Source organism: Capsicum annuum, chromosome 1 (assembly GCF_002878395.1).
Source record: "Capsicum annuum cultivar UCD-10X-F1 chromosome 1, UCD10Xv1.1, whole genome shotgun sequence".
Lineage (NCBI taxonomy): Eukaryota > Viridiplantae > Streptophyta > Magnoliopsida > Solanales > Solanaceae > Capsicum > Capsicum annuum.
The window spans coordinates 214,600,799-214,672,887 of NC_061111.1; the positions used below are offsets into that span (position 1 = coordinate 214,600,799).

At 33.7% G+C, this 72,089-nt stretch overlaps 2 protein-coding genes across 2 annotated transcripts; one reads left to right on the forward strand and one right to left on the reverse strand.

The window, feature by feature from the left end:
* The first annotated feature begins 27,622 nt into the window (after positions 1–27,622).
* LOC107847929 lies at positions 27,623–36,687 on the forward strand. Its single transcript, XM_016692537.2, has 11 exons — positions 27,623–27,883; positions 29,178–29,301; positions 30,209–30,342; positions 31,843–32,051; positions 33,000–33,281; positions 34,023–34,081; positions 34,249–34,285; positions 34,425–34,496; positions 34,746–34,896; positions 35,497–35,628; positions 35,824–36,687. Exons 2-11 carry the CDS (start codon positions 29,199–29,201, stop codon positions 36,247–36,249), a joined length of 1,605 nt encoding a protein of 534 aa, XP_016548023.1. The 5' UTR covers positions 27,623–27,883; positions 29,178–29,198; the 3' UTR covers positions 36,250–36,687.
* A 4,374-nt stretch (positions 36,688–41,061) lies between these two features.
* Positions 41,062–47,702, reverse strand: LOC107847919. Its single transcript, XM_016692527.2, has 3 exons — positions 47,418–47,702; positions 47,098–47,178; positions 41,062–41,379 (listed from the first exon to the last, which is right to left on the reverse strand). The coding sequence occupies exons 1-3, from the start codon at positions 47,532–47,534 to the stop codon at positions 41,359–41,361; spliced, it is 219 nt and encodes a 72-aa protein (XP_016548013.1). The 5' UTR covers positions 47,535–47,702; the 3' UTR covers positions 41,062–41,358.
* Between the last annotated feature and the right edge of the window lie 24,387 nt (positions 47,703–72,089).

The window sequence follows — 72,089 nt, forward strand, 5'->3', positions numbered from 1 at the left end:
TTTAACCTTCAAAACAACTTCGATTCTTGATTTTAACCCGAATTTCAAAGAATTTAACCAGTGAAGCTCAAAAATAATTTTTCTTCAATTTGAACCTCGTTTTTTACTCAATTTAACTTGAATTTTCAGCTGTAGGTTCTTAAAAATATGGATAACATATTTTTGAAGTAAAGTTTTGATTTTGCCCTTCTTTTTCGGACATCCATTTCGGAGGTCTGTTTTGACCTCGAATAAAAAATAGTCAATATGGGTGTCGTTGGTTTTGCAAAAATTTCATATTTGATATCTTTATTTGAGTTTGAGATTGTTCATGAAAGTAAGGTTGTGGGTTCGAAGTGTAGCAGACCAATTTCGGCTTCTGAGATAAGTTATGGCTTAACTCTTTCAGACTGGGATGGGTACTAAATGATGATCATATAAAATGCATGTTAAGGGTGAAACTAATCATGAAAAATGACTATCTATGTATTGTTCCCGTGTGGGGGCCTATATGTGATATAATTGTCAAAATTAAAATATTATGTGATACGTGTGACCGTGTGGGGTCCTATGTGATATTGATAGCCTTGAATACATGTGAAAAATTGTATTGTGTTGTTAAAATTCTTAATGTGGTACCATTGATGTATTGTTATTATATTCATACTTTATTGGCATATGAGACATGTGAAAATTCATGAATGAAACAAAAAATAATGAGTGGATATTGGCTCATGTGGTTGTGAAAAGATATCATTGTGGTTGGTTGTGGAAATATATCATGTAGTTGGTTGTGTAAATATATCATGTGGTTGATTATGGAAATACTCGTGGTAATTAGTTGTGAGCATTACATCTTCATATCATACTCATTCATAAAACATTGGTACCACCGTGGCAACATCTGAGAAACACTAGAAACACCTGATAACACCTTTTCGAGGAGTGTGCCGGAAAGAAGATACGATATATGTGGATTGTATACGGGTTGATGAACCCATCATGGATCCTGCGTTGGGAGGCTTGCCTCCGTAGGTGTATACGGAGATTGTGCAACAATCCCAGAGGTTGTGCGACGACCTCGAGCATCATTATCTTAATCATCATCATCACATACATTGCACATACTTTATTGTATTTATATTGTGTTGTATTGCCATATCAACTTGCCATTTATGTAATTGTCTTATCTTCTTTTACTTGTATTTGATGATCTTGTATATGCATGTTCCCTCTTGTTCTACTTATATGTGATATAATGCATACTTGTATTCTATCTTTTTGTAATATTGCAATATATGTGATAAATTAGAACTGTTAGTGCAAGCGGTGTGAACTACCGTTGTGGGACATTTTCTTATTGCAGGTGGCGTACGCTTATTGTGTATTTTATTTGCTTTATTTACTACTTTGCTTGTTCGACCTATGATACCTACTGAGTAAAAGCGAACCGTACTTATGCCTACTGCGTGTTTTCAATGCAGGTCCTAGCTCAAGAGAGCCTCAGCTTGCTTGACTCGGGCAATTGTTGGAGCTTCCAAGGTAGCGGTTGGACATTCATGCATATAAAGTTCACCTCTATCTTCCTATAGTAATTATGTCCTTATTAGTATGCGGAGACAGATATTATTCCTTTGTGGTTATTTTTCTGATGTATTTGACTCTTGGATTGTATTAGTAGTTCTTACACTATTGACACCTGGTTTTGGGCATAATCGGTATTTTAGGATAGTCCTTTCCATATTGTTATGATTACTTGTATAGTTCAACTTTGTTCTAGAAGCCTTACCCTGAAATATTTCTATCTTTTCCTCTTTTTTTATCAGTTTGGGTGATAGGCCTACTTGTCAAGGTACTCCACGACAAGTGTCATCATGACCCACATTTTTGGGTCGTGACAAATTGGCATCATATAATACAGGTTTCATTGGTCTCAATGGTGTAAGAATGATATGTCTAATAGAGTCTCACGAATTGGTACGTAGACATCCGTATCTATCTTCAAGAGGTTAGAGGATCTTTAGGAAACTTCACTTGTTTTATTCTTCATCAGGTGAAGTTCTTTCATACCTTATATTCTGAGTTATTTTTCACTCCTTTTGCATAAATAATGTGGCTTATACTACAGATTATCAGTTGAGAGATATGGAGAAAGATTGGTGAAGGTCGCTTGTCAGTTATAGACCCCGAGATTCTCCTGAGATGACTTGGAATCAATTCATCGAGGATTTTCTAGAGAGATTTATGCCTTTCAGTTTGAGAGATTATATGCAAAATAAGTTTGATCATTTGGAGTAGGGCTCCATGATAGTTGTTGAGTATTAGGCACACTTCTATTTCCTGTCCAGATATTTCTATGATAGCATTTCCATCAAGTCTGAAAAGGTTTGGAAGTTTGTAGAGGGTTTGGATATTTTTCTTAAGTTGGCTACATCTCAAATGATTGTGTTTAAGGCTTATTTTCAGAGTATTGTGGATCATGGTAAGATGACAGAGGATATTCTTAGTACATCTCAGGGAGACACCAAGAAGACGCGATATTTTGGTGAGTTCAGGAGTGAGACCTATTGAGGTAGAGATTTTAGAGGTTTTCGTAGATACCATGGTAGGCCAGTGCAAGTGACTTTACAGAGTTTAGTTGATGGATCTTCTAGTTCAGCAGTTTTGGGTGGCCATTCAGGCCTAGTTATACCTTCTCCTGTTGAGGCTGGTCATAGAGGTTGTTATATGTGTGATGAGAATGTTTATATAGCCAGGGACTATCATAGTTGGGTGATTTGGGCTACTTTAATTTCAGTTGTGAGAGGTAGGAGTTCTACCAAAGGTGCAAGAGGTAAGGATGGTGGAGCCAGTGGTAGTGGTCGTGGGGCCACCTAGGCAGTTGGTGATCGTGGTCAATGTTATGCTATACCAGCCAAACCTGAGGTAGAGGCTTCTGATGTTGTGATTACAAGTATCGTTCCCATTTATTTTAGATTTGCATCTGTATTATTTGATCCTGGATATACTTTCTCCTATGTGTATATGTATTTTACTTCGGGTTTGATTCTGTTAGTAAGCCTATTCCCATGTCTATTTGTGTATCTACCCCAATAGGTGATTCTTTAGTGGTGGATGGGTGCACCAATTTTTCTGTGACTTTTTTTAGGTGTGAGACTCTGATAGACTTGTTTGACTTCGATGTTATTTTGGGTACAGATTGGTTGGCTCTTTATCATGTTATCTTAGATTGTTTTTATAAGACTGGCTTTAGCTTTGGCTAGTATGCCAAGGATATCTTGGAAGGATGCACTTCATTTAGGTCCTAAAAGGATTATATCTTATGTTCAAGCTCATAAATTGGTTGACATGGGATGTTTATCTCACTTGGATCATATTCGTGACATCGGTGTTGTTTTGCCTTTTTTTTAGAATTCTGTCATTGTCCGTGAGTTTATGGATGTGTTTTCTATGGACTTGCCTGGTATTCCTCTGGATCAAGTTATTAATTTCACTATTGATGTTGAGCCTAGCACCAAGCCCATTTTTATTCCTCCTTATAGGATGGCCCCAGCAGAGTTAAAAAAACTGAAGGATCAGTTGCAGGAGTTATTGGATAAGGGATTTATCCGACCTAGTGTTTGATCTTGGGGTGTGTCTATCTTGTTTGTGAGGAAAAAAGATGGGTCTATGCAGATGTGTATTGATTATCAACAGTTAAATAAGGTGATGGCTAAGAATAAGTATCCTCTTCCTCGCATTGATGATTTATTTGATCAGCTTTAGGGTGTTGCGGTGTTTTTGAAGAATGATTTAAGATCCGGTTATCACCAATTGAGGATTAGAGCTCCGGATATTTCAAAGATAGCCTTTCAAACTCGATATGATCATTATAAGTTCTTGGTCATGTCTTTTGGGTTGGCCAATGCCCCTGCCGCATTCATGGAGTTGATGAACCAAGTATTCCAACCGTATCTTGACTCCTTTGTTATTGTATTTATAGACGATATCTCGGTGTATTCCAAGAGTGAGGCTGAGCATGAGGAGCATTTGCAGACTATGCTTCAGAAATTGAGGGATGAGAAGTTGTATGCAAAGTTTTCTAAGTATGAGTTTTGGTTAGAGTCTATTTTTTTTCTTGGATCATGTGGTGACTAAGGAAGGTATTATGGTTGATCCAACCAAGATTGTCACGGTTTATGATTGGTCTAGACCTACTTCGCCCATCGAGATTCAGAGTTTTATTGGCTTAGCTGGCTATTATTGGTGTTTTGTCAAGGGTTTTTCCTCTATTGCAGCTCCATTGACTAGTTGACCCAGAAGAAGATTTCTTTTCAGTGGTTCGATGCTTATGAGATGAGCTTTCAAAAGATCAAAAATTTGTTGACTTCAGCTCCTATATTGGCTTTGCCTAAGGAGGGTGTGGGCTTTACCATGTTTTGTGATGCTTTCAATATTGTATTGGGTGTTGTGTTGATGCAGGAGGGCAAGGTCATTGCATATGCGTCTCGTCAGTCGAAGCCTTATGAGAGAAACTATCTTACCCATGATTTGGAGATGTGTGCAGTTGTGTTTGCCTTGAAGTTGTGGAGTCACACTTATATGGAGTCTATGGTGAGATCTTCTCAGATCATCGTAGCCTTCAGTACTTCAAACCCAGGGAGATCTTAATATGAGGCAGCGTCGTTGGCTTGAGTTACTTAAGGATTATGAGTTGACTAATCTTTACCATCTAGGTAAGGCTAATGTAGTTGCAAATGCCTTGAGCTGAAAGTCAACTAGCATGGGCAGCTTGATGGATCTTTTGACCCAAGAGAGGCCCTTGGCCTTAGAGGTTTAGTCTTTAGCTGACCAGATGGTTAGACTTGATATTTTGATACCTTGGCATATTTTGGCATTTGCAGAGGCTAGATCTTTTTTGATATAGCAGATTCGAGCTCATCAGTTTGATGATGTAGGATTAAGGTTGATTCGAGATAAGGTGTTGATTAGGGAGGCTAAGGAAGCCTCACTTTATTCAGATAGAGTTTTGAGGATTGGGGGCCGAGTTTGTATGCCGAGAATTGGTGATTGGATTAGGTTGATCTTGGAGGAGGCCCATTGTTTTATATATTCTATCCATCCAAGTGTAACTAAGATATATCATGATTTAAGGCAGCACTAATGGTGGGGTGGTATAAGGCGAGATATAGCAGATTTTATGGCTCGTTGCCTATGTTGTCCACATGTGAAGGCCAAGCATATGAGACCTGGTGGATTGCTTCAGAGGTTGTCCATTCTCGAGCGGAAGTGGTAATGTATCGCCATGAATTTTATGACTGGTTTTTCTCGTACATCTCATGGTTCTGATAGTGTTTGGGTCATCGAGGATCTATTGACCAAGTTATCTCATTTTATTCTGGTTCAGGTATCGTTCAGTGCTGAGAGGTTAGCTCGTATCTATATTCGTGAGATTATTCGTCTGCATGGTATGTCAAGTCTATTATTTCAGTTCGAGGTTCTGTGTTAATATCTCACTTTTGGAAGACTTTTCAGGATGATTTGGGTACTCGAGTTGATCTTAGCACTGCGTTTCACCCCCAAACTAATGGCCAGTTAGAGTGGGCTGTCCAGGTTTTGGAGGATATGCTCCATGCATGCGTGATGGATTTTGGTGGCCAGTGAGAGCAGCATTTGGCTTTACTAGAGTTTACATATAATAATAGCTATCATTCCAGTATTGATATGGCTCTTTTGAGGCGTTGTATGGTAGGGCATTGTTGCTCCCAATTGGGTTGGTTCGATGTTTCAAAGGTGAGACCTCTAGGTACGTACTTGCTTCATGAGTCTTTGAATAGAGTCCAAGTCATTCAGGATAGACTTAGATCGGTTCAGAGTAGGCAAAAGTGCAATGCTGATCGTAGACTTCGTGCCTTGAAATTTGGTATTGGTGATTGTGATTTCCTTCGGGTTTTACCCATAAAGGGTGTGATAAGGTTTGGGAAGAGGGGCAAGCTTAGCCCCAGGTATATTGGTCCATTTGAGATTCTTTGGACTGATGGTGATGTGGCTTATGAGTTGGCTTTGCCCCCTGATCTATCAGTTGTTCATCCAATTTTTCATGTTTCTATGCTTCATTTCTATATTCCTGATGAATCTCATGTCATTCATTGGGAGTCAATTCAGTTAGATGAGCGGTTATCTTTTGTCTCCATATTGGCTAGGGATGCTAGGCGGTTGCGCTCTAGAGTGATCCGTGTGGTTAAGGTCTAGTGGTGATATCGACCTATAGATGAGGCTACTTGGGAGGTCTAGTCTGATATGCGTAGTTCTTATCCTCAGCTCTTTATTGATTCAAGTATTTCTTTGCCCTTAGTTCGAGGACGAACTAGATTTAGTGGTTGATGATATAATGATAAAAAAATTTGATGAAATATGTAAAATATTTATTTTTGTATTATTTAACTATTTTTACCCCTCTCCGTAGTTGCATTATGGTATTTTGGGGTGTGGGAGTGATTGACATGATTTTCTATGCATTTTGGTACAATTTATACGATATTGTGGTTTTGGATGGCTTCGAGAACCTTATTTTAGACTTATGAAATATCTTTTGATCCGTGTGACGGATGGTCGAACGGACTGCACCAGCAGCTCTGAAATATCAATTTTAGGCTAGGTATACCTTTGGTTTGGGTCCCAGTGCACCTTAGCTCATTTCGACCAATTAATCAAAAAGTTGGAAAACTAAAAATACGGATGTTGGACCCACATTTGGTCGAAACGAACTTGGATAGAAAATTCAACTTCACCAGCAGATTTGGAATGTTGATTTTAGGGCGTTAGCATTTTGGTATGATTTTACGGACTTTAAATCTCATTTTGACCCCCGGTTTGGAAAATTGCGATTTTGGGTTTCGGGGGTGAACTTTGTGAAAATGATGTTTATTCAAAAATTTAACTTCGCCAACGCGTACGAAATGTCAAATTTAGTATGATTGCATAGTTCGTTTGTGTATTGAACCCCGAACGAATTTTGGACATCCCGTTGAAATCTGGGGTGAATTTGAGGGGGGAAATCTGGTACAAACACCAGAAAATCTGCACTACTTATAGCAGTGTTTGGGTCTATTTTGCTCATTTTTCATCTTGTCGTTGAGAGTCAAACCCTAAAATAGTATGGCAGCTTAAAAGTGAAGCTTGTGGGAGCTTGGGAAGCTAGATTAACACCTACTTCTTGATTTTATTATGAATTTAAGGTAAGAATTCACCATTTTCTTAGTAATTTTTTGATAAATTTCTCAAAATTCCGAAAATCTTAGGTTTGATTTTAAACTCCAATTTCACTCATTTTCACTTGAATAATGTTTTTATCTTATAATTACTAGTTTTTCATCAATTTAAACTTCAAAACAAGTTCGATTCTTGATTTTAACCCGGATTTCAAAGAATTTACCCGGTAAAGCTCAAAAATGATTTTTCTTTGATTTGAACCTCATTTTTTACTCGATTTAACTTGGGTTTTCAGATATAGGTTTCTAAGAATATGGAGAACATGTTTTTGAAGTAAATTTTAAATTTTTTCCTTCTTTTTTAGAAACCCATTTTAGGGTTTCATTTTAATCCCAAATCAAAAGTAGTCAATATGGGTGTCCTTGGTTTTACGTAGATTTCATATTTGATATTTTTAGTGGAGTTCGAGATTGTTCGTGAAAGTAAGGTCGTGGGTTTGAAGTGTAGAGGACCGATTTTGGCTTTTGAGGTAGGTTATGACTTAACTATTTCAGACTGGGCTGTGTAGTAAATGATGATACAAAATGCATGTTAAGGGTGGGAACTAATCATGAAAAATGGTTATCTATATGTTGTGCCCGTGTGGTGACCTATATGTGATATAATTATCAAAATTGAGATATTATTTGATATGTGTGATCGTGTGAGGTCCTATGTGATATTGATACCCTTGAATTGGTTGTCCTATTTTCTATATGAGAAAGAAAAAAGACTATTATCAGCAGCTAATGAATAGGATAGCCAATAAGATTCAGAATTGGAAAGGAAAATTTCTTTCATATGGAGGTAGAGTAGTGTTAATTAAGCATGTGTTATAGAGTGTTCCAATTCACTATTTATCAGCGTTGAATCCACCTCTAAATTTACTAAATGTTATTCAAAAGGTTCATGCTAAATTCTTTTGGAGTAGTAAAATTGGAGAAAAGGGTAAGCACTGGGTAAAGTGTCAGGATGTGTGTCTACCACAAGAGAAAGGAGGACTCAAATTTAAAAGATTAGCTGATGTTTCTATGGCATTATTCTGTAAGTTTTGGTAGACATTAAGGACTACAAATTCCATTTGGAAGGATTACATATTCAATAAATATTGCAAAAAGGAGCATCCTACATAGCTAGTATGGAAAACTGGTTCAGGGGGTTCACGGGTTTGGAAAAAAATATTAAGTGCCAAAGATTTGGTGAAGCATTTGATAGTATGGCAGTTGAAGGAAGCCAATTCTAATTTATGGCTAGATAATTGGACTGGATATGGTGATGTATTTCCTTAATGGAAGGAAATTGGGAGGAGAATTTGCAGTACCAAAAAGTCAAGGATATCACAAGAGAAGGTAGATGGGATGACCAGTTAGTTAACAATATGTTCACACCAGAAATGGCTGAGCATATTCTTACTAAAGTTCAACCACCTACAGGAGAAGGCAAGGACATCCCAATGTGGACAATGGATCCAAAGAGAGATTTCATAGTTAAAAGTGCTTGGCAGTATATCAAAAACAAGGGGCATCTAAGCAACATTTATAAGTTTATTTGGGTTAAGGGGTTTCCTTTCAAAATATGTTTCTTTATGTGGAGGTTGTGAGGAAGCTTCAGTCGAGACACTAGCACATGTTTTCAGAAGGTCACCCTATGCTAACAGCACTTGGTCCTATTTTCTTCTTTTGCAGGTATATCTATTCATTATTAGACTATAAGGGCTACTATCTTAAAGTAGTGGGAGGCTGAGGTAAATGTAAAAGAACAGTCTCATTATCAAGCTCTTCCTAGCATCATTATATGGGAACTATGGAGAAGAAGAAATAGAAAGAAGCACGAGAACAAGAACACTACAGTTCTGAGAATCATTCAAACAGAAAGAAGCACGAGAACAAGAACACTACAGGTCTGAGAATCATTCACAACATAACAAGAAATCTTAGGCTTCTATTGATGGCCAGACAACCTAGAAGAGTCTTCTATATGGAATGGCCTCAAATTGTTCAGTAGTTAGATAAGGCTAAAAATAAGATCAAGGTGACAAAAGTTCTGTGGAAGATGCCAGAAAAAGGTTGGGTGAAAGATAGTACTGATGAGGCAGTCAAAAGAGAAGAGGGTGGCAATTCATATGTTTTTTGCCTAAGGGATAGGAATAGTGATGTGTTATATGCCAATGCAGAACCTCAACAATATACAGATAGTATGCAGGTAGAAGCAAATGCTATTTTACATGCATCTAAGAATTGTAAACATGCACAATTTGATGAGATAATCATTCAGATGGATTCTCTAGTTATACAGAAGGTACTAACAGGAAAGTGGAAGTGTCCATGGAGTATTACAAGCATAGTCAAGGAGATAGAGCCATCTTTGCAAGATGAGCAAGTCATATATCAGCATATTTATAGGGAAGGAAATCAGTTTGCTGATTATCTTGCTAATTTAGCAATAGATTCAGGAGCAAACACAATCACCAGTTTTCAACAACTTCACAAGAAAGGAAAAGTTATTCTTAATAGAGATAAATGGCAGTGCCCCTATTTAAGAATCACTCATCTAACGAGATAAAGGGCATCGGGGAAGTTAGGCTAGGTAGAGCACATGTTGAACAAGTTAAGAACACAGAAAAACAAACTATGCTTTAAATACCCTAAACTACTTTAGTGTCATAGGAGGATCTAGAGGGAGATGTCAACTTCATAAACCTGATTGTAAATAAGAACATACATTCTTCGAGATCCAGGCTTCACTTATCATCAGAGTGTCTAGATCTGAAAAGCACAAAAATAAAGTATTAAGGCAAGCAACGAAAAATGCTTCAAATGAACAACAAAGCTAAGAGAAGAGCCATACCTGGAAGTAATAGCTTAACCTTGTTGAATAGTGCCATCAGAGATTCTAAAAATATTGTTTCGAGTTTTATACATCGAAGAAAGCAGACACAAAAGAAGTAACATCAATTTCCTAGTTATACTAAGCTGAGACATCAAAATAAAGGATGAATTACTTACTAGAAAAAGGTGAATCTGAAGGAGAAGCGTCGACAAGAAGCTTTAGAGTAACAATTGAACCAGATTCAAAGAAAGAGAGTAAAATGGTGAAAGGCGGCGTGAATGATTTAGGGATTAGGAAAGTTATTTATTTTAGGGAATTCACTGATTATACTTGTTGCCAATATTGGATTCGGGTTGGGCTGGGTCAGATAAATTGGACTACAATGTTTAATTGTATAATGGGTTGGTCCATTATTGTGATTTAATTATCAATAAAAGACCAAATTAAATCCAAAAAAAAGAATAATTATATTATGTTGTTAAAATGCTTAATGTGGTACCATTGGTGTATTGTGATTATATTCATACTTTATTGGCATATGAGACATGTGGAAATTCATAGATGAAATAAAAATAATGAGTGGATATTAGCTCATGTGGTTGTGGAAATGTATCATTATGGTTGGTTGTGGAAATATATCATATGGTTGGTTATGGAAATATATCATGTGGTTGGTTGTGAAAATACTCATGGTGATTGGTTGTGAGCATTACATCTTTATATCATACTCATTCATGAAACATTGACACCACCGTGGCAACATCTGAGAAACATTAGCAACACCTAATAACACCTTTCTAAGGGATGTGCTGGAAAGAAGACATGGTATATGTGGATTGTATACGGGTTGACGACCCCCTATGGGTCCTGCGTTGGGAGGCTTGCTTCCGTAGGTGTATACGGGTATTATGCGACGATCCCGGAGGTTGTACGATGACCTCGTGCATCATCATTATTATCATCATCATCATTATCATATACATTATACTTACTTTATTGTGTTTATATTGTGTTGTATTGCCATATTAACTTGCCATTTATGTAATTATCTTATCTTCTTTTACTTGTATTTGATGATCTTGTATATGCATATTACCTCTTGTTCTACTTATATGTGATATAATGCATTTTTGTGTTCTATCTTGTTGTGATGTTGCAATATATGTGATATATTAAAACTGTTAGTGCAAGCGGTGTGGGCTACCATTGTGGGATATTCTTTGATTGCAGGTAGCGTGCCCTTATTGTATATTTTATATACTTTATTTACTACTTTGCTTGGTCGGCCTATGGTACCTACTGAGTAAAAGTGAACCGTACTCATGCCTACTGCGCCCTTTTGGTGCAGGTCCTAGCTCAAGTTCGCCTCAGCTTGCTTGACTCGGGCGATTGTTGGAGCTTTCAAGGTAGCGATTAGACATTTATGCGTCCGAAGTTCACTTTTATTTTCTTATAGTAGTTATGTCTTTATTAGTATTCGGAGACAGATATTATTCATTTATGGTTATTTTTCTGATGTATTTGATTCTTGGATTATATTAGTAGTTCTTACACTATTGACACATGGTTTTGGGTATGATCGGTAATTTGGGATAGTCCTTTCCGCATTGTTATGATTACTTGTATGGTTCGGCTTCGCTCTAGAAGCCTTACCTTGGATATTTCTGTCTTTTTCTTTTTTGTATCAGTTTAGGTGATAGGTTTACTTGTTAAGGTACGCCGCGACAAGTTCCATCATGACCCTCATTTTTGGGTCGTGACAATCAAATACGATATGAATCTCATCTCAAATTTATTTTAAAATATCTCACCTTATTCTATTCAGCTTGAGATTATTTTGTTCCATCTTACAAATAGAATAAATTAATTTAAAAATTGAAATCTCAAAATAATTTAATCCACGATGATCACCCTAATAAAGAAATGATTTTCGCCCTTAAAGAATATGTGGGATCGCCATAAAAACCAACACAAATGGGTCGTTGCATTCAGAGGAGGATCTATTAAGGCCGGTAGGGGTGGCACGCCACCTGCAAACTTCGACGAAAACTCTATATATGTAGCTATATATATAGAGTGATATGTTAAACTATTAAATCTGTCACCCACAATAACAAAGCACTATCTAGTGCAAGTGGCAAAGTGTCACTTTTGTTTGTAATAGATCGTGGGTTTGATCTCGGGCAGCAGCATATTATTTTTTAGGTTGGGTTCGATCTCGGGCAGCAGCATATTATTTTTTAGGTTTTTTTTCTGTTAAGCAATGTTCTATATATATCGAGGTTGACATAGTAAATATTAAATCTGTCACTCACAATAAAAGTGCTAGCTAGTCCAAGTGGTAAAGCGCCACTTTTGTGGGTAATAGGTCGTGGGTTCAATCTCGGTCAGCAGCATATTATTTTTTAATATATTTTTTTGTTAAGCATTGTTCTATATATAGAGACTGATATAGTAAAATATTAAATCTGTCACTCACAATACCAAAGCACTATCTAGTGCAAGTGGTAAAGTGCTTCTTTTGTGGGTCAAAGGTCGTGGGTTCTATCATGGTCAGCAGCACATCATTGTAAATGTACCAGTTTAAGCATTGTTGATTAAAACAGGGCAACAAGCATCGTAAATGTACCAGTTGATAATTTTACTTGGCACTCGGAGAGTCTGAATCCCGGATCTGCCTCTGATTGTATTTCTTGACTTTGTCTTTTATTTGATGAAAATAGTTCTCAAACACGAGTGCCTCTAGACATTTTTTTCTCTTGCTCCTTTTCATTAAATTAAATTATCTAATAATATTTCTTGGTTGTTATTTTAGAAAAATATTATCTAACTTGCTGATGTATTGAGTTCGTAAACCTTTTGATACAGCGCAATACCAACTTCCACACATTTCCTACCCAAGAAAAAGCCAAAAAAGGGAAAAAGAAAATAAAAATCTCCATATCAAATAAACAAGAGTTTAAGTTTTATTCTAAACAAGTCATTTCATTTACCTAATTATAATTAAAAAAATTTATAATTAGAATTAATTTATTTTATGTAATAAAATAATAATTAATATATTAGCACATATTAAAAGTCTGATACATTTTCTTAGGGATCGTTTGATTTGAAGACACGTTATACAAAAATTAACTATATTGAGATTAATTATACTAATGAAATTAGTTGTTTTGATATTATTTCTTATTAATTATTTTTTGCACTAAAAATAACATTTTTTTAATCAAATATCTAAATAAAAGTTGTTGTTTAATCAAATACCATCAGTTTTATTTAGTAGAAAAAAGATTTGAGGAACTTCATAGACGTCTTTTTTTAATTGTCATTATTGTTGAGTTCTAAATTGATGGGGGCAGTGGGGGCGTCATGCAGAAGCTTAAAGTTTGCAAATCAAGATGGTGGTAATTCAGATGACAAACAAAAATATGCTAAAAACATATATATTATTAATATGTTTGATTAAACGACCTACATATTAAAAAACTAATTTTGAAAAACATAAAATCTATTGGGAGAAATCTCCTCCTAAACAAGACTCTTTTGTTGACTATATTGTGGATGCTATTGTGTTATGATATGACAAGGGAGGTCTTCTATTTATAGATGTCCAAAATCTTTCCTCCAAGAAAGAGGTTTGCCAAATATGAAATAGTTTTATATTTTTCTTTAGGAAAAGTAAAAATAATTATGGTATTACTTTTATTTTATTTTCAAGAAAAGTAAAGCTTTAATTTGGTAAGAAATCGGGGCAAAAATCCAAACAAATCTCTCCTTTTTGGCTTGATTTTCTGACAAAATAATCTTGATCTTTTTTTTTACACGATCTTCATATACCACTGCCGCTTACCATGATTAAAAGTTGATATGTGTTAAAAATTAAAGCATTGTGCGTTAAAAATAAATGCATAGATTGATATTATTGTAACCCTGTACTATAAGAGAACAGGATTGAAAGTGGAGCCTTGTATATTGAAAGTGAGCATAGGTTAAAAGTGGAGCTCATGCGTTAAAAGTATATATGCATTGTAGACATGTGATTTTTGACCCTCTTCAAGTTTAATATATATATATATATGTTTCTTTTAATTTTAATAAATAGACTAGTAATTTTATTATTCTTAATTATATTTATTTTAGACTATTTATAAGATTTTATTATATTTTTAAATATAAAAATTAATTAATTATTATTCTTTTATTATTATTATTATTTATTTATTTAAAAAAAAAAAGAGAAATTGAATAATTATTCTAATCTAACTACCCTACCCTATCTGTATCCAACTTCTCTCAACCTCTCTCCCCATCAGCATACAAATTCTCAATCCCCAGACAAAACACGGAGGAACACTATTAGAGACTGAGAAAAAAATAGAGAGAGACTACGTACATTGATCAGAAAGAAACAAATAGAAAAATCAGAGAGAAAATAGAGTAAAACTCAGAAAAGAAAATAAAGAAAATCAAGAGTGGCAAATCGAGTTTCAGATCTCCGTTGAGTTTCCGGTGAAGGCATCCTTGTTTCTACTTTAGCTATTCTATCATACAGGTTCTTGTTCAATCTAGTACTATTTATTTCATAAGTTGTATTGAGAGTCAAATCATGAATAAAGTTGTTTAAATAATTTCGTATATTATTTATATGTATGATTGATTAATAATGCGATTTATTTTGTTACTTCAAGTTATACAATTAAGTTGTTAAAGTCATATATTTGTACGAAGATGTGGAAATTCTCAAACTAGAAATTGATAATGCATGCTATAATATTGTACATTTTTTTTAGGCTTACATATACTTTGCTTATTAGATTTTTAAATTAATATTTACTAGTAAATTTAAATTAATCCGGTTGATCAAGTTTATACGTGCTCTCTTATTATTTCATTGATTTAGTGTAAAAAATAGTCAATGTTGGGCATAATTTGATACGGTTTGAACAAAAGCTTTAAAACATGAATTAGTTTAGTAATTTAATAGTGTGAATTTAAGTGAAAGAGATAGGAATAAAAATAAATTTTTAAAAAAAAAAAGGTAAGAGATGAGTCATGGTTATCTATTTGACCATTTGATGAGATACCAACAAGTGATAGATATGATAAAATGAGATAAAGAAATAAATAATTTGAAATACTTATTATCTTTCAATTTTCAAGTTGAGATTTGTAACTTTGTTCCTTAAAAACTACTAGAAATTTAGTTTTAAAAGCCAGACATACATTACAGCCTACATTTTTGTTTTGAATATTTTCATGCAAAAAATACTTTGGTTACATTTAGTGAAATAGTTTTAAGAAATAAAAAAAAACTTGCATGATTATATATATATAAATATATTTTCATGTTGATTTAGTTATGATAATTTTGTTAAATGCAACACGTGATCATAATTTATTTTATTTTTTCGTTCTTGTTGTTAATTTCGTTATGATAATTTTGTTAAATATAACTTTATTAATTAACTTTATCATGTGACTATATTATTTTGCTTTTAATTAATTTTGTTTAGTCTCTCTCTATATATGTTAGACATGATTTATAAAATAAAAAGAAAAGAGATAAAATGGGAGTAAAAATAGAGAATACAAATAGATAAGATAAAATTGTCTTGAATTTATAAGATTGAGACGAGTAAATGCTTTTTACGCTAGATCAGCTTTAGGTGTGCTTAAAATATTTGTCTCGATTAAGAATGTGGCGTATGCATCTTCCTCAAACTTTTAAAAATAATTCAAGGATGTAATAATGCACCTTGGCAAAGATTGTTTGAAAAATAACTTTCACTAATTTAATATAAAAGATATAGACAGATATTATTGGTATAAGAAATTTGAGCGAATCCAGGCCTACAAACACAATTTATCTAGAATAGTTTAAGTTAGGTATAAGTTGATAAAAGTGACCGTTCTTGAACCACGGGACTCGAGGGGGGTCTTACACCTTCCCCTAGGTCAACAGAATTTCTTACCCAGTCTTCTATTTTTACAGACCAACAAAGAGTCATTTTCTTTTTATTAGGGATTCAATAATGTGACTTGGAACACCATAACTCAATTTCAAGTGGCGACTCTGTAAAATAAAATAATCTCTATTCAAAACCGTTACTTTAATTGGAAAAACCCTTTGACTTCAATCTCCTCGAGGCGAAAAAGGGGTGTGACATTTCTGGCGATTCTGCTAGGTATTTAACTAGAATTCGAGATTTTTATATTGACTTATACTTACTTTAATTATTGTTGATATTCTGTTTGTTGGCCTTATGTGCTACTTGTCGCTTATTTACCGTTTTGATATCTCTTGCGCACCCCTCTGAGTCTCTGAAATAGGATAGAAAGAATATAGTACATGCATCCTACTTTCTTTTTGAGATAACCGGAGTGTGAACACACCTGGTGAAGGATATAGTCACACATGTTAGGCTGGATTCGGATCGACAACGAAGGCGGTGTTACCCTGCTACCGACCAAGTTGTCCCTCTCCGGCTCAAGTGTTCGCTCGGGTAAGTCAGTCTAGACACCTATCCCTATTAAGTTTAAACCTAGAAGAACTTAAACTCAAAATCTGATTATCCCTATTAGATGTCGCTTTAGTTGCATCATATACATTTGACTTAGCGGGACTCTGCACAGGGGCCGGGTCTGTCTAGGACAGGTAACCTACTTTATAAAGACCAACATGTGCATCCTACGTGCTCTTTAACATTTATTTGGAAGGCTATTTGTGCGTTGACCGACTTTTAGGCAACATTAAAATGCAAGAGATTAAATTATCGTCACATGTAGTGAATCATTTTTTAAAGAAAAATTTTATTTTTTAAAAGAGAAAATTTTTACTAATATAGTTTTATGGTTTTTATGAACTACGAGGGTCTGATTCTCACTCTTTAGTGGGATACGTAGGAAGTCCTTCCTAGGATATGAACCTATCTTTTGAAAAATTATTCATAGATTTATTGGGGAATATTTTGAAAATATGATTACTTTCATAATAATTTTTCTAATTCTCAGGTCCAATTTTTATATATATCTTAATAGCCCTGAATCATTAAAGATCATGAGGTTAATGTTTTATAAAAAATAAAAATAAAATATATATTTCAATAGCCCGGATTCTTTAGGGATCATGAGGCTAAGTTTTTACAAAATAAATAAAAATATATAAATCTTAACAGCCCTGAATCTTTAGGGATCATGGGGCTAAGTTTTTACAAATATATATATATAACTCTTAACAGCCCTGAACTTTTAGGGGTCTTGAGGCTAAATTTTGTACGATATATACTTCAAGAACTACGCACACTTGATTCTCATTTTATTGAGACACGTAGGCAGTCCTTCATGGATTCGGTGATTTAAAAAAAATTGTGTTTCCTTCTAAACAAATAAAGAAGAGAGATTTTGATCTATATATAAAATAAATTAATTTATTTTCAAAAATAAAATGTGTTTTATCATTATTAATGAATTCAAAAACAAAAAATATTTCTTATTTCTCAAATTAAAAGAAAAATATGTTTCTTCATATCTCCAGCTTCAAGAACTACGCACACCTGATTCTCATCTTAATGAGATACGTAGGCAGTCCTTCATGGATTCGATGGTCTTAAAAATAAATTGAACTCTGACACATTAGTTTTCACCAAATTAAAATAGTGTTAAGGTGGTTGGTTTGTGGCTAAGTTGACTTCTCTTCCATGCAACAAAGGTTTAAAGAAAAGAGAAAAATGACCCACGAACAATAATATAGGGTTTGAGATGAGGTGGTGTAGACTGTTAGAAATAAGGAATAAGAAGAAATGGCTAGGAAGGTGAAAGTTCGAAGCAAAATATGAGTAACATATGCAAAGATTAAAAGAGAAAAAGAGTGTTTCTTACAAGGATTTGTACATGTTTTCCAATGTTCACTTGCCTCTAAGGTCCAAAACATCAAAGTTGGATAGGAACAAGGGCACGGAGATCCTTTGGGTCATTTGAAAAAGTTTTGACATCAATTAAGAGGAGTAGAGGAAAAGAGGAACTGTTGACGGCTTACTTTGAAGAGAGTTTGATGTTGATAAATTCAGAATGGTTAGGGCCAAAAAGAAAAAAAATAGATGATGTAGCAATTATTATGGAGACTCCATTAAGGCCGACGTGCAAATCGATGGCTAAAATATTAAGTTCGATAATTTAGAAGTCAGTCCGCTCCCTATAAGGAAAGAGTTTTGGTAGTTTGTTTTATTTTTCTTTCTACTACTCGAATTATTTTAGGGTTAGAGTTTGGAATCTATCTTGTCTTATTTTATTAGCATTTTGTTCAAACCCTTCTATCTTTCTGTCAACAAATGTGTGTCCTTTTTATTTTTATTATATATTGTTTTATTATCTTTTTTTTCTTTAGAGAGCTCTTTCTATGGTGATTCTATATGCATGTTGAATTCACAGACTGATCTTTAAATCCAATCTAATCCTGAAACATTTGACCAACAAGATAGAGTTGAAAGAAAAAAATATATATAAGAAAAAAAATAAAGTGTTCAGATATTTGGGGAGATAGTTACAACCTCACTTGAATGTATGAGCCAATCACTTTATGAATCAGGAAATAGTTTGATCATCGATTAGAAAATTCAATTCGAGAATTTTGAATGGGGTCGATCGGAGGATATATAGTATCTACTATAAGAAAAAGCAAAAGGAAGTTAGCTCCAAAAGGGCATGAGTCACCCATCAGAAAAAAATACAATATAAGTGGATATGTATATTTCACAAGTTCAAAAGAAGTGACGCAAGTGCATGAGCTTAAGTGACGCAAGTGCATGAGCTTAGTCACAATCAATATTGAAAAAGATGCGTATGATCTTCATGTTCTACTCTCAGATTACATGTTATGTACTTGTGTTTTTAAGGATTGATATGACGAAGGCATTTCATTCTGCTATCCAAATGTTGTGTCATCCTTTGTTACCTCTTTTGAGCTTTAGTGTTATTTTCTTTCGTATCCCTCTTTTGGAATCAAAATAGAATTTGAAAAGTTAAAAAAAAAAAGTGTGAAGAAAAATATCAAGAAAAATAATAGAGTCAGAAAAGCGTCAAGAAAAAATAGAGTCGGGAAAAATATCTCTCTCAAAAAAACAGAAGAAAAAGAGAGAAAAGTCAAGAAAAGAAAAAAAAAAGAAGAAAATCAAGAAAAAAAAAGATGCCTGAACTACGTTTGACCTGATTCTTGCTATGATAATATACGTAGGTAGTCCTACTCCGGGGTTTGGTCCAACCAAAAGAAAATTCAAATTGCTAGAATGAAAGAAAACTGGGGCAAAAGTTTATTTTCTTAAAAGAATCGATTTTAAAAGTTGAATGTTTTACCCAATGTTGTGTAAATTTTGAGCCTCATGCCGACCTTTCTTTCTAGCCCAGTCCAAAAGCCAAGTTATAACCAAAGAAAGACCTTCTGATCAATCTTTGAATGTCAAGGCGAAACATGTTTGAATGCATGATATTTCATACTTTGGGTATTGTTTTCCTTCAAAAAAAAAGAGAAAAAAAATGAAAATGAGAGAGTCTTACTGGTGAAAATCCTCATGGACACCATAAGGCAACCGTGAGTTGAGAAAAAAATAAAAATGAGATAGGCTCTTTGGGGAAAATCTATTGAGGTGCCATTAGCCGAACGAGGATTGTAATCTAGAGGGAGCATATTCAAGAATGGCTCCATTTCAAATTCAATAAGTGGACAAAAGTTGATAGTGATTAATTTGGGTAGATCAGGTTGTTCAATTTGAAATGCATGTCATAATCACTGGAATCAGCTGCCACACTCAGAGAAGTTTTTCTTTCTTTCATTTTTTGAAAAAAAAAAGATATCTAATATCATTTTCTTTTCTTTTTGTTATTATTTTTTTTTTGTGTCTCTGTCGCCAAATGAAAAATCAATATCGTCATCTTTCACGTATTTTGAATCAAATTTATGTCAAGACAAGTGAGAAAGAACTTCAAAACTTCCTACCAACTTCTTCAATTGTGCAAAGCAAAACAAAGGACCGACACACAAAGATGACATGTTTCAAAAATAAAGCAAAGTATTTAAGAATGCTTGTCACCCGACAGTTTTTGGACTCATGGAAGTATAAGAGATATATTTGAAGTTAAACCTAGAGGTATCATGCAAGAGAAATAAGATTTGAGTCAAACGGTTTTGGTAGTCAGAAATTGGGGTCAATACTACAACAAGTCAACAATACCTATCAATGATTGAAATGGAGCTGAGTATGACAAATGCAAGAGTGGTCACCTCAATAGCCAGATGCCACAAATCAACCACCACATTTTTAAATTATAATTGGTCTTTGTTTGAAATAGAGAGAAATTTGCCCTCAATTCAAATGCTTTAAAGTTTAGATATCAACAAGATGAAATTCCTCACTTTTGCAAATGCAAGAGGCAATATTTCTACACATATTCAGTAATCACAATCATAGTGAAAACTCATCATCCTATACCCCTAGGAGACGTACTTCCTTATTTGGGTAAGTCATTTTTCATTTGTTAGGTGATGCACTTTCTAACTTGAACCATCACTCCTGGAAGACACACTTTCTAGTTGAGTTATTTCATTTAACCCTTAGGAGATGCACTTCCTAGTCTGAATAAGTCAATTTTTATTTGTTAGGTAAAGCACTTCCCAACTTGAACATTCACTCCTAGAAGATGCACTTTCTAGTGGAGTCATTTTATTCAACCCCTAGGAGACGCGCTTCCTAGTCTGGATAAGTCAATTTTTATTTGTTAGGTGAAGCACTTCCTAATTCGAACCATCACTCCTGGAAGACACACTTTCTAGTTGAGTTATTTCATTTAACCCTTAGGAGACGCACTTCCTAGTCTGAATAAGTCAGTTTTCATTTGTTAGGTGAAGCACTTCCTAACTTGAACCATCACTCCTAGAAGGCGCACTTTCTAGTCGAGTTATGTCATTCAACTCTTAGGAGACGCACTTCCTATTCTAAATAAGTCAGTTTTCATTTGTTAGGTGAAGCACTTCCTAACTTGAACCTTCACTCCTAGAAGACGCACTTTCTAGTCGAGCCATTTCATTCAACCCTTAGAAAATGCACTTCCTAGTCTGAATAAGTCAGTTTTTATTTGTTAGGTGAATCACTTCCTAACTTGAACCTTCACTCCTAGAAGGCGTACTTTCTAGTTGAGTTATTTCATTCAACCCTTAGGAGACACACTTCCTAGTTTGAATAAGTCAATTTTCATTTGTTAGGTGAAATACTACCTAACTTGAACCATCACTCCTAGAAGATGCACTTTCTAGTCGATTCATTTCATTTAACCCCTAGGAGACGCACTTCCTATTCTAAATAAGTCAGTTTTCATTTATTAGGTGAAACACTTCGTAACTTGAACATTCACTCTTAGAAAAAGCACTTCTAGTCGAGTCCTTCAATTTAACTCTTAGGAGACATACTTTCTAATTTTGGTCATCAGTTTTACTCTGATGAAATGCATTTCTTTAGAAGGGCTTTGATTCACACTCTTTACTGTACTTTTCAAAAGTTTTGATCTGATAACACTCGCAAAATTTACTAGTGCAAAATGGGGCAAAATTTTGTTCGTGTTTACTGAAATTTACTTTTTGCTCAGGACCCTCCTGAATAATGGGATAGGACCCTCCTAAAGAATGGGACAGTACCCTCCTGAAGAACTCTCCTGAATAATGGGACAGGACCCTCCTGAAGAATGAGAATTTATTTTATGCTCAAGCCCCTCTTGAAGAATGGGACAGGACCCTCCTGAAGAATGGAAATTTATTTTATGCTTAGGACCCTCATGAAGAATGGGACAGGACCCCCTGAAGAATGGGAATCTATTTTATGCTCAGGAACCTCCTAAAGAATGGGACAGGACCCTCCTAAAGAATGGGAATCTATTTTATGCTCAGGAACCTCCTGAAGAATGGGACAGAACCCTCCTGAAGAATGAAAATCTATTTTATGCTCAGGACCCTCCTGGAGAATGGGACAGGACCCTCCTGAAGAATAGGAATCTATTTTATGCTCAGGACCCTCCTGAAGAATAGGACAGGGCCTTCCTGAAGAATGGGATGTTATTTTTCTGTGTCATCTTTTATTTTGAGTTCAGGAACACATTTGAAAAATCAGAAAGAGAAAGTCCAAGAACCCGCCTGAAGAACAGGGTAAAGAAAAAGAAAGTCCAGGAGCCCACCTGAAGAATAGGGTAAAGAAAAAGAAACTCCAGGAACCCGTCTGAAGAACAGGGTGAAGAAGTAACAAGTCAGGAGCCCGCCTGAAGAACAGGGTGAAGAAGTAACAAGTCAGGAGCCCGCCTGAAGAACAGGGTGAAATGTTGTAAGTCCAAGACCCCGCCTGAACAATAGGGTGAAGATTGTCAAGTTCAAGTCAGAGGAAAATTTGAAGAATAAATCAATTATCAAGCTCCTCTCTAATGCCAAAAGCCAATGAGAAGGAACATTCTGTGTTTCAAGTTCAACTCAGAATAACGACTATCTCACCATTTGAGAAGTCATAAAGATTCAAGTCAAGATTCCAGAAAAGTAACATAGATAGGATCTTTCACTTGTATCTTCATTTTATTTTTTGTTATTCATTTCAATGTAAAAGTAGAATGTCGTGAACCGAAAACTTGACGAAACCTGACTCAATTTCTAACTCACTGCCACATCATTTTCTCTATTTGAAATACATGCGACCTGATTCCCTTAAAACCCGGGATGTAGGTGGTCCAAAACCAGGACTCGGTCACATCTTTTATTTTATTTTATTTTTTTCCTCACTTTTTGAATAATCGGAGGATAAAAAATCATCTCTTGTTTACTTCTTTGTATGAAAACTCTTCGAGATTTCACACCAAGAGGGGAAAAGTGTATACATGTGATTTTTGACCCTCCCCAAGTTTAATATATATATATATATATATTTTATTTTATTTGGCATTAAATATTTTTATTTTTGTCTAATATATATCTTAGCTTTTATTTTATTTTGATAAATTTTAGTTGAAAAGAATAAAAAATAATACTAATAAATAAAGTTACATGTTTTATATATTTTTATTTTATTTCTATTTATATGATACGAAAATTCAAAATATATATATATATATATATATATATGTTTCTTTTAATTTTAATAAATAGACTAGTAATTTTATTATTCTTAATTATATTTATTTTAGACTATTTATAAACTTTTATTATATTTTTAAATATTAAAATTAATTTATTATTATTTTTTTTTATTATTATTATTATTATTATTTATTAAAAAAAAGAGAAATTAAATAAATATCCTAATCTAACTACCCTACCCTATCTATATCCAACTTCTCTCAACCTCACTCCCCATCAGCATATAAATTCTCAACCCCCAGACAAAACACGAAGGAACACTATTAGAGACTGAGAAAAAAAAAAACACAGAGAGAAACTACATACATTGATCAGAAAGAAACAAATAGAAAAATCAGAGAGAAAATAGAGTAAAGATCAGAAAAGAAAATAAAAAAAAAGCAAGAGTGGAAAATCAAGTTTCAGATCTCCGTTGAGTTTTCGGTGAAGGCATCCTTGTTTCTACTTTAGCTATTCTATCATACAGGTTCTTGTTCGATCTAGTACTATTTATTTTTTAAGTTGTATTGAGAGGCAAATCATGAATAAAGTTGTTTAAATAATTTTGTATATTATTTATATGTATGGTTGATTAATAATGTGATTTTTTTTGTTACTTCAAGTTATACAATTAAGTTGTTGAAGTCTTATATATTTGTACGAAGATGTGGAAATTCTCAAACTAGAAATTGATAATGCATGCTATAATATTGTACATTTTTTTTAGGCTTACATATGTTTTGCTTATTAGATTTTTAAATTAATATTTACTAGTAAATTTAAATTAATCTGGTTGATCAAGTTTATACGTGCTCTCTTATTATTTCGTTGATTTAGTATTAAAAATAATCAATAATGGGCATACTTTGATACGGTTTGAACAAAAGCTTTAAAACGTGAATTAGTTTAGTAATTTAATAGTGTGAATTTAAGTGAAAGAGATAGGAATAAAAATAAATTAAAAAAAAAAGGTAAGAGATGAGTCATGGTTATGTATTTGGCCATTTGATGAGATACCAACAAGTGGTAGATATGATAAAATGAGATAAAGAAATAAATAATTTGAAATACTTATTATCTTTCAATTTTCAAGTTGAGATTTGTAACTTTGTTCCTTAAAAATTACTAGAAATTTAGTTTTAAAAGTCAGGCATACATTACAACCTACATTTTTGCTTTTAGATATTTTCCTGCGAAAAATACTTTGGTTACATTTAGTGAAATAGTTTTAAGAAATAAAAAAAAAAAACTTGCATGATTATATATATAAATATATTTTCATGTTGATTTAGTTGTGATAATTTTGTTAAATGTAACACGTGATCATATTTTATTTTATTTTTTCGTTGTTGTTGCTAATTTCGTTATGATAATTTAATTAACTTTATCATGTGATTATGTTATTTTGCTTTTAGTTAATTTTGTTTAGTCTCTTTCTATATATGTTAGACATGATTTATAAAATAAAAAGAAAAGAGATAAAATGGGAGTAAAAATAGAGAATACAAATAGATAAGATAAAATTGTCTTGAATTTATAAGATTAAGACGAGTAAATGCTTTTTACGCTAGATCAGCTTTAGGCGTGCTTAAAATGTTTGTCTCAATTAAGAATGCGGCGTATGCATCTTCCTCAAACGTTTAAAAATAATTCAAGGATGCAATAATGCACCTTGGCAAAGATTTTTGAAAAATAACTTTCACTAATTTAATATAAAAGATATAAACAGATAATATTGGTATAAGAAATTTGAGCGAATCCAGGCCTACAAACACAATTTATCTAGAATAGTTTAAGTTAGGTATAAGTTGATAAAAGCGACCGTGCTTGAACCATAGGACTCGAGGGGTGCCTCACACCTTTTCCTCGGTCGACAGAATTCCTTACCCGGTCTTCTATTTTCACAGACCAACAAAGAGTTATTTTCTTTTGATTAGGGATTCAATAAGGTGACTTGGAACACTATAACTCAATTTCAAGTGGCGACTCTGTAAAATAAAATAATCTGTATTCAAAACCGTCGCTTTAATTGGAAAAACCTTGTGACTTCGATCTCCTCGAGGCGAAAAAGGGGTGTGACATGCATGAGTTGAAAAGAGTTCAATCATAAAAGTTAGCAAGTATTGAAAATTGAAGCCCATAAACATGGGTTGAAAATTGATTTTGATTTTAGCAGCAGGATTTTTGAAAATTTATTTGAAACCATTTTCCAGATATAGCTAGACAAAGATTTTCATTATCATCAAATTGGTTGCAACTTTGATCTTACATATCCTCAATCTGAACAATCAGACCATTGAACCATAGGCTCTGATACCACTTGTTGGATTCTAAATTGGTGTGGGCGTCATGCGGAAGCTTAAAGTTTGTAAACTAAGATGGTGATAATTCAGATGACAAATAAAAATATAATAAAAACATATCTATCATTAATATGTTTGGTCAAATGACCTACATATTAAAAAACTAATTTTGAAAAACATAAAATCTACTAAGAGAAATCTCCTCCTAAACAAGACTATTTTATTGACTACATTGTGGATGCTAATGTGTTATGGTATGAGAAGGAGGGTATTCTACTTATAGATCTCCAAAATATTTCCTCTAAGAAAAGGTTTGCCAAATATGAAAGTGTCATACATTTTCCTTTTAGAAAAAGTAAAGGTAATTATGATATTACTTTTATTTTCTTTTCAAAAAAAGAAAAATTTTAATTTAATAAAAAAAATTAGGACAAAACCCCAACAATTATTTTATCTCAAAATGACTAATCCTATAACAAAAATAATTTATTTCAATATTAATTATTAATTTTAATATTACTTATTCTAGAATTAATAATCAACTATAGAATAAATTATTAACCGCTGTCCAAAAGGTCATTGCTTGACCATAAAAGGACTTTATTTCTTTTTGATTAATGGAAAGAATTGAACTTTAGGTATAATTAAATACATTTAGCACTATCCGACTCCACCCCTACCAACCCCCTCATTTATTTGGTGATCATATGACCATTTTATTTTCAGAAAATGAGAATAATAGTCTTTCAAAAACTTTTCTCCATGTATTTCATTTAATATTACTTATTTCTTTTGGTCAAACATTTAATATTACTATATTATCTTAAGAAGAAACAGGAAATATGTATAACATAGCCAAAATATCGCTAGGGTATTATGTGGTGGTTCAAAATGTTGTTTCATATTTATAAGAGATTGTCATTAATGGTTATAAAATGAAAATGTTCGAATTAAATAAATTTTTATATTTTATGTGTTAATTCATTTTTGAACATATTAAAAAGGAAAATTTTTTATACTGATTAAAACAGAAACATAATAAATTCAGGAATAGAAGGATCTAATTAAGAAGTTAATTGTAAATTAGTAAGCCTTCTACGTAAGCATCATATGATAAAAAAAAAACATGATTTACCACGTTTATTGTTTTATTTTAAAATTAATATTCCATCTAGGGATTTGTCAAAATCAAACCGATAAATCGATCGATAAAATGTTATTGCTTTATTAATATTGGATTATTGTGTTAAATAATTTTTAATGATTTTGCTAACTTTTTTATTGAGCTATCGGTTCAGTTTTGGATTTTAATCATTTAGTTAATGGTTAAACTGATAATAACCCAATAAGATTATATTAAAATTATATTTTTATTCACACTTATAGAACAGTGGCTTTAAATTCTATATACATACCTTATTGTCTTTTATAATTGTTGTCATAGTTCTTTTATTTTGTGTAGACTTTATATATAAAGATAGTGTAGAACAAATGAAAATAAGAGAAAGTAAAGAAATATTAGGGGAGTGTTTTCTATCAGTTAAATTGATAACCGAACTAAAAAAGATAAAAAATCGATCAACCGAAAATCGATAACAAATATCTTATTGATTTGGTTATCGGTTTAGCGTGTTTACAAATAAAAAATGAATAAATCGAACCGATAGTGCACAAAATCAAACCGAACCGATCGATGCACACCCCTAGTTTCATCTGTCTCATTTTATGTGGCACCCCTTTCTTTTTAATCTGTTTAAAGAAGAATGCCATCTTACTATTATTAGAAACAATTTAACTTTAAAATTTTTATTTTACCTTCAATGAAATAATTAATAACTACATAAATATTTAAAAATTGATTTAAAATATAAATTTAAAAAAAAATAATTAAATACTATATCAAATTAAATGATGACAATTAGGGTAGTATTCAATAAACTATACAATTTTATTGCTAACTATTTTTGACTACTAAATATCAGTAACTTTTTCTAAAGCTATATTTAGACCTTCAAAAGGGAGAACTTACTTTGAAAGTTCTCGATATATGTTTGTTATTCAAAGTACACAAAAGTGGATGGCTGCTATTATATTATAAATAATTTAAAAAAAGACACATTTGATCTTTTTTCGTACATTTGATCTTTTTTCGTTAGTGTGAAAATACTGAACTTTCCCTTTTCTCTAGAGAAAGCTATATCTAGAAAAAGCTTTCTATCCTTCCTTTTACCAAAATAATGGATATGAAGAATTTTCCAATATTGCTACTCCAAGTTAAATATATAATAATTCGTATATATTATGTATCTTCAACTTAAAAAACAAGAAGCTCTCTTCTTGAGTTGTGCATAGAAGAAACTGTTGTGCCAGCTGAAGAAGAAAACAAGATACAAGTTTTGTTTCTCAGGTGACAATTAATTAAATTCTTCCATTGTGTGTGTGTGTTTGTCCTTTCTTTTCTTGTTTTTTTTTGCCTCTTCTTATTTATGGGATTCTATTTACTAACCATTTTCAAAGATTATTTTACTTTATGTTTCTTGGACTCTAAAAATGGTCAATTGCGGGTCGATTTCTTTAAAAGTAGTATATTTTTGAAGAATTAGATACTGGTATGGCATGAAAATGAATAATCCATGCAACTTAGAGTTTACTGTTAAAAAATTTACGTTAGAAATTATCGATAGACAAATTCTGCAGCTAAGTAGGAAATTAGACGCTAATTCAGTTTAGCAATTGGTTAGCTACAGATTATGAGAAAAAGATTTCAGCCACGAGCTATTTAGCAGCGAATCGTAGTTAATTTTAACTTTTTGCAGTGGTTGGACAGCAAAATTACTCCAGAATTGGTGAAATCTTGGTCAATTAGTAAACATATAGCTTCATGAAGATGGTATAATAAACTTATTACAAACATACTCCTCTTGATATCCTTTTTTATTATATGGATATCTTTTCTTCCATCTTTCCTGCAACTAATTAGGGTTAGTGTCTTGAGCTAAATATAGTTGGTTAGATCATAAATTTCTTGTTTTACATTGAATTTCAACTTAGCGCAACTTCTTTCCTTTATCTAGATTTGAAATTGGCAATATAAGCAATATCAACTGAATGAAGTAATAAAGGAGGATATTGTTGAGTCTATCTAACAGAGGTTTTCAGCCAAATATATCTATACTCTATTCTATCAGGATCACGTAAGGTTGTTTAGAGAGAGATAGAGAGTGTGTAAATTAATGAGTAGCGGAATGAAAAATTTTTATAAGGAGATTTAAAAAAAGACTAGCATTTCACATTTAAGATTTATAACCCATTTGACGAGCTAATTTTTCTTCTAAGGTACTTTTTTTAAAAGTGCTTATTTTAATAAATTGAGATGTTTGATTAAGTTTTGAGGAGAAAATAAGTGTAAGTAGCAAAAGTTGTTTTTCATAAGCTAAAAAAAAAACTTCTCCCAAAAAAACTTTTTAAAAGAATATTTTTATGAAAAATATACTTAAAAACATTTTTTAAAAGTTTGATCAAATACTAACAAATATTTTAAAGAGAAATGTCAAGTTAATATGTGTCAAATAAAATAAAACGGAGTGAGTATGTATATTTGAGAACATTCTCTTTTGAATAAACAAGTCATTTTAGTCATTGTCACAGACAAATTATTTATGACTAGCCTAATTAACAAGTTAATTATGACTATTTGGCAGTTGACAGGGTTGAATATATATATGGAGTGTATGAAAAGGAGGAAAGTGACAATATCCTTACTACTAGTTACCATTCTGATTGCCTTGAACATCACTAGTCTTGATGGAGGACTAATTCGACCAGGTGAGAAGTCAGTATCTCAAAAAACTTACTCAACTTAAATAGCGTATAATATATATATATGATCTATGTATTATATGTAAATCATGTATAACTTAGCCATACGACTGAAAAAACATAACCATCAGCCTTTTATTAGATCAATGAATACATGTGTCATTCTTTGTATTTCACATAAACTTTTATAGCTAAATATGATTAATTATTGAATATGTACTTTTTCCTCAATCTATATAATTTGGTAAACTAATGTGGTGCATTAAATTAAAACTGAGCTTAAATGTTTTAAAAAAATATCCAAGTGAAAACCATTTGATTTTTCTGTCCTCTCTTTTTCTCTTTCTTCTTCTTTGTGGTCATTTTAGGTCGATATGTTGTTGTCTCATGCACCTAGCAAAATAAGTAGATAACTGGGCCTAGTGTCTATCTTGGTTGCTACCATAAAAAAGTTCTATAAAGTTAGGTTTTTCATTATTTTTTAACTTCTAATACTCCCTCCTTTCCACATATATTGTATTGTTGATGGTAAATTTTAATTTTATTAGTTTATTAAATTTAAATAAAAAAACTATATTTCCATCGATATGTGTGTGCGCTCAATTTTCTTCAATGTAAACATATCTTAAAATGATTAAAGTTCCATTACAAAATAGCCAAGTCGATTCTTAGTAAAATATCAAACATGTGACCCTTGGAATAGTTGAAGTAGTTTGGACGCAAGATATACAACAACCTTTTAATCACGAATTATATTATATTAACTATTCCAAACATTAACCTATTTTGTCCATTAATGAACAATATTACAATCATTTATCATCATAAAATATGGAAACACACGAATTCACGAATTTTTATTTTCTTATTTACTTCTCCTTTTTGTCTGCAAAATAACTTCTTTGTTTTGCAGAAAGAAAATTGGTTGAAATAGGAAAAGAGTCAGGATCCACGCCGCAATCGGATGACACTGTGCGAATTGATCCTTTGAAGAATTTTAAGAAATATAGAGGAGGATATGACATTACAGATAAACACTATTGGGGTGTAAGTTAGCATTTCTCGTCTTCTCAATGAATTTTTACTCAATCAAGATAATTTAATCTGTTATAGCATGTATAGTATAGAATGAATTATGACGTATGAGTGCTCGTTCTTCACGAACAATATTGGAGAGTAAGGATTTTATCTTGACAATGTTCAAGACCTGAAATGTTCAGATTAGCTGAAAAATCATATTTTATTTTATTTTTACATAATAATACATAGATAGAAAGAGCAAAGTCTTTTATGTATATCGGTACTATGCCATCCACTAGGTAACAATTAGGGTACTAGATGTTTCTTGCGCTATTTCAAATACACATGATAGTATCATGGAATAGAACAGAACCTCTATTTTGCCATCACGTTCATCTACAATAGCATCATTATAAGTGTTATACTAAAAAATTGTGTTATTTTAGAAGGAATACAATCCGTTCAATAAATTGAAGGTTTGGTGACACACTTGCACCAGTCACCACTATTATCAATTTCATTTCTAACCCCAAGTGAAAAACAGAGTGCTTGGTACCAAAAAGCTTTCTGTTACCAAAGACACAGACCATGGCCCATACATCGGGAATGTACCCAAGAGAATATGCGGTTTTCCAAGTAGTAGGGTTCATTTGTCAGATCATGCTTAAGTAAATGGTCATATATCTTGTAATCCTATTTGTATTCGTCATCTTCCACCCACCACCCCAATAAGCGGTGCCATCAACAATGGTTGATTTTCCATTACTTCTGTAAGTCTCCAATAACAACACGACAATTGATATATTTTGTAGAGAGTTACAGGGGCCATGGGGAAGCTGTGGTCCTACCGGTGATGCATGAAAATCTAGACGATATCATGCATCTTTTCTTTCCCCATCACATAAATAATACTAGCTGATTTGTAATTTCATTTTCCATTGCTCTAACCGACTAACCCTAGTTTTTTTCTCACTTGACATCAATTTGGACTTATGCCTGGTCAAATATTATTTCTTGTAGTGAAAGAAAGCACTGCTGAACAGGACATACCCCTACTTTTAGTGCTGGTTTTGAACCTTCTGTCTCTGCAAGATGCTCATCTAATTTCTTTTTTTTTGCTTTTTCTTATTTTTGTCTGTTCGTATATACACTCTCTCTATACATAAAAGTCTAGATAAATTACAAACAGAAGCAAATTTAAATACTTAGATTAAGTAATAAATTTGAATTTAGTAGCAATGGCAGCTTACAATCGCTTAAAAAGAAAAATAAAGTCATATTCTAGAAGTATTATCTACTTATTCTTGAATTATTACTTCAGATATAGTATCGGTACAATAAAGTCTAATAGGAAAATAATTTTGCTAGGATTTTGGTCATCCAATTTAAGTATTATTCCTTAATTTTGATTTTTATGTCAATAACTTTAGATAAGTTTCAAAACGTTAGATAAAAAATCTAGAAAGTTGTTGAATCATATAATTAGAAAAGTTAATTTCAAGAACTAAATTTTAATCTTTCGTGCAGTCCACTATCTTTACAGGTATATATGGTTATGCCATTGCTGTGGTATGGCTCTTGTGTGGCTTAGGATATGGACTATTTCTTCTTGCTTCAACATTTTGCTGCAAAAGAAACCACAGAAAGCTCAAAAAGAGATCAACTTGTCATTATAAACATGATGGCTGCTATCTCTGGCTTATTATCTCAGCCATTTTCTTGACAATTTTGGCAATGTAAGTAACTTCACAAACCTGTTTGCATCAACAACAATAACATATCAGTGATATTTGATAAGTGGGTTTGGGAGGGTGATGTGTACATGAAGTTACTCGAGATTCTTTTCGATAGACCCTTGGCTCATACAAACTTGTTTCTGTTAAAAGGTTTTAAATTGTGTAGGAGTACATAATTGCACGCATAGTCACTGAATTATATCAATTATTAGAGTAAAAGTTATATAATTTTACAAATTTATTCCATTCACCCAAATTTATATGATACATTTTTCTTTTTAATTACTCCCTAATTTATATGATACTCGAATCTTTTAGTCAATACCAAAAAGAGTTACATATTTCTATATTTAGTAATGATTTAACTTTAAACTTTTCATTTTATTCTTAATGAGATCATTTAAACATACACACACATATATATATAACCACAAATGATTTTTTAAGAAAATTTTTCATTCAACTTTGTGTGCTGTTGGGATCGATTAGCAGTTCACACACGCTAAATCTGTGGAGAGGATGAAGAAAACTAGAGAAAGAGTTCTTTAGGAGAGAGAGAGAATTAATTTCATGATAACACCCGTAGGTAACTTCTACGGCGGACAGGTTATTTATATTAATGACTTGAACCGTAAACATTAATATATAACAGTACGTCACATATAAATGAAAGAGGAAATATAATATTTTGTCAAATTAAAATAACTGCACTTTATCCACTAAAAGGGTAAAATCACGACAAAACATATGCACATCCCATCAAGGGCAGAGCTAGAAGTCCTGATACAGGATTGGCTAGACTCAACAATTTACTCGCGGACTGTTTGTGATAAGAAATTCATCAATTATGTACAAATATCAACAATCGATATAATTGAAATTCTGGGTTCGGCTCGATATTCCATTAAGATGACTTACTGACTTTTCTACTTTATATATTTATTGTAGAACTGCAACAGGGCTGGTCCTAGGGGGTAATGCAAAGTTTCATTCAAGAACAAATAAAGTAGTAGATATAATAATTGATACAGCAGATGGGGCATCGGAGACAATTTACACAACAACTGAAGCCATGAGAGAAATGAACAGTGGATTAGAAGGAACTGATATTGGTCAAGAAGCTTCTAATTTCTTGATTCCTACTTCTACAAGTCTTAATAGTCAAGCTGATGACATACATAGAGAAGCAAGAAAAAATAGACGATTAATTGACAAACTCCTTAAGATAGTGTAAGACTCTCTCACTCTTCTTATAATTGCACTTCAACAATAGTATTATCGCAGAGATGGGATTTTTTATCCTCTTTAGTCTGTTATATTACTTAAACTCACATTGACGTGACATGTCTCTTAAGAAATAATGTTTGAAACTCTAAATTTGAGTATTACTATTTTAGTTAATTATTTAATATTAAAAGTAGTATGAGAAAAGGTAATAAAATTTTCTTAATTTACTAAAATGGATAAGCAAATGAAACATTTAGATACGTGAATCAGATAAAATGAAACAGAGTGAGCAATTTTTAGTTTTTACACTATTTTAATGTCGAAACATCTTTTAATGCCTAGTTTTAACCTTTTCAATGTTATTTTATATTTTAGTGTGTTTTCTTCTGAAAATTAAAAAATATAAAAATAAAGTGACATTATATTAGGTTCATTTTCAAAAAAAAAAAAAAATAATCTACAAAAAATATGGCTTTATTTTCATTGAACATAGTGTTATTATACCTGTCGCTATTCCACCGCTATCTTTACACTATATTGTTTTAAGCTTTAGTGCCTAATAAATAATGCATGCAATTTTCATAACAAGTCTAATCTATTCTCTCTGTTTGAGTTACTTTTGAGTAACACATTTTTCTTTTTATTTCGATTGAAAAAATGTGACACACTTCTAACTTTTAAAAAAGTTTTTATATTTTTAGTTGCTTTGAAAACACCGACGTGAATACGTGTGTCTAATCACAGGTACATAGTGACTACTGTGGTTATTTCTCTGAACTTGGTTGCACTAATTGCCCTATCAGGTAAACACTATCTATTTTATTTTTATTTTTTTGCTTAGACCAATTCATATTGGTTTACTAGAAAGTTGAGTTAGAATGAATGTTTACAATTCCATTTAGTAATTAGAATTATCAAATTTCTAGATTAAATACACTGTCTAATTGTACTGTAATATTTTTAACTGCAGCATTTGGGATACTCAAATTTAGAAGAACCCTTAAATTGTAAGTATGTTATGTCACAATTAATCGGAGAATAACAAAATGCTTAATTATATTTATTTAAGATGTCATATAGTCCAATAAATTTTCAAATAATAAATTGGTCAAGCTTCTAATACAATATTCTTTTGATTTAATGCAGGCTCATTGCATTATGCTGGATTTTTACAACCCTGTGTTGGTTTCTTTTTGGAATTTTTTACTTCTTAGACAAGTATGATAACTATTCTCAAATCTCAACTAATTCTTAATTAGCTGGTTCATTTCATTTCAAAACTTGATAATATACTTTGCACCTATGTTGTTCGGACAATCAAAAAATATAACTGCACGTGTTGGATTCTCAAAAACGCACTAATTTTGAATCTGACACGCATCTGATGATATTCTTGAAGAGTCCGAGAAACATAGCTTTGGATTCTAATAATATACCATGTAAAAGTGATAATATATGATTTTGCAGCTTTGCTGGAGATACATGCACTGCACTAGAAAGTTTCCAATCAGATCCTTATAACAGCAGCTTGAGTTCAATTCTTCCCTGTGATGAATTGCTTTCAACAGAATCAGTCCTTCATGATGTCAGTCAAGGGGTATATCAAATAGTCAATGAGGTAAACTAAATTCATACTATTATTTCTAGTATTTTTTATGGGAAGCTGGTTCCTTGTTTTCAGGCGGAACCTTAAAGTTTAAGCGTCAGTATGTGTGTTTGAACCTCCCGGGCATTAACGATTCTAAATCCTGGGTCCGCCACTGATTTTAATATGATTTTTTCATCACATCATGATGACCAAAATCAACATATCGAAAACATTTAATTTATCTAAAAAGGCTAATGTACCTCATAGAAATGACACCAAACAAAATATATGAAATTTGGCGAACTTATTGCTCCCTTCCCTGCTACCGTAGGGATCTATATTGCTCAAATCCTTCAAAAATATCACAAGATGCGTGTCGCATTCTTAAAACATAGTACATTTTTAAGGGATTCGATACGGATGCAACAACATATTGGAGAGTCCAATTAACATAGCTATGGATAGAGTGACATAATTCAAAGGGGTTCAATCGAATCCCTTTCATCAAGAAAATATACTTCGCAAATAGGGTAAAATATAAAAGAGCGACCCGGTGCACTAAAGCTACTGCTATTCGCGGTTATGTACTCTATTATTGTTTTTTGACTCAAGTAAGATTTGAAACTGCAGGTGAATGAGAGGTTATCAACAGAATATGGAAATGTTGCACAAATCTGTAATCCTTTCTCAGGTCCACCAGAATATAACTATGAGCCAGGGAACTGTTCATCTACTTCAATTCGCGTTGGAGACATCCCTCGGGTAAGTTCAAGGCCTATTATTCTACAAGTTTGCACGTAACCAGGAGTTAATTTCACGTATGGTTATTATTATACATAGTGAGTAAAGTTCAATTACCTTAATGTGACGAACAATAATTTTAACCCCATAATCAGCATGCATCATGAGTTAGTTTTTCATTACATTTTATCTGAATCCTCCTTTTGTTTGATGAAGATATTCAAGATGTTGACTTGCACTGATCCAAACTGCAAAGGAGGAGTCATGATTTCCCCTAGAGATTTCAACACAGTGGAGGCATACACAACTGCAGTCCAGAAAATCCTCGATGTGTACCCTGGAATGGAGAATCTAACTCAATGTGACACGGTATTTAATGCATTCAACGATATCATTGACAAACATTGCAAACCATTGGAGAAAAGCGCGCATTTGGTATGGGGAGGACTTGTTTTCCTCTCAGTAGTAATGGTAGTGTTAGTCCTCGTGTGGTCTTTCGAAGCACACCACGAAGAGAATCATAACAACTTAAATAGTTCTGTCAAGCCTCATTCTGCAGAAGCAGATAGGCTGGAATTAGGTGCAGGGAAAGAAGCCAACACTGGCTCAAATTCTGTTTGTCATGTAAACATATCTGATTAGGTACTGCATAGATAGGAAAGTTCATAGGCATTTTGAAAGAATTATGAGATATCAAATGGTGACCAATAGAACTCTGGAGAAGAAGCAAGATTCAACGCTCCTCCAGACAATGGAGCCATCATGGTCGTGAGGTTAGAGAGCACCCAACACAAAGCGGCCTTTCATCTTTTATTTTGTCGTGGCACAACCCTGCATCTTCATTTCAGGGGACCAATACATGCCCTTTTCCCTCTTTGTGGAGGAAAATGTAGTAGAATTATAGGACCGTATATTTTTTTTAGTTCTGTTTATTGTTTTCCTAAAAATATACTGTATAGAAAATTCTTGTTTCAGAAAGTTAAAGAAGCCAGCTACGGGGACAAACCCCTCAGTGGCATGTATGGAATTCACAAAACAAGAAAAAGTATTCATTTTTATACCATCTTTTCCATAACTGTATGCCTGAGAAATTTCACAAAAGTACGTATGGTAAACTATACACATAACTACAACAACAACAGCATACCTTGTATATTCCCAAAAGTGGGGTTTGGAGAGGGTAAAGTGTACGCAAAAGTGGGGTCTGGAGAGGGTAAAGTGTACGCAGTCCATACCACTGCCTCAGAGTTGTGATAGAAAACTATACACATAACTAGTACAGGTAACATTTTCCTCTCCGCAATTCAATCAAGGAAAATTAGGGGTGTGCAAAAAACAAATCGATTGATAAACCGAACCGATAAAAATGGTATTGATTTATTGTTATTGGGTTATTGGGTTAACGATTTGTTAATGGTTTTATAAAAAAAATTTATCGGATTACTGGTTCAGTTCGGTTTTTTCTTATTGGGAATACACTGGGTTTTTTGTTGTTGTTGTATTGGTTCGGTTCGATTTTTTCTTATTGGGTAAATCGTTAACCCAATAAGAATATATATATATATATATATATATATATATATATATATATAACTCTTTATATATTTCTCTTAATTTCTCTTTACCATTAAGTGTGGTAGTATTAGTTCTCGCTATTGACTATTGTGTACCAAAATTTGTGTATCCTTTTTTGTTATCTTTCTTCCCTTTGTTGCATAGTGGTTGTAATTAGCGAGGGTAGACTAGGGGCATGTCATAGGTCAGGGTCGGGGTCAGGAATTGTTAGGTTTGGATCGGGGTTTGGGTCGGGTCTAGGATCGAGTTTGGGGTCAGGGGCTAGGGGTAGTAAGGTTAGGCGGGATAAGAGAGCTTCTAGGTTGCGAGTTGGGTCTTGGAACATTGGTAATTTGCAGGGTAAGTCTATAGAGCTGGTGAAGATTCTTAGAAAGAAGAGGGTTAGTGTAGCGTGTGTCCAGGAAACTAAATGGGTAGGCACTAAAGCGAGAGATGTGGATGGATATAAGTTATGGTACTCGGGTAGCGTGAGACATAGAAATGGGGTAGGTATCTTAGTAGATGAAGATCTTAGGGAGCAGGTGGTAGAGGTAAAGAGAGTTAGTGATAGACTGATGTCTATTAAGTTAGTCATGGGAGGGTCTACGGTGAATGTTATTAGTGCCTATGCCCCGCAAGTAGGTTTGGACAAAGAGGAGAAGAAGGAATTCTAGGAGGTTTTAGATAAGGTGGTGAGGAACATCCCAAGCACTGAGAAGCTTTTCGTGGGAGGGAATTTCAATGGGCATATTGGGTCTTTGTCGAGAGGGTATGATGATGTACATGGTGGTTTGGGTTTTGGTGAGCGGAATGAAGGAGGAATTTCTCTGATGGATTTTTCTAGGGATTTTGGGTTGTGGATAGCAAATTCGAGCTTTTCAAAGGAGGATCACCTTATTACGTTTCGTAGTTCAGTGGCCAAGACTTAGATAGACTTTTTGCTTCTTTGAAAAGGGGACAGAGCGCTATGTAAAGACTGTAAAGTCATACCTAGCGAGAATCTCTCAACTCAACATAGGTTGTTGGTGATGGACTTGGTTATCAATAAGGGTAAAAAGAAGAGAAGTAGGGAGGCGCGACCCAGGATTAAGTGGGGGAGCCTGACTTTGGCTAGTGCTTTGGAGATGGAAGAGAAGTTGAAGAGTAGGGGGGCTTGGAAGAGTAGAGGAGGGTGGATAATATGTGGGAGATGACTTCTAGTTGCATTTGGGAGACCGCTAGAGAGGTGTTGGGTGTCTCGAAAGGTCGATCTGGCAAACATCGAGGAAACTGGTGGTGGAACCAAGAGGTCAAGAGAAAGGTGGAGTCTAGGAAGGTGGCTTATGCTAAGTTAGTTGGGAGCAAGGATGATGAGGAAAGACAGAAGAATAAGGATGAGTATAAGGTTGCTAGAAGAGAGGCTAAGTTAGTGATTACGATGGCTAAGACAGTAGCTTTTGAGAGTTTATATGTGGCTTTAGAGGAGAAAGGCGAAGATAAAAAGTTGTATAGGATGGCCAAGGCCAAGGAGCAGAGGGCTCATGACCTTGACCAAGTGAAGTGCATCAAAGGAGAGGATGGTATAGTGTTGGTTGAGGATGCCCTCATTAGGGAGAGGTGACAGTCCTATTTTCATAAATTTTTGAACGACGAGGGAGAGGACTTGGAGATATCTGAGGAGGGTCGCGATTATAGTTATTGTAGGTGTATCGAGGTTGAGGAGGTCAAGGGAGCTATTTGCAGGATGCGGCGGGGTAGGGTGACGGGGTCAGGCGAGATTTCAGTTGACTTTTGGAAGAGCACTAGCGGGGCAGGTCTGGAGTGGTTGACAAGGCTGTTTAACATTATTTTTAGAGCTGCTAAGATGCCTAAAACATGGAGGTGGAGGACGATGATTCCCGTGTATAAGAACAAGGGAGACATTCAGAGTTGTAACAATTATAGAGGTATTAAGTTCTTGAGTCATACTATAAAGGTTTGGGAAAGGGTAGTAGAGTTGAGGACGATCTCTGAGAATCAGTTCGGTTTCATGCCTGGTCGCTCGACCACTGAGGCTATTCACCTTGTGAGGAGATTAGTGGAGCAGTTTCGAGAGAGGAAGAAGGACTTGTACATGGTGTTTATTGATCTAGAGAAGGCATATGACAGAGTTTCCAGGGAGATTCTGTGGAGGTGCTTGGAGGCTAGAGGGGTACCCGTGGCGTACATTAAGTCGATTCAGGATATGTATGATGGTGCGAAGACTCGTGTGAGGACGGTAGGTGGAGTCAGATCACTTCACAGTTTTGATAGGGTTGCACTAGGGATCGACTCTTAGCCCGTTTCTATTTTTCTTGGTGATGGATGTTTTGACGCGACATATTCAAGAGGAGGTGCCTTGGTGTATGCTATTTGTAGATGATGTGGTTCTGATCGACGAGACTCGAGGTGGAGTTAATGATAAGTTGGAGGTTTGGAGACAGACGCTTGAATCTAAAGGTTTTCGGTTAAGTAGAATAAAGACGGAGTACTTGGAGTGTAAATTCAGTAATATGTCACAAGAAGATGGAGTGCTTGTGAAGCTAGACTCTCAAGCCATCCAGAAGAGGGAGAGTTTCAAGTATCTGGGGTCTATAATTCAGGGTAATGGTGAGATTGATGAGGATGTCGCGCATCGTATTGGGACAGGGTGGTTGAAGTGGAGGCTCGCTTCGAGAGTCCTTTGTGATAAGAAGGTGCCCCCAAAGCTTAAAGGTAAGTTCTATAGAGTGGTAGTCCGGACGGCTATGCTGTATGGAGCGGAGTGTTGGCCAGTTAAGAACTCCCATATCCAAAAGGTGAAGGTGGCGGAGATGCGAATGTTGCGATGGATGTATGGACATACCAGGAAAGATAGGGTGAGGAATGAGATTATTCGGGAGAAGGTGGGAGTTGCCTCGGTGGAGGATAAGTTGCGAGAAGTAAGGCTACGTTGGTTCAGGCATATGATGAAGAGGGCCCTGATGCTCCAGTGCGGAGGTGTGAGACTCTGGCTATGGATGGTTTTAGGCGGGCTAGAGGTAGACCGAAGAAATATTAGAGGGAAGTGATTAAGCATGATATGGAGCAATTACAGCTTACAGAGAACATGACCCTTGATAGAAAGGTGTGGAGGACGCAGATTAGGGTAGAGAGTTAGGGGGTGGGAGCGCGGCAGTAGTAATAAGGGAGTGCTCCTTTGGGTCTGGAGTTTCTGGTTCGTAGTATTGGGGCTGTTGTTTTTGGGGTTAGTGGTGTTGGCTTTTTTGCATCCCGTACTAGTTTATTATGCACTTATCTTTGGTGTTTGTTATACTGTTAGTTTGTTTTGTGTACCATACTAGTTTGTATCCGCTTACTTTTTGTATTTGTTATACTGTTATTGGTTCTAAGCTGGAGTCTATCGAAAATAACCTCTCTACTTCTCTTGAGGTAGTGGTATGATCTGCGAACATTCTACCCTCCAGACCCCACTAGGTGGGAATACACTGGGTATGTTGTTGTTGTGTAATTTCTCTTTAATTTCTACCAATTATACAAACTTTTAATTTCTCCTAACATTTAGTTCAAACTTGAAGATTCTTGTAAATTAAAACACATTATGTAGGATTTTTTTGTTGCAACTAAGATTCGTTTTTTTTTTCATGTTATTTACTACTATTTTTATTTTATGAGTATTTTCTTAACGGTTAAACCGAAAACCAAACCGTTAAAGGACTAAAAACCAATAAACCGAAAACCGATAAAAAATATCTTATTGGTTTGATTATTAGTTTAGCATATTTAAAAATCAAAAATCAATAAACCGAACCATTAATATGTAAAATCGAACCGAACCGACCGATGCACACCCCTGAGGAAAATCTGAGGTCAGAGCAATGTTACAGTCAGAAAATATCATTTTGAAAATCACAGACGACCAAATGAAAGGTATAACAATCTTGTTAAACTTGAGGGAACACCCCCAGAGCAACCGATCAGAGCTGCTACATTTTTTGGGTAGGTAGTGGTGGTAATTTGGGTTGGGAGGGAAGAGAGGGGTTAACATTCTGATAACAACTGAATTACAAAGTATGCGAGAGTACAATTTGCACCACCAACGAAAAATATAAAAATTTCATTTTCCCTATTTGCAGATCGTCTGTTGATATCAGACATCACGAAGATACATAATCAAGAAACAGTATCCAGCCATGCTGAAGAAACAATCTGCCAATGGTGCTATGGTTGGTTCTCTTCATCCTACAAGATACGGCAGAAGGAGCTATAAGATCATTGAGTACAGCAATCTAACAGAACTCAGCAAGGTTAAAGCAGTTATCTAAGTACAAGAGCCGAAAAGGACGATCCCAAATCAAGAGCAAATAATAATCAGATCTGATGCCCTCATCCAAAACAAATCAATACTTCATATTGTATATGTTAACAAAATAGAACCTTGGGTCTAACTTGACGCCCAAGCTAACAAATGAAGTGAGGATTGCCTACGACTTGAGATAACAGCCCATCCTCACGCAATGTGAAACATTCAAACAATTTATAACATTCTTCTTTTTCTTTTCAGTTCTAAAAAGGTGATATGGTGCTTTCAGCAACAAAATCAATCAAGCAATCAGACAACCAAGCCTCAGTCCCCATTTAGTACCATCAGGCACAAACCCAAAGAATGGAGCATTGAAAGTAACCAGAAAACAATGGAACAAACTGTTCCAAGTGTGATGCCTTGAAAACAAAAGAGCCACATACGCCAAAAGAAAGAAGCTATGCTAATAGCATCAGTGTGTGATATCTTTTTCGACATTGTCCCTCATCTGCCCATGGGTATAAATGAGTTAGCCAAACAGTAACAACCAGAAATAGAATTGCCACGTCAACTAGAACAGCTAAAGTATTTCAAGTACGGGAAACACTTGCTGAAACAAAGGCAGATTGAATAGTTGAAATCGGTGAAATTGGTGGGCGGAATAAAAGAGGAAAGGACCGAGTGCAGTGCCATAGAGCTGCTTTGATTTTCTTTTCACGCCATACTTTGCCCCTTACTCTAATCCTTGGCAAGTAAAAAACACATGAGTTTTACAAATGCCTATATTCATTACTTTTTATGAAAACAAGTAAAAGAAAAGGGAAGGCGGGGACGAGTGAATTCTTCTGGTCCATTTGGCAAAATACTGTTCATCTATTTAGTGACTCAACACACATTTTTTTAACAGGAAAAAGCAAACAACAATAGTCGCTCAACACACTTCACCTGCTTAATGGAGGAAATATAGTCCCCCTGCAACAACACTTCTTAACAAATTTGCTTTCCCCATGTAACAACTATCTGCCACTAAAGCATGGATGGAAGCAATATATTCAATAGAGAACAGTTACAGAGCTAGCATGCTAGAGAAAGAAAGACGCAGAAACCTCAAACTATTTTGTCGGAGAAGATCTAATTCAAACTTAGCTGGGCAACAAGGGTTGGACAAGAAATCCATACACGCTAAGGGCAGAATGGTAATGGTGGTCATGTTGATGGACCACGTGGGCATATACATGAGGACAGACTGATTTCAAATTTCAATAGGAGAAATGGTCAGTTTCTACAGATATTCATCATAATTTAGAGAAATCAGAAACAGGGGTTGGAGCAGAACAGTTCACAGGACAAGCCAAGACTCGTCATCAAAAGAGCTTTGATGTCCCGTCACCATTAACAGATGGAATAAGTGGAACATTTATGAGTATGCCAAATAAATCCCATGGGCCAGAAAGCTGTACAGTTTGTGATATTCCTAGAAGTTATGCTTTATCAAATTCATTCATGTGCGAAAGTACGGCCCAGGATCGAGAAAGGCTGGATGGATCATGAATTTGCCCGAACTTGGAGTAGCTGTTGTTGCATCAAAAGACAAAGTCTCTCCATTAATGGAGACAATCAATGGAGGCTAAAGCCATGAATGAAGAGAGAACGGAGAATCAGCCAAGTATAGAGGAAGAAAGAGACCACACAATCAAGTACCTCCTCCTCAGGGTCTAGAAACTTAAAGTAGCTGCTGCCGCTTCAAAAGATAGAATCTATATCCATAAATGACAACAGTCAATGGAGGTAGAAGCCAAGAATAGAAAAGAGAGAGAATGCAGAATCAAGACCTCTTCTTCCCCTTATTCCCAGTGTCTAGATAGGCTGAATTGATCGCAGTTCTAGCTGAATTTGAAGTAGCTGATGTTGCTTGATCCATGAACTAAAACAGTCAATGGAGGTCGGAGCTTTGGATAGAGGAAGAGAGAGAATGCAAAATCAGCCAAGGATAGGAAACTAGGAAAGAGAGAATGCTGAATCAGCCAAGGATATAGGAAAGAGAGAATGTGAAATCAAGTACCTCCTCCTCCCCGGGTCTAGAAAGGCTGGACCCTGGATCTGGCCAAACTTGAAATGAGTTTTCAAAATTCTGAAAAGGAGGCTCGAGATTTAACCATGAGAAAACAGCAAACGATAAAAAAGACTCTAGTGGCAGGAACATATGCAGGGAGCAAAAAACAGAAGGGTTGGAGAGTTCAAAGAATAAAAATTCAGGATTTCTTATGGGAAAGCTCCCGAAGAAGCAAGGAAAATAATGGTTTGAATTGCCAGACTAGTACTATTATTCTTCACTCACAAACAAGTAGTTTGAAGCTGTAAAATGAAAGAAAAAACATCAGATGGAATATAAGAAGTTTGACTGACATGGAGAATGCACAGTGCTGAAAGTTTTCAGTAAGTTATGGAACACTGATATTATGTCTGCAAGAGACCTAACTGAATGATAGGTTGCTGAATTAGCTAAGGAATCTGCAAAACATGCCATGGATTGGTTAGAGTTAAGCTCAAGTAACAAAGGTTAGTAATATTATGGGACATCGGCACGTTAAGCAGCCTGCTAACGTGCACCCTGAGTCTGATGGCCAAAAAGCAGCGAGGGGAAATAAGGCCAGCAGCACCGCCAGTGCAAGCTTACAAGGAAGGAAGATAACACCAGACTCTGGAATCCCTCATACACTGGTCCCACTGAAGCTAGGAAGATGGATTCCCGGGATGGTGAAGCCAGATACAGTGATACCCTTGACAGGAGAGGAAGGACCAGTGACGGACCAAGTAGGGGATGAACCAGAGGGCTCGAATGCATGAGGAAGCTGACATTCTCGGTGGGAGCTACTCCACCGGCTGATGAAACTCATGCTACTCCACCAACTACGGGGGAGGTTGTCAGAGGTAATCGGCAAGTTAAAAATGGTATGAATCTCACTTATTACCCTCCTGTGCTCAAAGATGGTCGGAAAGTAGTGAGGATAAACCCTATTGAAGTGGAATCGGTGTGTGAAAAATGGGAGGATGCCCTAATTGGTCATGTAATGGGAGGAATGTCGAGCTTCAAAGATGTGTTGAAATTAAATAGCGTTTGGAAATTTGTAGAAGCTCCAAAGGTTTATCTACACGATGAAGGGTAGTTCATCTTATTGTTTAACAGTGCGTCGGATAAGAGCATGGTTATGCAAAATGGGCCTTCTACATACAATAATCGACCATTAATATTGAGGAACTGGACTAGGTATTTCCAGTTTCAGCCAGAGAAGTTACGAATTATACCCTTATGGGTGTTCTTCCATGGGTTGCCAGTGTACTACTGGGCTGAAGTAAATCTAGGCAGAATCTCAAGCTCCATTGGAAACCAATCTGTGCTGATAGAATGACGGCGGAGGTGGAGAAAATCTCCTATGCCAGCGTATTGGTAGAGGTGGATATCATCCAGGAGCTGCCAGAGGAACTCTATCTTGAAAAGGTAGATGGCTTAATTCTCGTGCAGGAAATTGAATATGAATTGAAACCACAAGTGTGCAAGGCTTGCCATCAAATGGTGCATGATCAGGATGAATGCAAGAAAGGTAAGGAGAAACCACAACAGGCACCAAGTCCCCAGAAGCAAAAGGGAAACATAAATATAAGAAGGCCATGGAGGCCAAAATGGTTGCTTAAGGAGGCTCAAGCAAAGGCAAGCACTAGTGCACCTACACCTGACATGGGGAAGATGGAGAAACAACTAGCAAATATACAGGTGGAGAACAACAATCACTTTCCTGTTCTGAGTGCCAGCCAGAACAAAAGGAGGAGGAAATCACTGAACCAACTGGTCCACATAAGAATGCAAATAAGTAGATGACCGAGGTAGGGGAATGGTTGTCTCACCAAACAAGGCTAAAACACCTGACTTAGCTGATCCCACATGATATTTAGCTCCTGGAACTTAAGGGGGCTTAACAGGTCCTTCAAGCAGAAGGAGCTAAACGCCTTCTTGCTTATGTATAAGGTGGACTTAATTGGCTGTTTAGAGGCAAAGATTCAGGCTCACAATGTTGATAAGGTAAGGAGCGGATTTGGTCATGAATGGACTATCTATGTTGATTATCCTACTACTCTCAGTGGAAGGATATGGTTGTTTTGGAAAGACGATAAGGTGGAGGCCACTACACTAACTTAGCTGGTACATTGTAGAGTTAGGGATAGAGACTCATCTTTTGCTTGTTTGATAACACTCGTCTATGATTTCAACACTGCTACTAGTAGAATGGGTCTTTGGGATCAGTTGAGAACACTTGCTAATAACTGTCTTGAGCTTTGGCTCCTCTTAGGTGATTTCAGTGCCATACTATCACATGGAGACAGAGCCAGAGGGGACCCAGTAACACCTCATGAGACAGTTGATTTCCAGAATTGTGTGGACGATATTGGTGTCAGGAAAGTCCTTAGAAGAGGTAGGCAACTTAGTTGGTGTAACAAGGGGGATAGGATGCCAGGATTTATTCTCACATTGACTAGCCATTTGGCAATTCTGATGGTTTTAGGATTACAACTACACTGCGGCATACTTTTTGGAACCTGGATGCTCCGACCATTCCCCTATACAAATGAACTCAACTACCACCCATACTAATCTAAGGAAGCCTTTTAGGCTCCTAAATGTGGTAATGCAACAAAGAAGTTTAAGATCTGGTGCAGACTGTGTGGAGAGAACATATACCTGGTTTTGCAATCTAAAGCACATGGAAGAAGCTCCAATTAATAGCAAAACAGGCAAGGCAATTACAAAAAGAATTCTCTACATTGGAAAAGAGGTTGATTCAACTAAGGAAGAGACTACAAGAGGTGCGGGAAGCTATATACTTAGACTTGTTTAATTAAATAATGATTAATGAGGAAAAGGAAGTATTGCAGGCCATTGATCAAATATGGAGATAGGAACTCTTAAGTATTTCTTTGCTTACTCGAAGGCCAGACAAGTAAAACGAACGAAAGATAACCTTAAGGCCTCAACTACTGAAGCAAAATTCAAGTGGAAGCAATTACAAGAAACCTTGCTTCAGAATCATACCCATGCTTTTTTTCAGAAACAAATTAGCAACTATTCCCTAATATAATGCACTCCTCTTTCTTTTTATAACCGTGTTGTTTGGGCAGCTTGTGCTCACCTCTACTAATTCCACGAGATAGCTGCCACCTTCCACCAGCAACAACAACAACAGATACCAGATGGAAGGAAATCACCCTTTTCGTCTATGTTGAATTTGAACCTGAGACCTCATTGACCATTAGGCACACCTTTGGGTTCCCTAATATAATGCACTCTTGTTTCTATTCCCTCCGTTTCAACTTGTTTGTCCTATTTTGACTTGAAACGGAGATTAAGAAAGTAAAAACACTTTTTAATCTCATAGTCTTAAATTAAAGATATATCAAATGTACCAAAATATCATTTAGTCTTGAGGTTTCAAAGAGTTGCTAAAAAATAGAAAACAAAATCTCTATCTCACCTCTCAATTAGTGGTATGGACTGCATATACTTATCCCAATTTATGGAAATATACTTGGTATGTTGTTGAACTAAAAAGGAAAGTAAAACAAAAAAATAAACATGAAGAGTGTACATATTAAGCAGAAATTACCTGCTGAGTATTGGGAGTATCATGAAGCGCTGATTCAAGATTGGAAACCCTAGTCTCCAAGACGCCAAATTTCTCCTTCATCTATACTCCCAAAAATAAAAATGATTAAAAGAGCAAATCAACATACTTCTTTTTCCCCAAGAAACAATACTCTCCCCCGTCTCAATTTACGTAGCAACTTTCGAATTTCAATATTCAAATAAGTGTTTCTTTGAAACTTAAAATTTTAATGTCCGAATTTACGGTCAAAATTTGAATTATGATACATAAATTGAGACAGATGGAGTAATAGCAAAGATGCTTTTGGTGAGAGAAATTACTTGGGAAGAAAGAGAAAGTCGATCAGCCCATAGATCTTTAAATATGAAGTGTGTAATTGTAGCTGAAGCTGAAGCGAAACCAAATGTGAACCATACCAACCTTGTTCGCATCATCATCGTCTTCTTCTTCGATTCTCTACAATTGCGAGCTACCGGAGGTTCTTAAGCTTTTTGAATTAAGTGAGGTATTAATTAAAATACATGGTCATAAAATTTTTGGTGCTTTCTATCTTGTTAAGTTCGAATAACATATTTCAGAATTTTTCAGAATTAATAAGTAATGTTGGCATAAGTTATCTCATTGGTTGATGCAGTTAAGTAAGGTATTAATTAAAATACAGAAAACGATCAAAAGTCTCTTAACCTTTATCCAAAATCTAAAATCTTAACTACACACCTATACTTTGTAGGGTGCTATGATTCCTTGATTATTTTAAAGTAGGATATTTACATCCCAAAAAATTGACGTCCAAATATTGTTTCAGATAGTGAGTTACACTCGCTCTCACGTCAAGCCACATAATTCCACCTAATATTACTTTTTTTAATATAAAAAATTAATTACTTTTATTTATTATGTTTTTTCCTTTGTATTCTTTTTTAATTCCTTTTCAATTTCACTATTTTTTTTCATTTATTTCATGTTCTTCCACAATAATGATTCTCCATTCTTTTGTTCTTTTTTTTTCCTTTCTCTTCATTTGATTTTCTTCAATCTCAAATCTTTGTTAAATCTCAAACCTTTGTTAAATAGTAAATTCAAAGTCGACTATTAAATTCAAAGTTTAGAAAAAAAAATTCTTCAAGAACGAAAATTTGCACGGCTTCATAAATTTGCTTTAGGAACAAAATTTTTCATTTCTGTTTTCGTTATGTGAGTTCAATTGTAAACTTGTTGTTCAATTGGAACTCAAGAAATAGTAGTTTTTTCAAGATAGGTGATATTGAGGAAGCACGCAAATTGTTCGACGAAATGTCCACAAAAAGAATGTAGGAACTATATGATTTCTGGGTATGTAAGAAATGAGATGTTAGATTATGCTCAACAAATGTTTGATACAATACCGGGCAGAAATGTTGTTTTTCAATCTTGTTCCTTTTTCTTTCCTTTTTTTTTTTTTTAATTTCTCAACTATGAAAATTGATGTTAATTTATGATTGTGAAAAAATTTGGTGTTGATTTTGATTATGGTGCTGATTTGATTGTTTCAATTTCAAGAAAGGGAAAAGACATCGTTTCCACCCCAAACTATACTCGAAAAGTCGAAGCCACACCTAAACTATACTAGTGACCTATTACACACCTAAACTATATAAAAGTGAAACTATTTACACCCTGTCAGGCTACTACCACTTGCATGTGGTGTAGTGTTTTACACGCGCTGCCACGTCAGCACCACGTCAGTAAAAAGTATCACTTTTTCATAGTTAAGGTGTGTAATAGGTCACTTATATAGTTTAGGTGTGGATTTGACTTTTCGTCTATAGTTTGGGGTTGAAATGATGACTTTTCCCTTAATGTTTTTAGCCGTTTACTTTTGTTATTTAATAGGCTGGACGCGCCTAAAATAAGTGTAACACGCGCACCTTAGAATGGGGGTTGCGGGGAGGTAATAATATCACTTTTTTATAGTTAAGGTGTGTAATAGGTCACTAGTATAGTTTAAGTGTGGCTTAGACTTTTCGGGTATAGTTTAGGGTGGAAACGATATCTTTTCCCTTTCAAGAAATGTGAATTTGAATGATGATTTATGGTTTGAGATTGAAAATTCCATCAATGTAAAGTTAAAAATTTCAAGATTCCACAAAATGTGTATAGAGCATTGTTGGAAGTTTTTCATTTCATGAGAATGATAATTCTTGGTATGGTAATTCAGTTAATGAGTATACAAGTTTGAATAATCTTAGTGTTCTGAGGAATGGAGCTTTTAAGGAGGTGATTGTTAGTTTGGATGAAATGGTAGTTGGTGTAAGTTTGGTCGTTTACTGTGATTTATATCGAAGGAGATGATAAATTAGTTTTGGATTGGATGTCATTGTTGAGTTCTTGAAGATGTCATTGTTGAGTTCAAAAGAAGAAGAAGAAGAAGAAAGAAAGAAAATGAATAAAGAAGAATAATAATAAAAAATGAATAAAGAAATATTAAAAATAAATTTTTAATAAAAAAATCGTACTCACTCTCTTTAAAGAGAGTGAAACGCACTCTCTTGACATGTCAACGTTCAGGGGGTGATAATTCCACTTTAAAATAGTTTTGGGGGTCATAGGGCCCCCGCAAAGTATAATTGTGTAGTTGAGATTTGAGGAAAAGGTTGGAGGGGGGGGGGGGGGGGGGGGGGCATTTGACCATTTTCTCATTAAAATACATAGTCATAGAATTTTTGGTGCTTTCTTTGTTGTTAAGTTTCGAATAACTTATTTCATAATTAATAAATAATATTAGAATAAGTTATCTCATTCTTTAGGCGATATAAATAACCTCAACATAATTTATCTTGAAATAAAGTCATAAAATGACAAAATTATCATCTAAACTCTTTAATTATCACTTTATATATATATATATATATATATTCTCCATTTTCATTTTCGTTATCAAGCAATTGCAATTTAAATTTTTTTGGATTACTCGTGTTATTATTATTATTCAAATAAGAATCTTTTTTATCATAAATTTCACAATTAATAGTATTAATATTTTTATAGCCTGTCTCTGTAAGGTGAGTGTGAAATTTATCCTTTATTTTGTCTTTTCCATTGATTCGAATATCTTTCGTTTCATCGATTTTGTCCAGATTCGACCCTTCTTCTGAAAAAAAAAGGGAAGGATAAGGATCTTCTTCAGTGGATCCCTCTTGTTCCTGTTTAGTCCCCTTTATTTCGGAAGTAGTTTCTACATCTCTTTCTTCCTCACTTTCCCCTCTTTCTTCTGTTTTTGAAGCTTCTTTCAGTTTCTTAGTAAGAATGGGTGAGGGTATTCTGCCTAAATAGTAGACACATGTAATAAATAAGAGAATACTAAAGATCCGAGCCATAAAATTTTTCAATTCTAACACAAGGTACTTATTAGATCGAATGTACTTATTCGATATAATAGAATGATTTTTGCCATATCCAAACTAATACCAACCAAAGACATTTCATGAATAAAATATGACCAATTAACCAACCAACAAAACTACTTGTTACAAATAAGATCTTGTTGTTTCATCGAAAGAGATAAATGTTGACTAGTCTAGCTAACATTGAACTTGGTAATATGAAATGGTTGAATAATTGAAAAATAAGATAATTCGGGAATATACATTGAATGTTGAGATTACGCATTGAATTTCTGGTAGTAGATCCATAATCGAAAAAGTGTTTTTGATTGTTCCAGAAGAAATGAAACAAAAGATATGGTAGAGCTAGGATAGTTATTTTATGAGGTCTACCCTAGCTCATACAATACTGTCCTAGCTCTACCATATCTTTTGTTTAGAAACAATTACAAACACTTTTTCGATTATGGATCTACTACCAGAAATTCAATGCATAATCTCAATATTCAATGTGTATTCCTAAATAATCTATATAAATTTTCATCCATTGTGATAAATTTAAACAATTATATGGATTTATTAAATGCTCAAAAAGTGATGAGTCATTAAAAATAAATGATAGTGATACCATAAAACTTATTTATACAATCAAATTCAAAATTAATTCAAGAGTTTGTTGTCTTTCTATTTTGTAGAAATATTTATTAATCTTACTACAAATTTTTAGTTTTCCTAACAATTTTATCATTGATAAATAATTAAAGTATCTTGACATTCCCTTTCAAATTTAGTACATGCTTGATTATTAAATAAAAAATATTTTTTTTATATAACTAAAAATGTTTAAAATTTTAATTTTAAAAAATATAATTTAGCTCTCCAAATATTAATGATATTAAATAATGAAAAATAAGAGTAATTCTTTTTCACATTTTTTTATGATGAATTTTTTTAAACAAAAATGGGATTATCAACATTTTATAGAATTTAGGACAAAATAAGTATTTTAATATGAAATATTAAAGCTTCATACACATTAAAGAAATATCAACATAAATTTTTTAACATGTATTTGAAAAAAATTTACTAAAATTTTTTTTAATAAAAACTTTTGTATGATTTAATATGAAGGAAAATAATCAAGCCAAATAAGGTAAAAGATATTTTTGTAAACAAACTATCTATTCTTAGAAATAATGCAATGCATATTATTTTTGGTACCATAAACCAAATAACCACTAAAAAATAATCTCAGGATAACTAATTCTAAGACAACTAATTTCAGTATAACTAATCTCAATATAACTAATTTCAACATAACTTTTTTTCAACCAAACGGCCCCTAAGAGTTTTCTTAAGCACCTTAAAAGTTTTTAAAATATAAAATCAGCCCTTTCAGTTTTTTTTTTTTTTTTTTAATTTTGGGGTTTTATTAAGGGTTTCTTACGTAAATATAGCACTGGCATAAAGAGTTTCAACAAAAATGGTCACATGCACATGAGGAAATTACATGGAATGAACCTCATAACAGGTGACTTTAAATTTTTGTCCCAGAAAAATTTTTAAATACTAACCTTCTTTCCTTTTTATGTATAGAACAAATATATTTTTGTTTCTTTACACCTCAAATATTTTTAAACTTTTCATGGTCATTTGTCTCTCAACTTTTTTTTTTTTTTTGTTTTAATTCATTTGTCTCAACCTTTATTTTCTTTTACTTTTTTTCCCTCTTTTTTGCTTTTCCTCAAATATTATCTATTTCTCCATCTATCTCTTTTTTAATTCATTTGTCTCAACTTTTTTTTTTTTAATTTTATTTTTATTTTTTCTTCTCATTTTTGTTTTTTTTCAATTTTTCTTTTTTTGGGTTTTTCATTCTTTTTTTAGCCTTTATTTTTTTCCTTTTTTTTCTTTTTTCTCAATCTTTTTTTCTTCTTTTCTCTATTTTGTTTCTTCTTTCTTTTTTTCTTTTTGTCTGAACTCCTATTATATTTTGCTAAATAGAACGTTGGATAATCCGTGAAGGGATCTTTTTTCTTTGACATCAAAGTAAATTTATGGGCACGACTTGTTGTTTGGAAGTCCTTTGGAATAAGTCTCACCTCTAAAGCAGAAGTTATAGAATATCTTATAAATTAGACACAATGTAGTAGTATTAAGTCTTGCTTGTGGGGCATAACTTGTTGTTTGAAAATACTTAAGTCTTGCCTCTAAGGCAAGAGTTATAGAATATCTCATAAATCAAAACACAATATGATAGTGTCAACACTTGCCCATTGGGCGTAGCTTATTTTTTCAAGAGGTTCTTGGGCTAAGTCTTGTCTTAAAGGCAAGACTAATAAAGCATTACATAAATCAAAACACAATATGGTAATGTCAACTCTTATCCATGGGGCGTAACTTGTACGTTAGGTCTTGCCTCTAAGGCAATATCATACATCAAGACACGATGTGGTAGTGACAACTCTTGCCTATGGGGCTAACTTTTTGTTTGAAAGCCCTTGGACTAAGTCGTGCCTTTAAGGCAAGAGTTATAGAACATCTCATAAATCAAGACATAATATGATAGTGTTAACTCTTACCCATGGGGCATAACTTATTGTTTGAAAGTACTTGATTTATAAAACAACTTTTAAATTAAGCCACAATGTGGTAGTGTCAACTCTTGTCCATAAGGTATAACTTGTTGTTTAAAAGTCTTTGGGCTAAGTTTTGCCTCTAAGGCAAGAGTTATAGAGCATGTCATAAATTAAAATATAATGTGGTAGTGTCAACTCTTATTGGGCGTAACTTGTTGTTTGAAAGTCCTTGGGTTAAGTCTTGCCTTTAAGGAAAGAGTTATACAACATCTCATAAATTAAAACATAATTTGGTAATATCAACTCTTATCCATGAGGCATAACTTATTGCTTAAAATCCCTTAGTCTAAGTCTTACCTCTAAGGAAAGAGTTATAGAGCATCTCATAAATCAATACATTGTGGCAGTGTCAACTCTTATCCACGGGGCATAACTTTTTTTATGGTCCTTGAGCTATGTCTTGCCTCTAAGGCAAGAGTTATAGAACATTTCATAAGTAAAAAACACAATGTGGTAGTGTTGCCTCTTAACCAATGTACGTGTTATAGAGCATTTCATAAGTAAAAAACACAATATGGTTGTATCGGCTCTTGTCCAATGTATGTGTTATAGAATATTTCATAAGTAAAAAACACAATGTGGTAGTGTTGACTTTTGCTCAATGTACGTAACATGTTGTTTGAAAATCCTTGAGATAAGTCATGCTTCTAAGGCAAGAGTTGTAGAACTTCTCATAAATCAAGACATGATCTGGTAGTGTCAACTCTTGCCCATAGGTCATAACTTGTTTCTTGAAAATTCTTGAGCTAAATCTTGCCTCTAAGGTAAGAGTTATAGAACATCTCATAAATCAAAATACAATGTGGTAGTGTCAACTTTTTCCCATGAAACGTAATTAACTTGTTGTTTGAAAATCCCAAGTTTTGTCTCTAAGGTAAAATTTATAGAACATATGACAAATCAAGATATAATGTAGTAGTGTCAACTCTTACACATGGGCGTAACTTATTGTTTGGAAGGAATCAAAAAAAAAGAAAAGTAAACGAAAAAAAATAAAAATTGCAAAAAAAGAAAAAATAAAAATCAAAGAAAATTAAAAATTATATATAGAATTGACAGGATAAAAGGAAAAAAAATTAAAGGTTGAGAAAAAAAAAGATAAAATAAAAATAAAGGCTAAGAAAAACTTTAAAAAAAGAGAAGAAAAAATAAAAATCAAAGAAGAATGAAAAAGAGAATTTTCTTTTAAAAAATAGGAGTTGAGAGGAGAAAGGGAAAAAATATAAGGGTTGAAAAACTAAAAGGAAATAAAAGGGAAAAAGGAGAAAATAAAAAAATAAAATTCAAAGTAAAATAAAAAATGAAAAAAATTGAGAAGAGAAAAGGAAAAAAAATAAGGGTTGAGAATTTTTTTTTAAAAAATAAAATAAGATAAAATAAAAATCAAAGTAAAAAAAAAAAGAGAAAAATATTAGTTGAAAGATAAATAATTATGGAGTTACCTAGAAATATTTGATATGTAGAGAGACAAATAGGTAATTCTTCTATATATAAAAAAGAAGGGAGACTAGTTTTATAGAACTTTTCTTATGAAGGACAAAAAAACAAAGTCACTCATTATGAGAGTCATTTATGTAGTTCATCCCATGTACATGTAATGAATTAATTTCTCCAAAAATGATCACATGTATATATAATGTTGTCATGCCCCAAGATGGTAGGGATGAACCCTTATACACTTTACAAGCAATCTATGACATATACGAGATTATGGATAATAGCAAGCAGGATATCCAATATGAGTTGTATATACACACGAGTGAGTTATATTAACAAAAAATGTTCAATACAATACTGCATGATGTTCATGAAGTCTCTAGTTAATTTAATACACTATACTAGTAATAACTAGTTAGCACAAGGCATGACATACTCAACTAGAGACCTTTACATATAATAAAAAATACTAAACATACACTGGATCTAGAAAGAGATGGAGTTCACCAAAATATCAGTAGAAAACAGCAACAGAGCCTACCGTAGACATCTGCGATCTTGAAAATCTAAGCCTGTGTCAATGAAAGGTGGCAATATGGAGAAGTTAGTACATATACAATATGTACTAATATGAAAAGCAAACAGAATAATAGTTGGGCAAGTGCGGAAGCTCATATGAATCAAGTACCAAAGTAACAGGATTATGCACACACAAGAACTACATATGCGATATGAAATTGTAACCTATGCAACAACTTTATTAGTTCGTCATATAATGTCTAGAAGAGTGTTCATTATAATATAGAACCTATAATTTGCCTAGGTAATGTACTTAAACTATATGTTGCACAAGTAATCATAGTATGGCTTACCAAAGGCGATCTAAATCACATATAAGGTGTACGTTGTCCAAATACATATGACTATGATTTATATGTATAACTGTCATCGCAGTTTGATACAAGGTAAGACCCCTATGAGCTTACTATGAGGGTCTTCCCTTAGGGTATATATGCCATATTTTGGCTTGAGTTAGGGGAAATCACTGCATGACATTCTAGGTGACCCCAAATACAAATGATGTCATAAAAATGGGTACGCCCCAATGTTCGGGTTCACTATAATGGGATGGTCTTAGTTCTATGCATAGAATTACGTCGAGCGGATGCACCAAGTAATAGCTATGTACCCTCCTGTCGTTAATATTTGTCAAATAATGCCTCCAAGGCCTATGACATGTAAATTACGATAATGATAATTTAGCTACTACATTCTATGGTTATTTACTTTCATTCTTAACGTGTGATATATATACCATGTGTCCTAAGAATTTCAAGTAAAGAAATGATAATATGAAATATTGTGAAGACTTGACATAATGAGAGCAAGATGGATACTTAAAAGTTTGATGGTAGAACGAAGAGAATGATATGTAAGGCAAATAAGGATTCCATCCTTGTATCTCATGAGAATTATATTATCATTGATAAAAAGAAGCACATGACGTAGGATGGTGGCTTAGTGGTGAGGGAAGGCTTAGCTTTACATACCTAATTACATTACTAACTTTGATAGTATGCCAAGCCTCAAACAATTCAATTCGTGAAGTATACCCTTTAGCTTCTCAACCACTAGTTTTCGCTATCCGATAGGTAATCCACTGACTACAAGGATAACATACACGTCTATCAATGACTCGTGGGCGTATTTAAAAATTTATTTCAATAATCTTCACTTATATCTGAAATTAATCAAATTCCTTAACAAGAATCTGAAATGAATTCTTTAACATTTTCAACTTATATAATTTAACACCCTTGTGGTGGGGCCCTTCCCCGGACACCGCGCATAGAGATAGCTTTAGTGTACCAGGTTGCCTTTTTTTATAATTCAACACCAAATTGTACAATTGATAGGAATTTTTAGAAATTTCACTTTTATCCTAATTCCATCTCTTTTTTCCCTTTTTTCAAGGATTCTAGTTACAAAATTCATTTCAAAAAGTAGTACAAAAAATTAAATTAAATATCCTCAAATACTTATTTATAATCATATTCAAAAATAGGATAAAGAATTACCTCTTGAAGTTTAAATTACAACTATAGATTTTGCAAATCAATTCTTGAAATCTCTTGAGATTGCAACAAAATCAGTTTAGCTTATGTGCTCCATAAGAAAATAGATATCCTTCCTCTGTTGATAGTCCTCTCTTGATCCTTTTAATTAATTTTTCTTCATGATATGAAAGGAAAAAAAATAAAATAAAGGAGTAGTATCTGCTTTATTTTCCCTAAAGCTAAATAAGGGAATATGCCCTCATTTTTTCCCCTTTTTTGTATTAGTAGCTATAAGCTACATGTTTCCATTTCTTTTTTTTTTTTTTAAAATTATCGATACTGCTCATGTAAATTCCCCCTAAAACCACATATAAAGTGACCCAATGTTTCCTCCATTTGTTACTTCACTTAATGACTTGTAAGAAAAGCCAAAATGGCCCATAACTTAAAATACTTAAAACCACACATATTAAATTAATAATATTTAAGGACCCTTTCTCTTACCAACAACAACCATACTAATATATTCTATAACATTTGCTAATGCACCAAAATTCTCATTATAGACCAAAAATTGTACTTATTTAAGGTGTTAATTCAAAATTTCTCAAGATGTTACAATCTCCCTCATTTAGGATCGTTCATCCTCGAATGATGCATGTAACTTAAGTTTCATTTCATAACTAACCGAGGCATCCATAAGCTCATTTACTCCATTTTGATCCTACCTTGTCCCATCATAAGACCTTAAAATTTGACTATCTCTTCAACTTTTTAAAATTTTTTGGCAGAGTTTCTTTTATAAAAAGGCCTATTGGGAACCTGTTAGCTTACCAGAATACATCCAAACATGCTTCACAGAGCATCACAATATATATAATACTCAACAGATAACACATGAGGCTCTTCCTGGCATTAAACTCAACAAATAATACACGAGGATCCTCTTGGCCATAAACTCAAATAAAAGTTATATTTTATGATGTAACTTACCTTATACTCTATATTTGCATGTTGTATCCATGCAAATCTCAAGAATCATAGGCATGTATCATGTACCTACACATATCAAGTAAGAATCAAATGTCCACAAAACAAAATATAGTAGAAACTAACGATCATATAAAGGGACAAGTAGTTTAAGAACTTTCTAATGGTGTTTGGAACGAATATAGGTATTTAGTTTTCATATTTTCTTCTACTTTCCAAGTGGCTTCTTCTACATCCTGATTTCTCTAAAGTGCTTTAACCGAAGCTATGTTTTTAGTTCTCAACTTTCTTACCTGCCAATCCAATATAGTTGCGGGGACTTTCTCAAGTGACAAGTCTTCCGTAAGATCAATACCTTTTGTAGGAATGACGTGTGAAGGCTCTCCTAAGCATTTACATTGAATAGAAACATGAAAGGTGGGATGTACTACAGCTAACTCTGCAGGTAATTCTAATTCATAGGCTATATGACTAATTTTGCGAATAACTCTATAGGGCCCAATATACATGTGACTCAGCTTACCTTTCCTACCAAACCGCATAATGCCTTTCATAGGCTACACCTTCAAGAATACCAAATCATCAATTTGGAACTTTAAATCCCTATGCTGCAATCTACATAAGGCTTTTGCCTACTTTGATCCATCTTCAACCACTGTAGTATCAAATTAACCTTCTTAATGTCTTGATGGTCTAAATCTGAACCTAATACTTGAGTGTCGCCTACTTTGAACCAACTAATAGGCGATCAACATCCTCTCCCATATAGAGCTTCAAATGGAGCCATACTAATGTTGGAGTGATAACTGTTATTACAAGCAAGTTCTATTAAGGGCATATGATCATACAAATTACCTTTAAAGTCTAACACATATTATCTCAACATATCTTTGAGTGTTTGACTAGTGTGCCCAACTTTACCGTCTGTCTGTGGTTGCAATATAGTGCTTAGATTCACCTATGTGCCCAGGCTCCTTTGAAATGCTATCTAAAACTAAGATTTAAATGGTGAACCTCTATCTAAAGTAATCAACACCTGGGTCCCATATAGGTAGCATATAACTTGGTATAATCTTTAGTCATGCTAGAAGTCTTAACAAGAAGAAAATAGGTTGATTTCGTCAGCCAATCAATTATTACCCAAATAGAGTCATGTTTTTTTTATAAGAAGAAGGTAAACTTGTGATGAAATCTATATTAATAGTGTCCCATTTCCATACTAGAATACTAATGGTCTAAGTTGGGTCACCGGGCTTGTGATGTTCGGCTTTTACTAGTTGACAATTAAAGCATCATGTCATATACTCTGCTATATCATTATTTATGTCACTCTACCAGTAGATCTCTTTAAAACTATGGTAGATCTTCATAGAGCCAAGATGGATTGAATAACATGAGCAATATGCCTCAACCATAATCTGTTGTCTCAACCTATCTACATTCGATACACACAATCTACCTCAAAACCTTTAGGAGCAATCTCCTACTAGATAAAATATTGTTACTCAATATTGTTGAATTCCATATTTGTACTAGACCAATAAGGAATCATCATATTGCCTCTGTTTGACCAATGCCACGAGTAATGACTCGACCATATTGAGTACCATAACACTATCATCTTTGGAATTCATAAGGAAGACTCTTAAGCTGGATAATCTATGAGCATCTCGCCACTTCATGCTGAACAGGTGGAAATATGCTAGATTACCCATGAATAGTCAACTAAGAGCATCTGTTATAATGTTAACTTTACTTGGATGGTAGAGAATATTGACATCATAGTTCTTCAACAACTTTAGCCAACTTCTCTACCTAAAATTCAACTCTCTCTGCTTGAATAGTTATTAAAGAATCTTATGATCTGTAAAGATATCAACATGTACTCCATACAAATAGTGGCACCATATTTTCAATGTGAATACCACTATTCCAAGCTTTAAGTCATTAGTGGGATAATTCTGTTCATGCTTCTTCATTTGTTGAGAAATATACGCTATAAATCTTTCATGATGCATTAGAATAAAACCCAAGCCAACACCTGAAGCATCACAGTGCACAACATACCCTTATGTGCCCTTTGGTAAGCCTAATACTAGCATTGTATTCAATCTATGCTTCAACTCTTAGAAATTACTTTCACAAACATCTGACCACCGGGACTTAACTGTTTTTTGTGTCAATTTAGTCATTGGGGCAGAAATCGATGGAAATACCTCTATAAATCTCATATAGTAAGTTGCTAGCCCCAAAAAACTATGCACCTTTTGTAGAAGTGTTGGTCGAGGCCAATTCTTCACAATTTTTATCTTCTGAAAATCTACTTTGATGCCTTCTCCAGATATCGCATGACTAATAAAAACTACTAAGGTTAACCAAAACTCACATTTAGAGAACTTAGCATACAACTGGTACTCTTTGAGTCTCCACAATACTGACCTCAAAGATCTACATGCTCAACTTTATTACGTGAATGTATCAAAATATTAGCTATAAGTAAAATCACGTACATATCAAGAAAGAGTTTAAAAACCCTATTATCATATCCATGAAGGCTACTGGAGAATTCGTTAATCCAATTGACATGACAAGGAATTAAAAGTTCTCATATCTTGCTTGAAAAACTATCTTAGGAATGTTTGTTTCATAAATCCTTAACTAGTGATAATCGGACCTCAAATTGACCTTTGATAATTATTTAGCTCCTTGAAATTTATTAGATAAGTCATCTATGAATATGGTACTTATTCTTTATCATCACTTTGTTCAGCTGACTGTAATCTATACATATTCTTAACGTGCCATCTTTCTTGCGTACAAACAACACTAGCACACCCCAAAGTGATATACTGGGTCGAATGAAGCCTTTATCAAATAAGTCCCTTAATTGTTTCTTTATTTCTTTCAAGTCTGTTGGTGCCATTCTATAAGGTGGAACTCATATTGGCTGATTACGGGATCTACATCAATACCAAAATTGATCTGATGGGAGAGTCAACACTTGTTTTTCTACTTAAAGGACTTTTACTTGGACTAGGTGATACAAGCACCCTTTTTCAATAAGCTTTCATGCCTTAAGATAGTAAATAAACCTTCTTCTAGGCATCATAGAATTGGCCTTTCACTCAAGGACTAGTTTTCTTGGAAAATAAAATCAGGACATCTTGTCTCAATAATCAGTTGTACCATAACAAGAGGATAACAATCCATACCCTTGATAATATTGAAGTCAACTATTTCAAGTTCAACCAGATTATCCAATGTAGCATGACCACATACTATCACTAAATAATAAAAATAGACATGTATAGTTATGATAGACTCTCTCATACTAGAGTCTTAACAGTAAATAGTTCACATAACAACTCTGGCTCTATTTCAAACTTCTTAGAAATAAAAAGAGTAACATATGACAGGGTAGATCCTGGGTCTATCAACTCATATACATCGTAGGAAAAGATCTAAGGTACCTGTGGCCATATCTGAAAATGCCTCTAAATTTTTCCACCAGCTAGTGCTTACATATGATTCGACCAATGCTTGAACCAAATCTTCTTCCCCTACTAGATCCTCTACCTGCTGGTGCTTAAGGACCATGAGAAGAAGAAGGTACTAATGATAATTAGGTCTATGTAGACCCTATAGGCTGTGATTGATCACCTCTACCTCTATCTCTAAGTTGTGGAAAGTTATACCATATGACCCTCTACACCATACCAATAACATGTATTTGAACTACGCCAACACTCTCTTCTATCTGCTTGACCACACTGTTTGCATGTAGGCCAAAGTGGTAATCCTCAATTGGAGGCCCTTCAAAAGGCATGATTATTGTGCCCTAGAAGTTTGCACTTACTCCTATCTACATCTCAAATATAGAGCTGGATCATTATATGTGGAGCGAACAATTGATTGGGTCTACCTAGGCAGCCCTCTACTAGTGGAAACTCCACTACTCTCTAATACTTGTTAGTCGTTCGAGCTCTCCTACTCTGCTCTTTCTTGCTATCTATGTTACACCCTAAAAATCCAAGATAAAATTAGAACCATAATTCAAGTACATGTAAAATCAAATATTATATTTTGGTGGTATGATAAGTAATTTAGACATGTATTAAGGCCTCAAGTAACGCCTAGCTCTTGGCTAAGTCAAAACCTTCCTTACTTATTAATTCCTTGAGAAGAACCTTACTACAGTCAACTCAAAATGAGAATAACTCCTAGATTCTGAAGTATTTTTGATCTCACAACCTAACAAATGATATATATTTGAATTATCTTTCCAACACGTCTAGTTTCTCCTAAATTCGATGTCGGATAAGAAGTTATGGCTGTTTTAGTGAAGCATTATCCAATAGTGAGAACCTATAAGCGTAGGTACAATCGTGATGAGATTGTACGACTATACAATGCTCCCGTCTGATCAAAATTATCCCAAACATTTGAAAGTTGACAATTATATCTTCTAACAATGAGAGAAAACTACAACAACAGTTAGAAACTACGATCCAAGGCACGATCATAGGTAGGTCCCATAATTATACCAAGGATCGTCTGGTGGAGTTTAGAGAGATCATATACAGCTCCCAACCATAAACACTACCAATGATCATAGGTGTATCCCACGATTATGGGAAGGTCTCATATGTCCCTTCTAACAACTTTTCAGTTACAATTTTAAAAGAGCACATCAGTCTTTTCCTACTTTTATAACATTAAAACTACCTTATTTAAATTACTACAAGTCTAATTATTAATTTAAACATTACCCAAGTCCCTCATTACTCAAATTAATTTGATACTTAGCCTCAAATAGAGAAAAGAAACAATTATTTTTCCTTCCAAGACAAACTAGGGTTCATCTCCTTAAAGCTCCAAGATCAAAAATTTCTTTAGGGTTTTAATCCTAGGTTTATGGGATTTCATAAATGGTTTTTTATTTCACCCCTTGATTCCTAAAATCAACAAAATTTCTCAGTTTAATTCATTCTTCAGAGTCTAGGGTTTATGGATAATATAAATTCCTTTGTATTCTAGTATTTCTTTATAATAATCATTATCTCCATGTTTCCCTTGAACTTTCATTATACTTACATTCATGAATTCATAATTTATCAGCACATTCGATAATATATGGGTTTTGACTTGAGTATGAATTTTCCCATTTTTCCATCTGATCATTGAATTTGCATAGTAGTTGCATTCTTCAGAGATGGTGGATTATGAACACCCGATGATCTAGGATTTCATGCATATATTTATGAGTGTTAAATCCTCTAACTTATATATTTTTGAATACTTTTAGATAATGCATTTATTTTTAGTCTTCAAATTATTATTATCATTGAGCATTGCAGTTATCAGTGTCTTTCAGTTGGGAGAGTACTTAGCACCAAGCGAATGCGGGGATGGAGGCTCACTTATCAGTTAGGCTGATATCTTTAGTAAAAGTCCCTAAGTCCCAAAAATACAACAACACCATAGGTTCTACAAGATCACCCATCAGACCAAGCTTGACACCTTAGTCCATTTGGATATTAGCTTAGTGGATCCATGCCAGTCAGTGTTCGTGCCCGTGGCAAGGTACTAAAAACCATTTTAGATAGAGTTATAAGTTAGAACTCAATTAGCTTTGATTAGGGTATCTCAATTATTAGTAGCTCCAATAGTCCAAAGCCTATATTTCAAATTTAGATACTTGCATGACCTTGTATTCAGATATTTAGTTTATCATAAAGTACATGTTTATTACTTAGTCTTGCATCAGCTTACCTTATTACATGCATCATGTTCAACCTATATTAGTTATTTCCTATCTCACATACTCAGTACATTCAAATTACTGATTGCATACTTTTTGTACTATATTGTCTCATAATATAGGTCCTGACGCTCAACATCCAAATCATGCTTAGTACATTCTTCTACTACATCAGCAGTAGTACTTTGGTAAGGCCTCATCATTTGAGGACTAGTATCAGTATTTCATTTTATTTTAGTTTATTTTTAGATAGTTAGAGTTAGTTGGGGGCTTTTTCTAATAACTCATCTTATTAGAGGCTTTCAGATATAAAGTTGATGTTCAGGTTGTGGTTCTAAACTTAGATATTGATGTTGGTTTGATTATTATTGCTTCATTCAATTCATATTCTAAATTGAGTTTTTATTAGTTATTTTAGTATTATTAGTGCCATGCCAGGCCATGAGCTTGGGGTCACTTATGTCTACAAGCACCATATCACGACTAGGGGATAGCCTCGGGTTGTGACAATTCACTCCACGATTGTACTAATCTTCCTCTAACTGTTGAGCCCATGCTATAATCCTTGCTATATCCAAATTTTTATTCATAGAAGCAACAAAAAAAAGGTCCTTTAAAGGACCTGTGAGGCTACCCACAAAGCGATGAATCTATGATATCAGCGTGCTAACCGTATCTAGAGAAAATCTGAACACTACATAAACCAGAAGTAGTAATCCTTGACACTAAGATCACATTAGTTTAAAGATAAAACCCTTGCCTCTATAGGATCTAATGGTAGGAAGTGATCCATGAAAACCCTTGTAAAGTTCATCCAAACCGTCGGGGAAGAATCCTAACCCCCTGAGGTTACCTATATATCACACTAATCAACAATAATATCTTTTAATATATAAGCGGCCAATTCAACTATATTTGTGTTGGATACCGCATTACCTTACAAATGTTATGAATCTTATTAATGAACTGTTGGAGGTCCTTTACAAAATTAGAACTTGAGAATACTGGAAGATTTATACTAAGGAAATCTTTGATCTTAGATTTAGTAACCCAATCTTGAGCAACAATAGGTAAATCTACATTCTTTCTCTATGCCTGAGCGGCTACTAACTTTATGAGCAACCATATCGCTTCTTAGAGATCTTAGTCTATGTCACTTGGTGGCGGAATAAGAACTACTATTAATACTACTTGAGGTGCAAAAACCCTTGCAGGTCCTTTTATCTCGTACATTTGAGTATGTGAAAGCATAAAACCCATCAAACTTTCTTCAGTCCTATTTAAATCTACCAATACGGAAGATTACTCTATAGTACCTCCTGGATGGTACTAATAGTGGACTGCTGGGCTGCTTTATCCTTTTCTATAGCGGACATGATCTGTATCACAGATAAGTAGAATATGAGTTAAAAGAAACTTTTTATGATTAGCTCTATTGCATGATCTGGATTATAAATGAAGGTCAAATTCCTAAATATCCATGCAGTCCCTTAATTATAAATATGGCATGTAACACATTGATAAGTAAGGTCCAACTACAGATAACTTTATTGACTCTCTGTAAAAATTTAACCTAGGTTTTGATACCAAGTTTGTCACGCCCTCAGATGGTAGGGATGGACAAGAACTATATACACTTAATTTACAAGTAATCTATGAAATATATGAGATTATGGTATAATAATAAGCAGGATATCTAATATGAGTTGTATATACACACACGAGGATTTATATTAACAAAAACTATACGAAATTATATTTCATGATGCCCATAAAGCCTTTACTCAGTTTAACACATTATACTACTAATAACTAGATGACATAAGGCCCAAAATACCCAACTAAAGAACTGTACATATCATACAATACACTAGACATAGACAGACTCCAAAAAGAGATGGATCTCACCAAAATATCAGCTGGAAATTGCTATAGGACCTACCGTGGATGTCTTCTATCTTGAGAATCTAAGCATGCATTAATAGAATATGGCAATGTGGAGATGTCAGTATATATACAATATGTACTGGTACAAAAGCAGATAGAATAACAGTTGGACAAGTGTAGAAGTTCATATGAATCAAGTACTAAAGTGAAAGGATTATGAGCATACAAGTGATAATGTTGATTTTAATGAATGACTATCTTGCGGGATTTTAGGAAAATTAATAATCAAATACTTCTTAGTCAAAGAAAAAAAGGAAGAATAATATTTTACTCCTGAATATTAATTGTTGGGTTGCCCTCAAAATAAAGGATATTGTTCACTCCTCAATGATAATTATTGTAGTTTTTACCAAAGAAGGGAAAATATATCTCCTTGTACCAAGGAGTCCTTTGGATGTGGCCTTTCTATAATTTAGTTTAGTTTAGTTTTTTCATTTTATAGTTTTTATTTATTCTTGGAAATAGGATATCTCATATCCTATTTTCAAGAAGAAAATCTTTTGGGTTGCCTTTTACATTATTCTTCCAAACAGCTGGTAGTGGTCTAATCTATTTAAAGGTGGAAGACTAAGGAAGAGACATACACTATCTTAAGATTCTCTAGCTACCTTCACCTCTTTCATTAAGCATTGTATCCTTTTATAGTTGACTGTGTACTCACAATGAGATAAAAGAAATACATAGTTGGTTAGTTTTTTTGTATCAAAGAGAGAAAACGAGTGTGAGTTAATGCCAAAATGCTTAACTCAAATCTTGTAACTGTTGATTTGTAAATGAAGAGCTAGTAGAATCCCTTGAAACCAAAGAGGGTTGGAGTAAGACATATTAGAGGTCCCAACTAGTATAAATATCTAGTGTCAATCCTTTTTCACTACTTATTTACTGCATTTCTTATTACTACTTCAGTAGTCGACTGTCTATCAAAGTAAGTTGACTTTCTAATCAAAAAAGAGTAATTCACCTCATCTTACCATTTCAATTGGTATTAGATCCTGGACTCACATATATTTTCTTAACAACAAATTGATAAAATACCATGGCTCAAACAGTTGTTGGAGCTCAATTATCATAAGGAACATTTCAGCTTAGACCTCCTTACTTCAATGGAAAACATTTCTACCATGGAACATAAGGATAAAAATCTACATTAAGTCCTATGATGTTAAGGTATGGAAGGTGATCAGGCTTGGTGATCTTCCAATTGTTCTTACCACTAAAGATGGAATGAAATCAAATAATGGTCAAACATCTATTGACAACCCTTCAACTTTGGATGACTACTCTGTTGAACAAATGGAAATCATTCTAATAAACTCAAAGGCAAAAATGTGTTATACAATGCTTTCAGTGGCAAAGAATATGAAAATATACCTTGTTGTAAAACTACCAAGGAGGTGTGGGATAAACTAGAAGTCATATATGAAGGAACTAAGAAGGTTAAACAAACTCTTGTCAGTCTTATAGTCTATGAATATTACTTTTTAAGATGAAGGATGGAGAATCCATTGAAGAAACATTTGCTAGATTTGGCAAGATTATTGGTGAACCAAAAGCTGCAGGAAAACTTATCTTGTATCAGATCAAATCACTAGGATTTTCAGAAGTTTGCCTCCCCTATGGCTCTCTAAGATTGTGGTTCTTAAGAGTATAAATCTTAACAAAACTTATTATAAAGTAAGACGAGATCTCATTGCATTTAATAAAGCTCATCTGAATAAGAAGGATCAACTGCAAGATAAAAAGAAAAAAGACAGTGGCTTTTAAAGCTACAAGTGATGAAGAAGATAATGCCTTAGATGATGATGAACTTTCGTTTATCATAGGATAGTGGTTGACAATTACCGAAGGTCCAAAAATCAAAGAAGGAGAAAACCAAATTACTCAAAGAGAACGTAGAATACTGAACATAACAACAATGAAGGTAATTGTTATAATTATGGTAAATATGGTTATATTGCTTATGAATATCCAGAAACTAAAAGAGGACCCTCTAAAGAAATTCAAAAGGCTTTCAAATGTGGAGGTGATGAACACATTGACAATGAAAATGATAACATTGGAGATTGTTTTTTAGTGGATATTGAAGAATCCAGTCAGGAAAGAACAAATCCATATAGTAAATATTTTAACCTACGAAACTTGTTGGATCATGTCATAGATAATTTAAATAAAGCTCAAGATGATAAAAGAGTGTTATTAATTAAAAGAAGAGACTGATAAATTAAACAAGAATTTTGTAAATTTTCTACAAGAAGACATTGATGAATTAAAAATTAAAATCAATAGTTTTTAAAAATCCTCTAGTCACGGTATTATCAGATCTAATCAGTTGACTAGCTATTTTAAGTCAAATGACAAAACATCAGATAGTGGTAGATCTACGTATATTATGGTTGCGAAGGATATCAATGGTCAACCAAATCCAATAAGTTGACCCAAGAAACCAGTCATAATACCTATCATAACAAATATTATAGCTATGAAGGATCTTAATGTTCAACTAACTCTAATAAGTCGACCAATGGAACCAGTCACTGTCAAAATGCTTATCATACCTATTACTCTCATTTTTTTCTATCACTATGGTAAACCAGGACATAAGTATTATAATTACAAATTTCATTTTAGATATCCTGGTAAATGGATTTGGAAGCCCAAAACTAAGTCTACCAATCGAAGTACTAACCCAAAAGGCACTCAAGAATACTTGGGTACCAAGAAATAAATGACATATCTATTTTGCAGGAACACCACTAAAAGTCTAAATTAAAATGATATATTAATTATGGGTGTTCAAATCATATGATAGGAAACAAAAATATTTTTGTAACTGTATCTAGTTTTGATGGATGTGATACAAGCTTTGGAGATAACTCCAAAGGCAACGTACTAGGTATTGATAATATCTCCTTAATGAATCATGTGATATCACTGATGTTTATATGGTTAAAATGTTACAGTACAACCTATAGAGTATAAGTCAGCTATGTAATGCTGGTCTAGAAGTAAGAAGCAAAAAGGATAGGTGTATAATTAAAAGGCATGTAAATAACTTCTTTCTAGAAATAGACATATGAATAATGTGTATGTCCTAGACTATATCAAAAGGATAGAAGGACACATCTACCTAGTTTCCATATTTGAAGATCCTTGGTTTTGGCTTAAAAAGTTTGGTCATGTAAGTATGAGACTAATTGAAAAACTATCCAAACATAAGCTTGTTACTGGTCTTCCAAAGATTGATTACAAGAAGACACACAACTGTGATGTTTGTCAGCTTGGTAAGCAAACTAGAAATTCTTTTTCTGTAAAAGATATTGTCTCTACAACTAAACCATTGCAGCTACTTCATATGAAATCTATTTGGTCCTACTAGAACTACTAACATTGGTGGTAAAAGGTATGTATTTATGATCATCGTCGATTTCTTTATGTTATGTTTCTTTCTAACAGAGATAATATAATGACATCTAGGTTGGCCCACTTGCATTAAGGTTGACGGGCTTTAATGTGAATCAAGAAGATGCTTATGATAGAAGAAGATCCCAATAATAAGTTCAAAAATTATGGAGAAGCATGGGCTAAATGCTACACGTATTTCATTATTCAAGTCCAAGTCCAAACACAGAAAATTGGGCCCATATGGATTTTGATTAAAATCAAAAACTTTTGCTTTCCTAGTTTAAAAGTTACCTAGTTTAAAGTTTCCTAGTTTAAAAGTTTTCTAGTTTAAAGTTTCGTAGTTTAAAAGTTTCCTAATTTAAAGCTTCCTAGATTTATTTATTTCCATAAAAGTAGAATTCGAATCCCATGTTATTTGGGATGGGTTTTTTCCTATATATAGGGATGGATTTTGTTATTTTCAATCAGACAACATTATTATTAATTGAGAATTTCTCTTATTTACAATTTTGTGTGTGGCTACTTGGAATTTATCTTGCAACCTTACAAGAACAATTCTTTAGGAGGTAAGATTAATTCTTAACTTGATATCTTTGATTTCTATTAAAGTTAATTAAAGAAAGTGATTAGTCTTATACTAATTTTTGTCTTTAATTTCTTCAAAATAGGGGTCTAGATCACCTTTGGATCTAAGTTCTTGAATCGACTCTATTAGTATCATAATTAGTCTTAATTCACTATTTTTGAATAATAAGATCAATTAGGGTTCTTAGCACTTAACCTCAAAATTGGGGATTTATTCTCAAATTTCATCTATCTTTAATTTCTTTTCTTTAATCTTAGCGTTTTCGTTTCTGCATTATTTTCTTATTTATTAACGTAACCCGATTCTTATCATAATACTTTAAAGAATTTTGAAGTTTTCCGTAAAAGAGTTCAAAGAGACCAAGGCTACTATATCTCTGCTATTAGAAGTGATCATGGTTGAGAATTTAAGAACAAGTATTTTGAAACCTTTTGTAATAATCGAGGTTACACTCACAACTTCTCTAGTCCTAGATCTCTTTAACAAAATAAAATGGTTGAACACAAGAATATAACTCTTTAATACATGACTCAAACTATGATATGTGAACACTCCTTACCTCACAAATTCTAGGCAGAAGCTGTAAGTACTGCTTGTCATATTTTAAATAGGTGCCTTATTAGGCTTGTTCTGAAAAACTCCTGTATGAACTCTGGAATAATAAGAAACCCAATATTGGGTACTTGCACTTATTTGGATCCAAATTCTTTGTTCATAACAATGGTAAGGATAATATTGGTAAGTTTGATCCCCAAAGTGATGAAGGTATATTTATGGATTACTCTAACTCTAGTAGATCCTATAGAGTTTTTAATAAATGTACTTTATGTATTGAAGAAGTTTTGCATGTTATTTTTTATGGCTCTAATTGTGTTGTTGAGAATATTAGTAGTAGAGAAGATGAGCATGAACAAGGAAAAGCTAAAAATATAACAACAGTTGACTCTTTATCAGAGTCGACTAATGTAGAAAACAGTCATCCAACTACTGCTACAAATGATAAATTTGCCATAGAAACTATTCCAAACGAATAGAGAAGTGAAACTGATTATCTGAAGAAATTCATAATTGAAAATCCCAAGAAAGGAATAAAAACAAGACCCTATAGCAAAAGAACTAAAAATATCGCTCTCATATCTCAACCTGAACCCAAGAAAGTCAGCGAAACATTGAAAGATAAAATTTGGGTCAAAGCAATGGAATAAGAACTTGAATAATTGGATAAAAACAAAGCATTGACTCTAGTTCCAATTCCATAGAACACCTCAATTATCAGAATAAAGCTAATCTAGTTGCTCAAGGCTACTCACCACAAGAGTGAGTCGATTATGATGAAACTTTTGCATCAGTGACAAGGTTAAAATCTATTCATATCTTACTCACTTGTGCTTCTCAGAAAGGTTTTAAATTATTTCAAGTTGATGTTAAAAATATTTTCTTAAATAGTTTTATTGAGGAACAATTTTTTGTAAAACAGCCCCCAGATTTAAAAATACAAAATTTTCTTATTATATTTTTAAATTCTCAAAAGCTCTCTATGGTTTAAAATAAACACCCTTGTGCTTAGTATGATTGACTGAGTAACTTTTTAATTGGTCATGATTTTACTAGAAAAAAAATTGATATGACTTTGTTTATTAAAAGAACATCCTCTGAAAATTTTATTTATATGTTGATGTTATTAGTTTTGGAAATTCTAATGTTGTCTTGTGCAAGGAATTCTCTGAGCTTATACAAAGTGAATTTAAAATAAGTATGAGGGATAAGTTGACCTTCTTTTTAGACTACAAATTCATCAATCTACTAAAAGAACTTTCATTAGCCTAAGTAAGTGGACTAAAGAGCTTATTTAAAAGTTTGGCATGGACAATGCTAAATCATCTAGCATTCCCACGATATATTTCCTTGTTTCATCCATCTCTCTATCCATTCTCTTATTCTTTTACTCTAATGGCTAATGATTCAAAAAAACTTCTCCATGCGCATCAAATACAGCTCTCGTGTTAAGAGAAAAGGGAAAGTTTCCTTCCATATTCCTCTTGACTCGAATTTATCTGATCAAAATCTTTCTCAGACGTCCTCTAAGTCATCTTGTTCCTTGATAGGTAAACGATCTTATATTCTTAATGACTCTGAGTGTTTAAAAAGTGAAATTTGATTTTGATAACTCCTTGAATATTAAAACTGATTTCTAGAGACCTTCGAATAAATCACTTTTTCACTATATGTAGGAACTCTCTCTTGTTCATAATAGAATTGTAGATCTTGATCTTTCGGAATCTCTACATTGTCCTATTAAGTCATTTTTTGAATTTCAAATATGGGCAAAATTCTTTGCCTCTAACCCCAAGCATGTTTATGAGCCTCTTATTGGGTTGTTTTATGCTAATCTTCACTTTTTCAGATCTGTTGAACTTGAAACCATTATAATAGGGAAATAATATTTTTCTTCATTGTGCTATGTTTGATGTTATTTTTTATTTTAACTATTCTGGTTTTGTTACTTCCTTCAAAAATCTCTAACCATTTGATTTTGATGTTCTTTTTTAGCAAGCTAAATGCTTTATTCAGAATTCCTTCTCTTTGCTCTTGTCCTAAGAATCTATTATTTGAAAATCATATGATTGATCATACTGTGGCTACTACTTTACTTCTTCATGCCGGACCACTCTCCGCTCTAATTCAGTAATACACCTTGCATATTTACTATATTGCTACTCAACATAAAGTAAATCTCTCCTAATTTATTATCAACTATACAATTGAAGCTTTGCTTGATCCATCTATCCTTCCCTACGGGTTAGTTAGAAC

What these genes read in the sequence shown, in the direction of transcription:
- LOC107847929 (XM_016692537.2), top strand. Translation starts at nt 29,199, where the DNA reads ATGGAGTGTATGAAAAGGAGGAAAGTGACAATATCCTTACTACTAGTT. An exon ending in TGCACTAATTGCCCTATCAG is followed by an intron (nt 34,082 to 34,248) that starts GTAAACACTATC and finishes TTTTAACTGCAG; the next exon opens with CATTTGGGATACTCAAATTT. An exon ending in GCGTTGGAGACATCCCTCGG is followed by an intron (nt 35,629 to 35,823) that starts GTAAGTTCAAGG and finishes TGTTTGATGAAG; the next exon opens with ATATTCAAGATGTTGACTTG.
- LOC107847919 (XM_016692527.2), bottom strand. Translation starts at nt 47,534, where the DNA reads ATGATGATGCGAACAAGGTTGGTATGGTTCACATTTGGTTTCGCTTCA. An exon ending in GACTTTCTCTTTCTTCCCAA is followed by an intron (nt 47,179 to 47,417) that starts GTAATTTCTCTC and finishes TTGGGAGTATAG; the next exon opens with ATGAAGGAGAAATTTGGCGT. An exon ending in ATACTCCCAATACTCAGCAG is followed by an intron (nt 41,380 to 47,097) that starts GTAATTTCTGCT and finishes CGTATCTTGTAG; the next exon opens with GATGAAGAGAACCAACCATA.